This window comes from Euwallacea fornicatus, chromosome 14 (assembly GCF_040115645.1).
Source record: "Euwallacea fornicatus isolate EFF26 chromosome 14, ASM4011564v1, whole genome shotgun sequence".
Lineage (NCBI taxonomy): Eukaryota > Metazoa > Arthropoda > Insecta > Coleoptera > Curculionidae > Euwallacea > Euwallacea fornicatus.
The window spans coordinates 1,504,992-1,563,323 of NC_089554.1; the positions used below are offsets into that span (position 1 = coordinate 1,504,992).

A 58,332-nucleotide genomic window follows, 5' to 3' on the forward strand; every position below is an offset into this window, starting at 1 on the left:
ATTTAGTTTTCCTGAAGAACTTTTTTCCTGTGTTTGCAAGACAAGCGTTCCTTTAGGTAGTCTACGATTAATGACCTAATTAAAAAATAGCAGTTTCCTCTTTTTTCTTTCATACCACTTTTTCTTTTTGTCTTTCCTTTTTTTAAATTTTTTACAAAATTCTCCTCCCTAAGTAACCGTACATAGGATCTGTTGACATCGAATTTAAATCTTCCAAATAGGATGATTCTAATCATAAGAAAAAATATTTAGGTAAAACTTAATTTTACATAACACGATTTGTAAATAAAAATAATTTCGTGACATTACTGAGTTCATTTGCGGTTCTTCGAGATTTCTCGCAATAAATTATCTTCTGTGGCCTATTTTACCTAACGGAAACTGTTGGCAAAAAATTATTTGCGCATGTGTTAGTTATAATGTTTTCCAAGCACTAAAAAAAGTCCGGTTGTACTAACTCGATGTAAACAGTATTTTTAATACACTTACATTCACATTAAATGCACCACCCAATAATAATAATAATTACGTCTTGTAATTTTTTAAAATAATTCTTTATAACACAGTATGAAATGATCCGTGTTTCAGTTAGAAAAAAATATTTATTAATTAAAAAGTTAATAACAATTGGCATCGGCTCATAAAGCAATGGAAAAAACTTCTCTTGGCGTCATGCCTTGTGACAAATGATCAATGTCCTGGGGTATTTCATTCCATGGTTCTTCAAGATGGTGTTGTAGGTCATGTAAATTGTTCGGAAGTCTCGGTATTTCTCACAGACGGTGACTCATGTCCCAAAGATGTTCGATATATGATAGGTCCAGTGAGCGTGTAGGCCAAGGCTGCATTTTCAATTGTGCTTGTTCCAGATAGATTCGAGTAATGTTCGCAGCATGCGGCCTTGCATTATTTTCGCGTTCGTTGCTGTTACGGGGAAGACGTCCAGCTGGACAACGTTATGGAATCCCCACTTCGAAACCACGAATACCATATCCTCGAAATAGTGGTGTGGTTCCGATTCACTCTTCGGCCGATTTCACGAAAAGAAAACCCACCCTCCTTCATGCCAATAATTTGTCTTCCATCTAAATTCTAGACGTGAAAAAAATTTCGAAGCTGTCTCACTGAGAGCGTTTTAAGATATTTTTTTGACAATTGTAAATATTATTTTATTTATTAACAATTGAATAAAAAATCTAGAAGATCGATAGAAAAAAAACTATTGACATTCTTCATTTTTGACTAAGACTCTGATCATTTGATACCTTATTGTGAGAAATTATTTTGCCAAAATTACAAAACTTAATTATTATTACTAGGTGATGATTTCCATATGAAAGTGAGTGTATATACAGTTCTAATTTGTTGACCTCAATAATCACTTTACTCTTCTATAAATACTCTCGAAAAGGGAGGAACATTTTTTACGGCACTGTGCGCACTTTCCACATACATGCTTAACATATATTTAGTTACTTTGCAGCACTAGAATTTTGTCCGAAAACTAGAGATACAATGGCTGGCTCTATGCAATTCGCATCTACATAAAGTCATTTCCTTGAACCCACATTTCCTACAACTTAAACTAATTATTCTCCTTTACAGGAATGCGTCTTATCCTTGTCCTGTATTTCCTTATCTCAGGGAGGCTTTGCTTTTGAACCCCTCTCAGAGTATGCAGCCAACGCGATGTTCCATAGAGCATGAACGATTCATCTGAAGGATTTTAGTTAATTACATGTTTTAGTTATTAACACATTAAAGTAATAAATTTTGTAGCGCAACAAATCGAAACAAGTTTGTAGTAGTAAGTAATAGGCAAAATTACCATCTAAAGATGGTATGCAGGAAACGGTAATTTGGCATTTTATAATTTTCACTATCCTAAAAAAGACAAAACTAATTCGTCGTAGAGCAAAAGTATCATTAATAGATGTGAAATTTGTACATAGAAGCCAAAGAAAATCATGTAGAAAAGGAATAATTTCATGCAGAAAGACATTATTATCATTGAGAGGAAAAAAATTCCACATAAAGAAGAAAACATTGCCATATAAAAGGAAAAGATATAAATCCCAAAAACTCTCTATTAAAAATTTTTACAATAATCAATGACAATAATACTGCATCGCACCACGCAACACACAGCGAACGCAGCAAATGGTGCTCTGAAAAGCAAAATTCGCAGCGCCCTTGTAATTTATAACTTTTATTGGAAAAGATTTCAAGAGTTCATTGTAAGGAATGAACCCAAAATAAACTAGTTCCGACATAAAATAAATGAGCTTTCGCTCGGTTGTCTAAACCAACCAGTTGAACGAGTGGTTCAATTTAATGGTTTTAACAATATCGGTCCTGGGAGCTTAATTAAAGACAAAACTAAAACTGGGAAAGCAGACTAGACCGGGAGATTATTGGCTGGGACCAATTTCAGAGTGGGTATGCCGCATTGATTCCTGCGTAATTGGCAATCCTAAAACTTTAAATTCAAACAGACATTTTAGCCACGGTTCGGCATCTAAACACATGGAATCATAATTACATCTGCCGTCTGTGTGTCCATGAGCTAACTTGAAATATGGATATCCGAATTTCAATTCTAAAGCTAATAATCTTTTTCCAGAAGCGAGTAATTGTAAGAATTAATATTTGTTCCCAAAAAATGAGATCCGAGAGGAACGAACTACTTCCTCCTCATGTGAAGGGTTCGATATTAATAATGTAAAATTACTTTCGACTTTTAGTAAAAATTTTCCCACTACAATGATGATATTCGGCATTAAAAATAAATTTAATTTATTAAGCTGAGGGAGTGCAATATATAAACTCTCTAATAGATTAATTTATCAGTACTGAGCAGATGAAGGGCGGGAATTTTCAAATAATTTTCAGTAAAATTATTACTGTTACATAACATACAATGCTTGTATTTCAACAGATTTCAAATAAATTTATTAGATACAGCAGAGCTGCCTGATTACATGCCATTATTTTATACTGCGAACAGTGATGCGGAAAATATGCAAATTATTATTATTGCATTCATTATTTTCGAAACACAACTAATAATGTTCCAGTAAAAATGCCTTTATCGGGATAATAAATACTTAATCCAATTTTAATTTCGACTTCATGTATTCTATGTATAAGAAGTAGATCGATGTTTATTAGGCCTGAACTTAATTTAACAGTTTTGGAAAACGTTGTGGTAACGCTTGAGTTGGCATCCGCCCTCACACGAATCTCGGATAAACCTGAGATCCCAAAAATTGCAATGGGATTTGGATTTCTGTGATATGAATTGTAAATTTAGCTATAATCCTCCAGAAGCTTTGGGGAAAATCGGGGTATTTTGGGTTAATCGGCATCAATCGAACGACTACCAACTTTATACAAAGGAATAAGTAATTAGTGCTTAACCTTTTATAGCATGACTTACCTTAATTTAATCTATCCTTAGTTAATCAAAAGGTAATAATCGTAAACCTTAATTTGCTTTGAAGCTGAAAGCTTGAACTAACTCGAATATAAATAAACGTTTCATTTAGAGCTTACCTATGATGGTATATGTAGTTGTCTAATACCCGAACGCTTACCTGAAACAAAAAAATTGTTTTAAATAACGTTGAATAGCTCTGATTATAATATACGACTGAAAAAGATGAAAATGCACGATTATCTTGGGAAATATGGAAACTATCAAACTGAATTAAATTTGGCACCTAAGCACTAAATCAGAACTTTGAATTCGACTATGATATTGGCGTTGTAGCTTATTATCTCATCTCAGAAATATCCGAAACGAATTGTTAGTTCAGGTTAATCTATTGGGTTGGCAATTAAATTCGTTCGGTTTTTTAGTTTGGAATAAAACACATTTTTTGTATATACAAAACAAATTTTAATCAATTATATATTGACCATCTTTATTGATAACCTCTTGCCATCTCTCTACCAACTTCATTATGCCACCTTCATAGAATGACTGTGGCTTATCGGCAAAAAAACGATCAAGGTGGTTTTTAACTCCATCTTCATCTTTGGAGGTTTTTCCTTTCATTGAATTCTGCAGCGACCGAAATAAATGAAAATCGGAAGGGGCAAGGTCCGGTGAATAAGGAGGATGAGCCAAAACGTCTCAGCCAAACTCGAGTAATTTGTTTTGCGTTGTCAAAGATGTGTGAGGCCTAGCGTTGTCATGATGGAAGACAACACCCTTGCGATTTGCCAATTCTGGTCGCTTTGTGCGAATAGCTTCTTTCAATTTCGTTAATTGGGAACAGTATAGTGTTGAATCTATTGTTTTTCCAGATGGTAGTAACTCGTAATAAATAATGCCCTTAAAGTTCCACCATACGGAGAGCATTACTTTCTTCTGTGACGAAAATGGACGTTACTTCTTTCCATGTTTACCGCTACACGATATGTACGATACTTATGATAGCCAAACCAAAGTCCGTAGAAAATATAAGAGAAAAATGATCTTGCATGTGTTTATTTGACTTGCTTGATAGCATTCAGAAAAAAAAAGCAAATCAGCATGAAACTTATACGGAAAGAAAACAGAACGAATTTAATTGCCAACCCAATAGATTCTGAAATACAACTGAACACTCTGCAGACGATAATTGATAACAAAATTTGAAAGAGGTGCAAAGTGGTATGATTTAAAACGTAAAATAGCTATATATGTTTGGTGAAAAAGAAATATATCAAAAATTTCCCGAAATCGATTCTATAATATAGAAAAGGACCCCAAAGGATGGAATGGATTAGCTCACCCTTTCTCCCTTCGAACATATCAAAGGGGATTAGGTTTGGGGCTTGAGGTAGCCGTTCGAAAAGATCCTTATGTTCCAATCCTCTGGTTGAGACAGTATTCATGTAACCATTATCTAATTGAACCTACATAATGAAATGGTGTACCATCTTGCTGAAAGTACAGCAAATTTTCTTCTATAGATAAATTTACTGCTAAGTCAGCCTGGTTTTCTAATTCGTGACCTCTTAAAGGCTTGAGATATGTATATATGTATATATCAAAGCATATCAGTACATATCTCGCCAAGCAAATTTCCTTAAATAAGTAATCGGAGAATTTCCTAAAATATCAGTTAAATATTAATTTTCAGGGGGTATTCCATATGCCCCCTCTAAATACGTGTGGATTTTCATTATTCCAATAACAGCAATTTTGTTTATTAGCACGTCCATAACCCTTATAACTTTAGCAATTATTTGTAACAAATTGAAGTTCTACAATAATTATGTGCGCTATACTTCTAAAATATTTAATTACGAGTGATCGACAAGAAATTCATGAATATTTTGTCTTTTTATTAGAATAAAACTTGTGAAATTTCAATATTCTCCGTATTGATTCACGGGATAACCTTGTTGTTGTGAGCTTTCAATAAGTGGATAAAATCATGTTTATCGCAAACTGATCAAAAAAGCTAAACTTTTTCCTCGTCGATAATTATTATCGATTGAAGTCTTGTTCTATTAGCGACAGTACCAGTTTCTTGAAATTTAACTACCACTTGGTGCGTGTACATATGGCTCACATTTTTCGCGATCTGATCTTTAATGGGTGGATGATCCTGATGGCAGAGAATGGTTTGAGGACAACAAGACATCTTGGTATCCTAGTGAAATATCCAGCTTTCATGCATTTCAGAATATAATACTTGAAATAACCAATCCTGTTGCCCAATGAGATCAAGAAAGCGTATATTCGGAGAGATGGGGCCTAAGACCAACAAAGTAAGCTACGGTAATATGCTTTCGAAATATTTTTTGAATAGAGCGGAAATCGAAACTGTATGATTCCAAAAACCTCTTTACCTTCCGGTCTTGCACCCTTTCATTCTCGCCTGTCGGACAATTCTCCCCATATCGATCACCCCCCGCACGCCTGTTGCTTCCACACAGATGCCACCGCGTCTCGATCCGAGGGGGCGCTGTTGCCGTCTCGTCTCCTTGACCTTCCGCAGTCCCTTCAACCCCTCCCGATGAGTCCATCACCCCCACGTGTTGAATAAATTAATTTTCATTACATGGCCGACCTGAACCTTATGTTCCGGCCGATAATGTAGGCAACGTTTCATCTACGTTGTTTGTTTATCTCCGGTTAACGTTAGTTTAAGGTGTTGTATAACCTTGGGGTGACGGGGATTTAACCTCGGGAAACTGATATGTGTTGTCAACGATTAGAGGAGGTTATTTATTTTCATGGAGAGTTTGCTGTCAGCCTCACAAAGGCGCACTTACAAGTAAATTGATGTGTTGAAATAGCTGTGTTATGAATGTGTTAGACAAATACATGAGCGGAGCTCAAGATAGTTCATAATGCAAAACCGAGGAAAAATGTATTTGTATCTAACGTAAAATACTCCCAATGAGCTGGTAAAATTGTACTACCCTGTAATGATCAAATGTCACGGGATGCGCTCTATTAACATGAGACCCAACTATGAACGTATATGCTAATAGAAATAAACAGGAATCTAAGTTGCTATCGAAAGTAATATAAAACGGGTCTTTATACGATCAATATTCTGAGCTTCACAACATTCCGCCAGATGTTAGCAACATACAAATCAATACCTCGTGTCATGACTCTCCCGGGATATCTATAACGAAATACTGGATAATGGATAAAGGGAAAAGTTTCTCAATTAGTGACATAGATGGCAAAATGTTATGCGTTTAACTGAAACTAAAAAATATGATTTTTGAAATGTGACCTCTTAGAATTCTTACAGAGTAACCTGTGTGATATAAAGCGTGTATTTAAAATGGTGTCAAACATCTTCTGGATGTTGTCGGGAATCCTTTTATTCACCACACAAAAATAATTTAAAAAATTTATTCAGGTTAATAGAATAAAATATTTCATGACTGAGCAAGGTCCTATATTACCCCTAAATCATCAAATAGTATTGCAAGATCCGTTTGTCAGATCGCTGCAATATTTTGTAAATATTAATTAATAAATACAATTGTTGCCGTCTGACCAAATCGAGATGCAAATAGGAGGATGTACATTGTAAAGTAGCTATAATTTAGGCTATGTTAGGGGAATAAAGAGTGAGGTGCCCTGATGATACGCCCATGTGTATGGTCACTGAGTTCATGTGGTTCGCAGCATTACTGGAATTTTCCCAGTAATTATCCTTGGTTGAGAGCCGCATGAAGTAAAAGAAAGTCGAACCTCTCTTTGTTAGAACCAGGAAAGAGGGTCGAAGGACACTCGACAACGGTTCTGACAAAGGATGGTTTATGGTGTTCAGATGTGGCTTGCCACTTGGCGGAACGGGAATAGGTCTCTAGTTAGGGTACGCCGCTGGTTTATTGCCCCAGAAAGTAGCATTTAAGGTATTGGAGAAACTGGGAGGTTCTCTTTTTTCTCGAGGTGACGAGGCTGCGAGGTGTCGGAAGTGTCGTGAAGGAACGCAAGTATCCTCTTAGTTAAGTTAGTAAGTAAGCCCCTAATTGTAACAACTCAGAAATAAAACCCTAGACAAGTTAAGAAAGAAAGAAAAAGCCTACAGTATGTTAACAGGATAATATTGCAAAAATAACGTTTTTATAAGTTATATTTTAACATAAAAACAGCAATTTTTTGTTGTATTTTTATTTCAATATTTTTAAGATTTAAATTTACTTATTTTTGTAGAGCCTCACAGAAGCATTCCCAACAGCATATCGAAGAGCTTAGCTGGAATTTTAACTACACTCTATATGTACAGGGTGTTAGGGAAATAACTTTCGTAAATTTAAACAATGCTTAATAACATCATTTTGAACAAAAAAGTTCCTTACAACAGGAGTCGAAAACCTAGTTACAAAAAAAAAAAAATTGGAAACCGAAAAGCTATGACAAGCTTAAAATTTTAATGAAATCATGAAAAACGTACTTGACAGATGTTGATTGTTTGACGTATAACAAGAAAAGTTCAAACTGTTTAGCAATAACATTGCTAAAAGCAATTTAAAACTTAATTAATAACTAATAATTCAACTTAAGCGGTAAAAGTAAACTTCAGCGACAACGCTTTATGAACCCGTTAAAGGGTCGCCCATGTCAACTTTCCGGGTGAAGCGATAAAGCACTGGATGCGCTGTAAATAGGTAGGCCTGATTACCGCTCAATATCTGAGTTACGTAGTCATCTGTATTTTATCCCATGTTATCAGACATATTATCCTGTGGACAAGTGTAGCTATTAAGGCCCAGCGAGGAGGGACAAGATAAAACCACCCTTATTTTTCACATTTGTCATAAACTGTATGTCGTTCTATACTTTTAATATTTTACTGTGATATCGTTCTTCATTCGAATGCTCCCTCTGTTATTACACGTGACACTTCGCCTGCAAAGTTAATTTGTTAGAAAATGTGCCTCTTCAATTGCGTGCCATAATGTGGTATTTACATGATGGAGCTCCTGCACACACATAAGCCGTCTAGTTGTCGAGTTTTTAAATCATAATTCTAAATACCGATGAATAAGAATGGAAGGAATGGTGCCAATTATTGGCTTGCCAGATCTCCAGACCTTAAAGCTTTGGATTTTTCTTTTCGGGTTTCATAAAAATTTTGGTCTGCGCTTCTGAAATAAGGGATGAAAATCAGTTACGACAGCGTATTTTTGCTGCCGCCGATCATATTAGGAATATGCCAGGAATTTTTCATCTACAGGAAAAATGGTTAACACACTGTCGTGCATACATGCACTTAAATTATGGACATATCGAATATTTAATGTAATAACAACTAACAATTTTGTGTTTTTGATTGTGATGTGAGTGGTGTAAAACGTGTAACGTAACATGTTATGTTAATTAGAGCTGGCAACGATAATTTAAAGGTAAGTGGCTATTCAAAACAATAAAATACGAAACACATAATGTTTTAATTTTAACTGGAAAAGCTATCAGATCCAAAAAACCCCTGTCAAAACGGCATACCTAGCTTATGCGGCTACATTGCGAGGTATCGAAATGAAATAAGCACGACGTGACGTTGCCAATTCTCAAAGATGTTTTTTTTTATTTTCCGGGGAAATTATTATATTTATGACTCCTTTTGTACGAAACTTTTTTGTGCGAAATGATGTTCTTAATCATTGGTTAAATTTACAAAAGTTATTTACGTAACACCCTGTATATCACTCTTCTTACCTCAATAATCAGCATTTTAGTGCAAACTGCAATATTCATCCCTGACAGCTTACTTGGAAAACTTTCACTTGGAAAAAAACAATTATGAGATTCCCAACAAAATAAAAAAAATATATTGTTACTAAGAATGCAAACCCCTTACCGCTTACATGACTTATAGCTGAGCACAGGGGCCCTTTCATAAGTTTAGGAATTGAAAAACGATGTCGTTTTGAATTTACAGGGTGTTCCTAAAGATGAACTACATGGATACGTTGGAAGCGACAACAAACAGTGTGTTCCAAAAGTACGGAGACATCGAATTACCTCAGACGAAAAAATGTTTTGAATCAAACGACTACAAAATTCGGCAACGTGTCGAAAATACATTGAAAACCGAGGTGAATATTTTACTTTTACAATACGAGAATTGCCAGAAAGGGGATATCGGGTAACTCTGAGACATGTTTCTACTTATTGGCTTCATCAGGCATGAGTGCGTATAACACATCCTGTGGATGCCTGAAGGTATACGTACATGCGGGTGTAACCTAGAAGGGATCGAAGGAGAAAAGGGAAATAAAAAGCACGCATTAGCTCAAAATTTTATGGAAACCCAAAATTTTCCCTATTCTTGGGCTTGGGAGATTTTATCTAGCTCTATAATTTCCTGAGATAATTTGTCGTTTATACAGGGTTATTCACGCTATACGGCTCGGAATATTGTGGCCAAAATACGAGGTTTTCTAAAAATTTTTCTTTTGGGTTATATGGGGATCTATTATGGCTACTTTTTAAAATTATTTTCATATTATACAGGGTGTCCCAAAAGTGCTAAAAGTATCAAAGTTGTGTTTTTTTAAATGGAACCCCTTGTATATTGTTGCATTTTTGGATTCTCCGATCAAAATAAATGTATGTTTTAATAAGGTTTACAATACCTAGCACTTACGGTTTTTGAAATAATTTAAATTTTGTAAAAATTTGGCCTAATTTTCATGTTTTAACCACTTAAGCAGTATTTAAGTTATGTAAGCGTAATTTACAGTGTAGTGTAATAATGGATCATACTTTATATCCCAATCATGAAAAACTTGCCAGCTTATACAGGGTGTGCAAAAATTAAAACTATTCAAATGAGGACTTTAAGTGGCTATAACTGGATTAATTTAAATGCAATGCCATATTTTTTAACTTACCAGGATATGTAGTTTTTAAATACCCATCGAATGGTACTAGGATGTTCATAGCTAAGTCTTCGCGTTTTTGCAGAATGCACTAAATAATGGCTCCTTGCGCCATTTGGCGTCTTTTAGTTCAATGTTCTAAATCACATATCAAGTATAACATAAAACGGAAACAAAATATTTATTACAGATGTTCGAAATGTCGACCGTCCATTTCCAAACACTTACAAATTCTTTTTTCAAAACCACCGCTAATTCTGGACAACATTTGCGGAGTAACAGTTTCAAACGCGTCTCTTATACGTGTTTTCATATCCTGTGGAGTTGTTGGAGGCGTATTGTAGACAATTCCTTTTATGTATTAATCGGTAAAAACTAAAATGATCTTGACATTAGAGAGGATTTTTAGAGTAATAGAGAGTTTATGGGATTCGGGGTAGCTTAAATACCCAATCAGGGGATCGGTACCCATTAACAGGGTCAATCCACAGTTGGTAACTTTTTAAATCCTTAAACCGTATCTTGAGACAAAGGCAAAAATTGAGAATTTGCGGGGAATTGCAGCTGTAAAGATTTTGACCAAATATGGATGAATTTAGACCTTTGTCTTGATAAGGATAAAAGAGTGAAAGTTCCTTTATGCAGGGCAACCCTTACAGGAAGAAAATGGGTTCCCAACATATGGTCATCACGGACATGATCGGACGGATTGCATAGGCATAGGCGTAGCCTGAGGGTACATTACACACTCTAGAAAAAAAGTACCTTTGCAGACTAAACTAAAAAATAAACTAAATTAACTATCTGATATTTTGAAATATCATAGGCAACTAGATACATTGGAACTTTGAACTAAAAGACGCCAAATGGCGCAAGGAGCCATTATTTAGTGCATTCTGCAAAAACGCGAAGACTTAGCTATGAACATCCTAGTACCATTCGATGGGTATTTAAAAACTACATATCCTGGTAAGTTAAAAAATATGGCATTGCATTTAAATTAATCCAGTTATAGCCACTTAAAGTCCTCATTTGAATAGTTTTAATTTTTGCACACCCTGTATAAGCTGGCAAGTTTTTCATGATTGGGATATAAAGTATGATCCATTATTACACTACACTGTAAATTACGCTTACATAACTTAAATACTGCTTAAGTGGTTAAAACATGAAAATTAGGCCAAATTTTTACAAAATTTAAATTATTTCAAAAACCGTAAGTGCTAGGTATTGTAAACCTTATTAAAACATACATTTATTTTGATCGGAGAATCCAAAAATGCAACAATATACAAGGGGTTCCATTTAAAAAAACACAACTTTGATACTTTTAGCACTTTTGGGACACCCTGTATAATATGAAAATAATTTTAAAAAGTAGCCATAATAGATCCCCATATAACCCAAAAGAAAAATTTTTAGAAAACCTCGTATTTTGGCCACAATATTCCGAGCCGTATAGCGTGAATAACCCTGTATAGTTTTTGGACACCCGGTATATCAACTTTATAAATGGAAAAATATTTGAATATTACAGAATCTAGGGTACCTTTATAATTTGCATTAAAATTGATCAATCAATTCACAGTAATATTGGACGTCTTTGACGTCGCAGCAATATTGATCAGTATCTGGTAATTAAAATGTGACTCGATATGAAGCAATTAATTGCCTTAATAAATTGTGGTATAATGATGGGAATTGCTGATAATAACGGACGATCATTTAAAAACTTCGCAGTAGACGGTAAACCGTAAACGTACAGCGTTGATTGAGTTATTTGCTATTTATTTATATATGTCACAAATTAAAGTAATACCATAAGAATTTAGACAAATAATGTAACTACCTCATTGCTTGAAAATAAAAACGTGAGAAATAACTATTCAATGCACTAAAATAAATGAATGGATACTTGAGTAAGCAGAATATTCAATTTAAAGAAGCTGAAATAAATCACCATATTTTACCTAAAATCGTTTGTGATTAGGCATAATTTATTGCTAAAAAATTAAAACGAACAGTAATGGGTTTAAGTTTCCATTCCTGTCGTTCGCGTGTATGGCGTATTAACGACGACTATTTTGCAGGGCCGTAATTGCCACATTTTCTGACCGATGCGAATGAAATTTACACTGAAAATCTAGAATAGATCCAGCTGTAATTTTGGACAACGGTCGGTGAAAATTTCACCAAAAAATAAATATGTACTCGTTTCAGCCATCAACCTACACATCGGACAACAGAAATTTCAAAAAAATCAGACAAATTCTATGTGAAATATGTATTTTATGGGTCACCGAATTATGAGCTTCACGTAAAAAATTCTCTCCATATTCTACTACTCGATTAAAGCTCTGGAAATGTCAACGACTAATCAAATTGCAGAAAAACTCGATTGATTCCTTTTGATTAAACTATCAATGAAATGATATTGTCCACTTTGATTAATAAAAAAATAATCGATATATTGATACCTTGCGTACTGATTATTTTATATTTATTGCAGTAAACGTTTCGTGCACTATCACCTTAGCTTAGCTTATAATTAATGTTACAAATGGTTCTGTAGGTGTAATGTAATTCCTCCAAACGATAATGAAAGATGCAAAATTCACGCGATGAAACAGTCATATACTTTTATGATATTAAATCGATTGATTCATGGATCGCACCTCTTTGCGTATTGAGGAACAAAATTCTTAAAAACTTTTGAAATATATTTACATACGTTTCGACCCTGATTGGCCTCTTCATCAGTATACATAAAAAAGTCTCATGTAGATCGTGTAGACAGAGCGAGAAAGTTTTGTTTGATATATGCAAGGTATTTCAAATTCAGCCTTCACCATTAGGATCTCGGAAACTAGAGGCAGATATGAAGATGTTCAAATGGGGGCAAAATTACGTAATTTACCGCTTAATCACGTGCCGTTACCCAGTATTTTCGAAGATATCCGAAAAAAACTAAAAATTGAAGATTTCGTTTTTATTTATTTTTAGCGTTACTTGACAAGAAAGTTCAAAGCAACGATTTCACTACCACTTTTTCTCAGCTATACGATGATGTTTTCATATTTGCTGGCCGACATTTCATCTTTCGGCTACAATCATTAACTTTATTTTTTGTTACGGACACGATATCAGATTTGTTGACACAATAAAAATAATCCGTTTTATTCTGATTTCATTCATATACAACTCTATAATTTGCTATTTTAAATGCCCAAATATTTATGAAATAAAAATAATATTAGCTTAACCTTGAATTCAATCGAAGGATTTTCTTTTTCAAAATGAGTTTCACAAATGAAGAAAAACGAGATATGTCAAGACTTTATTACAAATTTGCACAAAAATACCTCAAACCTATTTTGAGTTATATCCGCAAAGGCAACAGGCACAGAGAACATTATTTAAAATTTTGGATGAACATTTACTATTATATTTGTTATTATTAAACACTAGGACAAGTACTCAAATGGGCAACCTTCCTGTTGGACGCATAAATCAGTACGTGGAATTGTGTTAGCGACAACCCCAATAATATCTCTTCTTTTAATTAATGATCCTAATAATGAAAGCCGAATTGGAAATACCCTGTATGCTAAAAATTTAGTAAAAAAGTTATGATGTTTTAAGTCGTTACGTTGATCCTGGTATCTATGTTAAGGAAGATCTGTATTTTTATCATATTTTTCTCTTTAATCAAAAAATTAGAATTTGTACAATTTTGCATTAACGTACTGCACGATATTCATTAAAAATGATTAAACTATATGAAATTCGATTAACAAAAACTGATAAAAAATTTATTAAAAAATTCAAAGAAAGGCTATGTATAAACCTTTGTACATCTTAAACAATATATTTTTGAACAAGAGGAAAAATACTGTTCGTAGGATTAAGAGTGAAAATATATACACTTTGATCTAGGCCACCCTATATAAGAGAACTTCTTGAGGAAGGGCCACACTGTTAATATCCCGTTAAACTTAACTATGAGCTATTTTCCATAGATATGTTGAACATGAGGCTGGATATGGGCCAGCGTCATGGTTTATCTGGAAACTAGCTTGACGCTGAATAATACAACAGCACATTATTAATTTGACCCTTAGGGACGTAGCCACTCACTCTCAAATCCACGCTACATTGCATATGTTGTTCCTTAACAAAAACTCAAACATTTGCATTGTTTGTTTGGTCTGTGAATTAACCCAAAATTTTGCATTTCTCCCTAACTTATTACACCTTTCACAATGGTCATTAATTTTGCCTGTTGTTTTAAGGATGTACTATAGAGGTTTACTTGGCGCAAACCCATTAACACAATTAACATACAACGTGATCTGAATTCATGATCAATTTGAGTAACACTTCCTGAAATTACGCCCGATTTCAAATCCTGCTTATATGTTCTGAAAACAAATTATCAGGAGTTGCTTATAGATATCTAAATTTCGCCTGATTAGAATGATAGAATCCATCATAATGAAAATGTCGCGGATGTAGGAATGAAAATAGAACTTGTGCATGTAGGGTAAGTAATAAATGCATGCTCGAAAAGACTTCTGGGAACTAGTCGACAAAATTTAGCTAGCAAGATGTTCATTCTGCAGGAGATCTTTCCAATTATGCCACAGTCAAAGGCTCTTCTCGTCGAAATGTTTTTTCGTTTTTATTGACATAAGGCCACGAGGATAGTTTCAAAGTATCCAAACTAATACTTAAAGAAAACAAAATTTTGGAAAATATTAGATTATTTCTCAACATAGTCTACTTTGAAATTAATTCACTTTTCCAAGCGATGTTCTACGGCTTATACGGGTTGGCCTGTTTAAAAGAGTCCACCTGAAATATCTTGAATGGAATTTTTCCTTCGCAAAACCCCGAGACACGTCAATTTCACTTTTAAGGGGGACATTTTTTGATAAAAAATTCGTAGGTGTAGTTATCCACCTAAATGGGGTGGCCACCCCTTCGAGATTCTTAAATGGCACAGGGGGTCAAGTGGCACATCAAGTCAAAAGTATTTCAATTCTCTTTACAAGTATGCTGAAATTTTTTTGCACTACCTTTAAATGTTGTAAAACCCGTTTTAAAACAACGGTGAAGTAAATCGAAAAAAATTACCTAAACTAAATAATAATAAACTCAACAATACTACAAAAAATTATGTTTATCATCGAATTCTTAAGATAAAGTGATCGATTTTATTAACATTGAACGGGTAATTTTGATCCGATTTTACACTATTCAGAATTGTACCGCGAAATTTGCCGATTAATTCGACGAATCAAAGAATTATGGTTTACACCACTGCAAGAGGATAGAAATTGTCACCATCGATTTCAAAAATAATGAAATAGCCCGAGAAACTGCAAGAATTATTAATGGAAGGCGTCCCAGTAAGAATCTGAGCTATCCCTACGTGACGAATTTAATATCTAAATTCACGAAATCTGGTTCCGATGTTAACAAAAAGATGAAAGGCGACACACCGTTACCAACAATGCTGCACAGATTGCAATTTTGGGACATACTAAACTGGATCATGTAAATAAAAAAAAAATTATTTAAACCAACCGAGAATTAAAAGAACATTAAGTATTCCACATAGTAGTATTCAGAGGATCCTGAAAAAACATAATTTCAATCCCTATAACATACATCTTATTCATGAGCGCAATGAAGATGATTCAGATCGCCATATGCAATTTTGTGAGATGATGAGTGAAAGTATTTTGATCAATTTCAATGTTTTATATTCTACATGTTTTCACACATTCTTTCTGAATGGTTTCGTCAAAAGCCATAACTGCAGGTATTGGAGTGATGTGAATAGTAGAATTAATTATGAGAGAACAGCATTCACAATATCCAGAAAAATTGAATGTATGGATTGGAATTTTAGAAAATCATATTGTTGGACCTTTTTTTCTACCTGATAACCTGACGGATGAATCTTACCTCAATATGCTTCAAGATGTCATCTACCCTCACTTTGTGAATATCCTTAAAAACAACGATCAGATCCGAGAGAATAATGATTTGTTTCAATAGGATGGCGCTTCGCCACACAATGCAGTTCTTGTACGTAACTTTTTGGATCAACATTTTTCCGAAGACTGGATTGGCAGAGAAGATTTCATTGAATATCCCCCACGAACACCTGATTTAACACCATTGGACTTTTTCTTATGGAATCATTTAAAAACTGTTGTTTATAAAACGAAATCTACTTTTTTAGAAGATTTTCCCCACCGAATAGTGATAACATGTAGTGAAATAACTCCCGAAATGCCATAAAATGTTCGGGAAGAAATGGAACAAAGACTTTATTGTCGTGTGAAAGTAAATAGGTGGCAATTTGAACATTTAATTATATAAAACATTATTTAAAAATTGATTTTTTCCGATTTATTTTACCGATATTCTAACACAGTTTTTTACAATATTTAAACGCGGAGCAAAAATATTCAGCATATTTGTATAGCGAATTAAAATACCTCTGATTTGATGTGCCTCTTGACCCCCCTTTGCTATTTGAGATTCTTGAAGGGCTTGCCACCCCGTTTAAGGGAGTGATTCTACACCTACGAATTTTTGATCCAAAAATGCCTCCCTTTAAAGTGAAATTGACGTGTCTAGGAGTTTTTCGAAAAAAAAAATATCTTCGAGATATTTTAAATGGAACACCCTGCATAACCCGTATGTAGTAAAAAGCCTCGAATGTTTCAAAATATGCATTAGCTTCGGATTCTACTATTGGCAAATCTTTTCCCACCGAGCCATTGCTTCAAGTTTGGAAATAAAAAATCATCTGAGGGGGTTAAATCTGGCGAATAGGGTGAGTGAGGAAAAAGTTCGAAACCGAGTTGATTGATTTTGCCATCGCAATGACAAAAGTATGGACTGGTGCGTTGTACTTGCAAAACAAAAATTTATTTTTCGCCAAATACGGTCATTTTTTCCTACTTTCTCCGTTCAAACAAAGCGATAAATTTATATAATATTCTCCATGTATTGTGTTTCCTCTAGAGAAATAAAAATTAAAAATTACATCATCTGCATCCCAAAACACTAACACCATCAATTTTTTTGCAGATGGAATGGTTTTCGCCCTCTTTGGAGTCGATTCTCCCCTTTGAGTCTATTATTTTGGCTGTTCTTTCTTCTTAGGTGTAAAATTATAGGGCCATATTTTATTCATCGTTATGAATTAACGCAAAAATTCGGTTTGATTCTGCGAAACTTTGTCATACACTACCTTCAAACATCCTCAACCCCCTCGTTCTACCATTTTGTTCAATTGTGAGTAATCGCGGCACCCATCTTAGGCACTGCTTTCTCATATTTAATTTTTCGGTCAAATTACGATGTTCATTACTTGTTAAAATGCCTATCTTCCAATAAAGTTCTGTTTATTTTTACCAAAATACCTGGCCGGCCAAATCTGGAGAGTCATTAGGTCGACCACTGTAGAGTTCGTCTTTGCTGCTGGTAGGACCACGTTCAAACTCTGCCACCAAATATTTTACAGTTGTTAACGATGAACCAGAGTACCTCCAAGTAATATCTAAGTCCGCTTTGATGTTGGATGGACTAAGATGTCTCAAATGAAAATATTGATTCACGTATCGATAAGCAATGTTTTTCGTGTTCACAAATCTCCTAAAAATTCATTAAAAACGGCTCCAAAGCAAAGACAAGTCAACGTAGCACTCCCAGGCTTTAGATATAAACTTTTTAACTTTAGCTTTTTGTAATATAGATAAATTTTTAACAAAAAAATCACCATCTACATATGTCAAGTTAGATACTTCTCGGACTATCTTCCTAAATATACACATTTGCCATTTTTGTACTCTTTTCTGGTTTTTCTGTTCTACCACTCTGCTTCCTTGAAAAAAATCATTTTCGTGAAATTTATCTTGACACATTTATTTAATGAAGACTTTCTATTTACTCTGCATTCGTGTTGCTTATTTTCCCCTATTATCCACTGATCGGGAATTGTAGCCTCCGAAATTTTAACTAGGAAATTCAAATACATGTAGAAGTCATGGTACGTATTCAGCTAGTATTCGCTGAGTACAATATATGATACAATTTCCTTTTATGGACACCGTCAGTGAAATATTTATATCCCGGTTTGTTGTTAGTTTTCCTCTAAAAAATCGTTATGCTTTTCCGCATAATTTCGTATATTTTATATATTATATTGCGAGCGAATGAATTCACGATGAGTCAAATTTTACATTAATCAGCTACATATCCATCGCAGACAGAATAATTCAATGTTGCGTTTTGAGAAATCTGGAACGAAGTTGCTTTAGTGCTAACTTAATGGCCTCGTTTGGAACGTTAAAGACTGTTGAAAACTGACCTGAAATATTGCAATAAAATTTCAAAAACGTACGTTCAGATCACTTCCAAATATGTATTTATGTACATTAACTTCTCCTTTTACCTTTAGGAGAAGGAAATGCAAATATTTTTATAGCTTAATGCGCTTTACGTAATCATTATTTGGCTTATTTGCATTTAATAAATATGGGTAAACTCCATGGCTCATTTAAATCTCCTGGTAAATGAGCTGTGAAAATTTTGCAAGTTCCGTGATCTACTTTATATCCTGTTACATAATGTTTCGTATAACATTTATGTGTAGTTTGGACTTAACAATATTAATACAATGTAACATTAATCTATCACTATTTATCATGCTGCTCAAAATCCCTTTGATAAGCAACCGCTATTAAAGCTAGTCTGGATTCCTCGGAGTAATTTGGCTAATATATACAACATATCTCTGTGGCATTTAATTGCTGATATACCTAGATACACCAATATAAACGATACGCAAAAATCAAAGCTCAATTATTATTCCCAGAGTAACCATGAAATTTTTTATCGTCCCCTTCCAATTGAGACGAACCATCATTTTTGCTTCTAGTGGCAACATATGTTGCAAACTCCCTTTTTGCATATTTCATGAAATTTCTATTCCCTTTTACCATGAGACTGGATTCCTTATGTGTGTTTGCTGACTTTATCACTTTCTTGGATACACTTACCAACAGTGTACCGGCGCTCTGCAACCTATAGAGAAAATTATGTTTTCCCTTTTATCACCCTTTCAAACCTTATGAACCAATTGAAAGATAATGGCCAATAGTATAATCTGATATTTACTAACTATTTTAAATATCAAGGTACGTAAAATGCTGGATTAGTTTGCAATACAGATAAAGATGGGTTCTTTTCTGGCCTTCCGTGGCGTTTCGGGTCTTCCATCTACTCGAGTGATCGGGAATAAAAGTGTTCCCCAGTGAAAGAAAGCTATCAAAACTGCAGTTTCACAGTGGAGCTAAGTGATAGATTCTTTTGGACGAATCCCCCTCTTCTTTGTACTAGCGGCTTATCAAGAATCATTTGCGCTTAATCAATTATTTGCTAAGATTGTCCGTAGTTGGAAACTGATAAAAGAGCTATGAAAATCGCTCTCACGTCACTTATTCCATTCCATCATAGAATCTGTATCAAGAAGGAGGGAGAACGAAATGAAAAAGGTTCTCTGAGTTTTCCTGTGAAAAGAAGTTTCTTTCTTCCTCAATTATTTCTATTATACGGTTGCAAGCATATTATAAAATAACTTGCGGCAGTTTTCAAAAAGCTGAAACTTGCCGTACTAGGTAATTTATATCTTTCAAAGGATTTCATAGATTATGAGAATGCTTCTCTCTGGAGAAGTGATCTATCCATTTCAGCCAGATATTCCTGAAGCTGAGACTCCTTGCAAATATGGAAAATTCAGTTGCTGATTCACAAACCAGTAATAAAGAGGAAACAATTTGCAATTTCTTTTCAATGCTGATTTCTTCGGTCTGAAACATTTCAATCCTTAAGCTTCAATGTGCGGCCTGGCAGCCGAAACTAACACCTTCTGCTCCTCCATCTTTGAATTGAAATCAAAATTTACTCCGTCACTAATAAGGCCATCTTCATCCATGGTAAAATTGAAAGCGGTTAGGGTTCCATCCTCTTTGGAATGATCTTCAGATGTACGTATAACCATCAACGTCCTATCCCCTTCTTTCTTTTATCGATCTACATCCCCCAAATAACTCGAACACGGCTTTAAGCTTCTCCATAAACCTCTCCGATTTATCCAATCTGCTGTCCTTCGTTATCCTATAAAAGACCGAAGCACTTAGACTAAAACTTAAATTTTCATTTCGGAGATTTTCATATCAGACAAACTCTCCGAATCCTGATGCGAAGTTTTACAACGGGAAATCAAGAAATGTTTTAAGTCAAATAATGTGCTAACCATTAATTCGTTTGTATTCTCTTATTTTTGCTGCTGCGTTAGTAGGAGGAATTATTGTTATTAAGCCAAGGGAGGAACATCACGAGGTTAGTTCAAGTTAGTTAAGCTTCGAACTTAAGCAGTGCAAGCTCGAAATCTTCAAGTTCATGTCTCAACATGCTTTTTCGGTAAGACATGTAGCTTCTAAATCACATGCCAGTGCTTAAATGAAAACTTTCCAGTGATTCCATCCATCGAGCAAAAACTAAAAGCAAGTTTGTATACAGGGTGTCCCATTTAAAGCTGCGATTGAAGATTACTCAAAAACAGTACGTTGTGCGAAAAAAAGTTTAAAATAAAAGTAGTCCGGTAAAGACAGAGACATGTTATGAAAACAGCGACCTTTAACTAAAACGTAATTTTAAGGCTATTTTAAGGACAACTTTTTTTGTCATATGTGAATCCCGTATTTTTTATAGATCCTTGTAGACCTTCAAAAAATGAATATGTTTTATTTAAACAATTTTTTAGTAGACGTTTTACTGCAGAAATATCCTTGAATTTTGACTAATTTTTGAGTTAGTCGAAATTATTGCATTTTTTTCTAAAAAAGTTTTGCAATGCATATTCTATTTATAATTCATAACAATATTTCTATCTAATCAAAAAAAAATTATTTCAATGAAAAAAAATATTTTCTTAAATTTCTTTTTCTAAGAGTCCACCTTGTAACAAGATCTCCAAGAAATCGATATTCTTTTTTCAATAATCAATATAATTGTTCTGTTTGAAATTATTCAAAAATGATTCTTTCCATTTCAAAATTTAATAATTCAAATGAATCACCACACTTTAGATGAAAAATGACATATGCTATATCAAATGGGCAAAGATTTCAACTAGGAACTGAAATATGCAAAAATATATGTAGGGTTATGTAACTAACCCTGCGCTTTAGTTTCGTGTCTAGTCATTTTGTAAATATGCGTTAAGTGTAAATTCGATAAGGGTTAGGCAGTAGGAATTACTTTTAAGTTAGAAATACCCCTTGAGGCACGGCACTGGTAGGCATTGGCTAGAGCATGAGAATTTCCCATGCCATGCCTTGTCGATGTTGGAAATCCCCGCAATAAACCTGGTCGGCATGGGAGTTGCATATAGTGAGCTTTGTCGGTGCTGGAATTGCCCGCAATAGACCTTGCAGGTCTCACAGCTGCAGTTCCAATTCTCGGTTAAGACGCCACGGTTTGATGCGGCAAATGGTGCAGATGGCACCCTGGTCAAGGTACGCCCATGGTTTATCACCATGGGTGTTGGTACTTAAGGATGGACAAGACATGGAGGGCTCTCTTTCATTCATGATTACAGAGCAAAGAGCGGTGATACCGTTTGACTCTGATAATTAACAACCCAACACAAAAGCGACCCAAAAAGCGCGATTAAGAATAAATTGAATTTACTCAATTTTTCTTTCAATTTACGGGGTTTTTTAGTGGGTGAAACCCCACACAGGCTGGATGCACGGGCACCAGTATCGTCTTCCGGCAAGATTTTTTATCCCCGGGGTCGCGTCCCCAAAAAAAAAAAAAAAAAGAGGGCTCTCTTTTTTTTGTCCTTGTTTTTGGGATACGGTCGGTCATTGTAACGCAGTCATCGTGTCCGCGCTCATTACATTCATTAGTCTGTATATTCCGTATTAATAAACGTAAACTTGTATACCTTCTCTCTGACCTGTGATTTCATTATAAAGATATAACCAACATCATATATCTTAAGTAGTATCGAAAACGCCCGATGCTACATATACAGGGTGTCCCGAAATTAAAGCACCATATTTAAACAACGTAAATTAGGTCAAAAAATAACACCAAAACTTTAAATAAAACAATGTCGGAAAATGCTTCCTTAATGAGGTATGCCTCTTTAAAGACGTAACTCTGATGATGGTAATTTTGAAATATTTCCAAAACGGTGCAAGATAACTTTATGAAATTTGGTACGATTTTATACCTTATAAGCCTCAATTGACTGATGTGGCTGAATGGAAATTATTTCGTCAGAGGCGTGCTGCACGGGTAGTGTCGGGGTTAAAAAATGCTAGATTTTTTTTATGTGCCCCATTTTTTAGTTGCTGATGCAAAATTATGAAACCATATACGCTTCCAGAAAAAAAAGACACTCTTGGTTCACGATGCTAGGACGCTTCGTTTTCGAATAAAATGAATTTAAACATTACAATGCATGACAAATACAAATGATTTACTTTCTGTGAAAACTTAATAGTAGGCTACGAAATATTAAACAATGTTGACTGTCAATTTGATGTTTATATTTATTCTGTTGGGGAGTTTCTTTGTGTCATTATTAAGCTGTTAGTGAAAAATGGAGAAATTTTCAAGTAGGGAGCTTGCCGATATTCATTTTATTTATGGGTTCTGTAATGGTAATTCGCGAGCCGCCGTAGAAGAGTACAGAAGGAGGTACCCGAGAAGAAGAATACCTTTTCGATCTGTTTTTAGTCGAGTACATAGAAATTTAATCGAATGTGGTTCTTTTCAACGTTCTCGAGGCCAAGGAAGACCTACAGTAGATTACGATTTCGAGGATGTGCTTAATCGAATAGAAGAAAATCCTCAAATTTCTCTAAGAACGCTTGAAAACATTACAAACATACCAAAATCGATCGTAAATACAGTCGTTAAAATAACAACAGATAAACAGTTATTTCGAATATTAATTTTTAGATAGGAAGAATGACTCGGATGCAGGGATTGCATCCCTTTCACTATAAAAGGGTTCAAGACTTACGAGAGGAAGATTTTACAGTTAGGATGAATTTTTGCCAGTGGGTTTTGAATCACCAAAATGTTTTACATAATATCTTGTGGTCTGATGAGGCTAGTTTTACGAGAGACAAAGCATTTAACATCCATAACACACATTATTGGGAGTATGAAAATCCAAAAGTCGTAAGGAGAACACATTTTCAGCATAGGTTTTCTGTCAACATTTGGGCAGGTATCATAGGAAATAGATTAATAGGACCAGTTGTATTTCCAAACCGGTTAACAGCACAACACTATTTACATTTTCTTCAAAATGAGCTGGCAGGCCTATTAGAAGATATACCATTGCATACCCGATTGCAAATGTATTATCAACAAGATGGGGCACCAGCTCACTTTGGAAATAACGTGAAAAATTGGCTTGATGAAAAGTTTCCAGGCAGGTGGATAGGAAGAGGTAGTCCAATAACCTGGCCCCCTCGATCACCTGACCTTAATCCCCTGGATTATTTTTTTTGGGGCTTTATGTGTAGCATAATCTATGCCACAGAAATAAACACGAGGGAAGAACTGTTGGATAGAATCAACTTAGCTGCTAATCAAATAAAAGAAAATACGTTTCAAATTTCCCGTGCCTCCCAGAGCATAAAAAAACGATCTAGACTGTGTATCCAACAAAACGGAAACTTATTTGAAAACTTACTTTGAAAGTGCGTCATTTAAATTTCTTGTTCGTTTTTTATTATTGTTTAATCGTTTTGATGTGTTTAATAAAATATCGCTTTAAGCATCATTTGTATTTGTCATGCATTGTAATGTTTAAATTCATTTTATTCGAAAACGAAGCGTCCTAGCATCGTGAACCAAGAGTGTCTTTTTTTTCTGGAAGCGTATATGGTTTCATAATTTTGCATCAGCAACTAAAAAATGGGGCACATAAAAAAAATCTAGCATTTTTTAACCCCGACACTACCCGTGCAGCACGCCTCTGACGAAATAATTTCCATTCAGCCACATCAGTCAATTGAGGCTTATAAGGTATAAAATCGTACCAAATTTCATAAAGTTATCTTGCACCGTTTTGGAAATATTTCAAAATTACCATCATCAGAGTTACGTCTTTAAAGAGGCATACCTCATTAAGGAAGCATTTTCCGACATTGTTTTATTTAAAGTTTTGGTGTTATTTTTTGACCTAATTTACGTTGTTTAAATATGGTGCTTTAATTTCGGGACACCCTGTATAGGCTGCACTTTTTGAAAAATTGCAAGTTTCTTTAGTCACAGCTTTATATTTTATTATTAACCCTACATGTTTTTATTAAAACCTTTTCAAAATATCTACAGAACTGTGCGATATTTGTTTCAAATTCCATCATGGGACATGCTGTATAGAAAATGGTGCGTTTTTGACCATAGATCTATTAGTATTTTTTTATTATTTCATAGAGTACTATCGCTCTCTGAAATAAATCCATGATGATATATTAGACCCTATATAACCATCAATGTTTCGACACAATGCAATGTTAAAGAGATCCTAGGTTCAGCCGAGTCAAAAGGAATATTGTTTATTCATTGAAATCCGTTATTGAAACTGCGCTACTTCGAATGACTTTTTTCGTTAGTACACAAAAATCATTTTGGTCGTTGGGATAGAGAAACCTTAATGATATAAAATAAGGTCATTCTTGTTTCCCGTTTTCACAAAACCTTTCGTATTCAAATAAAATTCCGCGGATAAGAATAGCGCAAAGCGCTATTATTCAAGGAGAATGTGTTGCTGAGGTGTTTCAAAATGGTAGACAACTAAAAAAATTCGTGGCGTAAGCTAAAATGGTTTAGGACAGACTTAAAATGTACTTGCTAAGTACTTTAATAATAATTAGAGTCAATAAAACCAGGATGAAATCTTAAAAGGTCTAATTTCGTTTTAAATTGTAGGATTTTTTTTAATGCTATTTTTGGGATCATACCTGCCTCCCTTTAATTAGCTTCTCCCAGGCAAAAATAAACAAAGTGAAAATTAATTCTTGTGCATCGCCTCAAAGGGAATTTTAATCTCCTAGTCAGTCACCTCATCCATATTCAAATTGTATTGATTTAGGGCACCTTTCGATTTTTTGTGGCGAACTGTGATTCAAATTCGAACTAAACAGATCGACTGTGATTCGAATTCGAACTAAACAGATCAACTGTGATTTAGGAATTATAGCTACATTAATGTACTTAGAAACAGTTACGAAAAAATGTTCAGTCTCGCCTAAGCAATAGAATGCGTATTATAAAACGATGATGACAAATAAGATTTAAGGAACATGCTCCATAATGTGTTTATTGCGTGTTGACCTAAATCAACATTGGAAATATGTTCTTTTTGTGCAAATATTTATGTCCAATCACACTAGGAGTATTTTCCACCCCGTCGTTCCTCTAGAGATACTTTTTATTTTCGCAATTTATTTTCTGAAGATTTAGTGACACCTGAAAAATTTAACAGAACTGAAGGAATGTAAGTAATGAAAACTATTTTCATTTTCGCTGGTTGCACGGTATCCTTTGTTTTTCCGATGAAAACTGTTTGTCAAGCTACCACCTCTTATGTCACAAAATTGATTCATGGTTATTGAAAGTCTCCAGCAGAGAAAAAATACGAATAAATTATTTTCAAACTTCACAGAAGTTGAAACTTTTTCGATAAAGTATTTGCTCAAAGTCATAGCGAAATGGACTGATTCTAAAGCGACGTGACAAATTAGTTTTAAGTAAAAAAGTTAGAAGGTTGTAGTTTTGAAAGTAAATTTTGTCCTTTCTAACAAAGAAGTAACATTAATATGTACTCATGTTGTCGCATTATTTTACAGCATTTTTACGATTTCATCATAGAAAACACGAATCTAATATTCTTCTCGCATGTTGTTAGGGACTCTAAGTTATTGGTTTTTCTGTTTTCTATTTATTTTTTATTGTTGTTAATGTTAGGTTTATTGTATACTGTCATTTATTCCCTTAAGTTACGCCTATGTACTGCGATACTTTTCGGAGAATACCATCTGGGTGCCAGACCACATGGCCCATCAGGCCAAAGCTAAGGATACGCTTTGGTTGGGGAATGTGCTACTAGTCGAAGAATCTTTCTCTATAGGGACTATTGCTTTGATGGTCAATTTGTTGGACCCGCAATATTCCCAGAAAAGCGATTAGTATAGATATTCCCCAGATGGCCACGAGTTATGGGATTCGTTGTAGCCATAGCTTATAATGGCTCTTGGTGGTGGTGCGCCCCTGGTTGGAATTCTTCGGGGTTAGTACTTAAGGGATAATCGGAGCAATTTTCGCTCTCTCTTTTTTTTTCTGCTCTTCCTGTGGTCTCGTCGGGTGAAAGCTACGTCGGTGACGGGATGTGATCCGCATCATATCGTGTACCCGCCCAATAAGCATTCTCCCTATTCTTCGTTACTTAGACCAAGATTCTTACATTCTTTTAAGATAAGTGCATAGTCAATACAGTCCATTTTTACATAAAACAAATTGTCTTTGTCGTGTTTCATTTATCGAAGGAACACCCTTAACATTTTGGTCCTTCGAGCCGGATTCGGGCTTGTGGAAAATCATTCGGTCGGTGTTTGTGTCGCGATAGAAGTTGTTCGCGTGCAAAACCGAGAAGTTGCTCTGTAGGCGTGATAGAAGTTGCTTCACGTGCCAGAACAACAAACAAAATCGCTGTTCGTCTGGGGCTAAGTAAGAAGAAAGATTGGTGATTCCGGATCATCGTGGAAGCCAGGGAGCTTTGTTTGGGAAGTGGGTAAGTCCTTGTCCTATTGCCTTTGAACCGTATTGCTTTCGTTTGTGCTATTTGCTAGTGATTAGATCATTCGTATCGTAAAGTTGGCGTTTTGTAACCGCATATTCTATATAGACTTGGCGTGGTTACAAATTGTGTGCCGTACTGCTTAACCTTTACCTTTGCGCACACGGTGACTTGTAGCCGCATATTACAAAGCTTGGCGTGGCTACAAATTGCGTGCCGTTGTTGTGAGCTCCTGCATTAGAGCAGATCGTACCTGGTAGACGCGTGTATCGAGATTTTGTGATCATGGCATCTGCTGGGGAGCTAAAAGGGTTAAACGTGGCTAGGAGAACGTGCAAAGCCCAACTCACTATGTTCAGCAAATTTCTCGAAAGGTTAGATGTAAGTAGCGGTCTAGGTGCCGAAAAAATAGGGCAGATAATTGAGAGACTCGACAAATTGGAAGGTACTTTCGAGAGGTTTGGAACTATCCAAAGTGAGTTGGAGCTGCATGCTGACGATTACGACGACGAATTAGTTGAGCGGGACGACTTTGAGAATAGATACTTTGAACTTAAGGCCAAAGGAAAGGGTTTACTGCAAAAATTCAGTAGGGTTGATGCGTCCACTGCAGGCGGCACCTCGCAAGGGGCGGAATCTCCCAGCCCTTTAGATAATATCAAATTGCCGGTTATCTCATTGCCAACTTTCTCTGGCGATTTCAAAGATTGGCTTGGGTTCAGAGATCTATACCTTAGTCTAATACATAACAACGATAGGCTGAGTCGCATTCAAAAGTTTCATTACTTGCGGGCGTCGCTGCGTGACGCAGCGTCTCGGGTTTTGGGAACTCTTGAATTATCAGAGGGCAACTATGATATCGCCTGGACAACCTTGAGTGAGCGATATGATAATAAGCGGGTGCTCGTGCACATCCATTTGAAAACTCTAGTTGAAGTGGAATCGATGCATAGAGAATCGGCTCCTAAATTGAGGAGTTTAATTGACAGCGTGAGTAAGAGCTTAATTGCGCTGACCGCTCTGGGTCAAAAACCCGAAAATTGGGGTGTTCTGGTAGCCTACCTCATAAGCACAAAGCTGGACCCCGTGACGGAAAGGCAATGGGAGGAGGCGAAGAGCACCCACAAAGAGGTCCCCTCATGGGACTCTTTGAGAGAGTTTTTGAGCGCCAGGGCGGACATGCTCGAAGCTATCGATCGTCAGATCGATCGATCGAAACGGCGATATAACCGTGAGGTTATTATGCGCCAAAAGCAGGGTGAGTCCTTTGAAATCCCTGACTATCCCTCGTTTGGAGCTATGCGGTGCATTGGTCATGGCCAAACTTATAAGCAAGGTAAGGGCGGCCTCTAGATTGCAATTTGTTAGGCAGGTGTGCTGGTCAGACTCAACCATCGTCTTGAGTTGGCTAAAAATGTCTCCCAGCAACCTAAAGGTCTTCGTAAGCGCGCGGATAGCACAAATCCAAACGCTTACAATGGATTGTGAGTGGCGTCACGTCCCCACTAGGGAAAACCCGGCCGACTTGGTATCGAGGGGGGTCTTTCCCAGTGAACTCATGGAGTCTAGTCTTTGGTGGTATGGCCCTTCCTTTCTTCAGTCCAGGGAAAGTCATTGGCCTAGTGTGTCTGAAGGACCTAAGGAGGTGCCCGAGGTCCGCGTTCCAAAGAGAGTTGTTGTTTTTGTCGCCATAGGGGACTATTTCTTCGAGCGCTACTCTGACTTCAATCGATTGAGTCGCATCGTAGCATACGTCCTTCGATTCGTTGGCAATTGTCGATTAAGGTTATCGAAAGGGGTCATCGTCAGCACGCCATTATCTAGTTCGGAATTAAATGAGGCAATCAAAATGTTGGTCAAGACTGCGCAAAGAAGTAGCTTTCCAGTCGAGCTCGATTGCCTCAGCAGGGGTGTCGCCTTGCACCCTAAGGATAAGTTGTTAAGTTTGAGTCCCTTTCTAGATGGTGAGGGCATAATGAGGGTAGGGGGAAGGTTGCGAAACTCGGCTTATCAATTCAATAAGAAACATCCTATGCTTTTGTCTCCAAAACATCGTTTGACGCGGATGTTGTGCGAACATGAGCATAGGAGATTGATGCATGCCGGCCCTCAGCTATTGCTCGCATCCCTAAGAGAAAAATACTGGGTTGTCGCGGCGCGCAATTTGATTAGGGCCGTTGTAAGGAATTGCGTTACCTGCTCGCGATTCAACCCTCAGTATTTGGCGCCTCTTATGGGTGACCTCCCGCCAAGTCGCTTAACTGGTGGGAGCGTATTTGCATTTGTGGGAGTGGACTACATGGGTCCACTCAATATACGGGAAAAAAGGGGTCGCGGCGCAAGGTTGTCTAAGTGCTATGTAAGCGTATTTATATGCTTTGCGACGAAGACTTTACACTTGGAATTGGTGTCCGATCTAAGCAGCGAGTCGTTCCTGCTTGCTTTTCGTCGGTTTGTTGCTCGGCGTGGTCGACCTAGCCACGTTTACTCGGATAACGGCACGAATTTCGTCGGCGCCAATCGAGAATTGGCAGAACTCGGCCATTTCTTGATTAAAGAATCGAGTAAACTGGCCAATTCATATGCCCAGGAGGGGGTGCAATGGCACTTTATACCCCCCCAATCGCCTCATTTTGGAGGTCTTTGGGAGGCGGGTGTCAAGTCGGTAAAGCACCACCTAAAACGAGTAGCGGGAAATGCCAACTTGACCTTCGAACATCTCATTACGCTACTAGCACAAATTGAGTCAATACTTAATTCCCGTCCTTTATCTCCCTTGTCACAAGATCCCAATGATTTAACTCCCTTGTCACCCGCTCACTTCCTGATTGGAAGAAGTCTCACGGAGTTGCCCGACCCAGACCTACAGCATATTCCTGCAAATCGGTTGTCGGTATTCCAAAGGATCCAACAAATCAAACAGCACTTTTGGACGCGTTGGAGCAAGGAATATGTCAGCGAACTGCAGCAGAGGGTCAAGTGGAAGGCACGTCAGCAGGACGTCCAGGAAGGGGTACTTGTGCTTGTCAAGGAGGACAACCTTCCTCCCTCCAAATGGCGCATGGGACGAGTAGTTGCAGTACACCCTGGCCAGGATGGAGTGAATCGTGTGGCTACTTTGAGAACTTCTAGTGGTTTGGTGAAGCGCTCTTTTAGCAAGATATGTCCCCTGCCGACGAACACTGTCATTGAAGACGCTGCAAGCGCTTCAAGGCCGGGGGCATGTTAGGGACTCTAAGTTATTGGTTTTTCTGTTTTCTATTTATTTTTTATTGTTGTTAATGTTAGGTTTATTGTATACTGTCATTTATTCCCTTAAGTTACGCCTATGTACTGCGATACTTTTCGGAGAATACCATCTGGGTGCCAGACCACATGGCCCATCAGGCCAAAGCTAAGGATACGCTTTGGTTGGGGAATGTGCTACTAGTCGAAGAATCTTTCTCTATAGGGACTATTGCTTTGATGGTCAATTTGTTGGACCCGCAATATTCCCAGAAAAGCGATTAGTATAGATATTCCCCAGATGGCCACGAGTTATGGGATTCGTTGTAGCCATAGCTTATAATGGCTCTTGGTGGTGGTGCGCCCCTGGTTGGAATTCTTCGGGGTTAGTACTTAAGGGATAATCGGAGCAATTTTCGCTCTCTCTTTTTTTTTCTGCTCTTCCTGTGGTCTCGTCGGGTGAAAGCTACGTCGGTGACGGGATGTGATCCGCATCATATCGTGTACCCGCCCAATAAGCATTCTCCCTATTCTTCGTTACTTAGACCAAGATTCTTACATTCTTTTAAGATAAGTGCATAGTCAATACAGTCCATTTTTACATAAAACAAATTGTCTTTGTCGTGTTTCATTTATCGAAGGAACACCCTTAACACATGTCTCATGGTGGCAAAAACGTTCTTAAACTGACTATACTTACGCTTTCTTTTTAAACTCATTTTATTTCATATCTCTCTCTAAAGTTGCTCTGCAAAGTGTCAGCCTAAATAACTGATTTCATATATTTATTACAGTGCTTCCTCTGATAAATAGAGGAAATTGTAGTTATTATTGCAAATCATAATTTTGTAGCCAGCTACCTAAGTTAGAGACAAAATCTCGTAAAGAGAATAGCCAAATCGTGTAGAATTAAATGGCAAAGTAAGGAAGATTATTGTAAAATACGATATTCATGATACAAGGAAAATATCCTTATGCAGTGTCAGGAACCATTTGACGTAATAAAAATAAATGACCGTAATATACGTAGACGCCTAAACCAACTGGAAATTGGAAGTTTTCGAATACATTTATTCTAACAAGAATGGAATGGCTGCATTTTTCGCAAAATAACAAATAAATATGTATTGAAATGAAAAGCTGAACATATGAAAAGCAGGGATTTTAATTCACTTTATCATGCGGTAATGCAACTTCCATCAAAACAAAAAACATGAGTTGTTAAAGGAATCTGGACGATAAGTGTTATCTTATGACGACCGTAAAAAATCAGTTTCTATCCGTCAATCAAACATTTCTATTAGTGGTTGACACTACACCTAATTTTCTTTGTTTGTTCGATAACATTAAACATACAGAGCTTGCAAAAAGCATTGTAATACATTTATATTTTTTTATAAAACTAACATCTTTTAAACATGCTTAAACACGTATAATTTTCTTTAAAAAAGATATTTAATGTGCAATTTTCGAGATTAAAAGTTTTCACTCCACATTCAGCTACCCCTACTAACTTTTTAAATTTAAATGGAAAAGTATCCATTGTAGTGTGTGAAACGAAAGGTAATTCAATAAAGGATACAACGGTATATTCAGAATTAAAATTAACATTACAGTTTCCTTAAAAAATTAAATTATTAGATTCAAAATAAAACGACTTGCCAATACATTAAACAAAATTGAAATTCTTACAATAAATGCCCGAATTAGGCTCCGGTAACAATTTGGCAATGACTGAATTGTTCCTCGAACTCTTTTGCGCAATTATTCAGTGCTGCTTCTGTTATTAATTCTAATTTGGTTTGAATTCTAGACGTAAATCATCTAAATTTATTAGTTTATTTTTGTAAACGGATCCTTTTAAGCGACTACAAAAAAAAAATCGAACGATGTAAGATCTGGAGATCATGGCGGCCATTTTATCGTGTCTCTTCTACCGATCCATTTCCTAGAAAAAATCTCATCAAGATATTCTCTCATAGTCATGGCATAATATGGTGGTGCACCATCTTGTTAGAACAAGATACGAGTGACTACTTGTTCCCCATTTTCTCCAGGAAAAATTATAGCGATCGATGGAACTATTTCGTTTTGCGATGAAAAATGGATGGATGAACTGGTGACTGATTATAACCATCCATAAAATGAGTTTTTACGGATGATATGTATGCTGAGTCTGCATCCATTGAGGATTGTGTGTAGACCGATAGTGGTAATTATGTCAATTCATAGATCCATTTACGCAAAACATTGTTTCATTCGAAAATAAAATTCTAATAAAGAAACTATTAACCGGAATGCCTTTTTCTTGTGTCAATTCACAAAATTCCCTTCTGCGATCAAAGTCTTCAGATGTCACATCTTGAGGACGAAAATTTTATTTATGTGGATGAAATTTTTCTCGTTTTAAAAGATTAATTTTCAAGATACATAAAATTAATCTGCAAATTTACTAGTAGACGATATAAGATCTTCATTGATAAATAAAAGAATGTCTAGTGCTTTATCGCCACCAGTTGCTGTTCGATATGTTCCCATTTTGGAGCAGCTGGCACACTTCCAGTTTGTTGAATTTTTTTCTGTTAATTCAACAAACTACACTTCTATCAATAGGTCGATCTGGATATTTCTCATTAAACGTGAGATACACCTCTTAGAAAGTTGTTTTGCGACCTCCATGCCGCAAAAAAATTAAAATTTTAATTCTTTTCTTCTCAGATAACTGTAAATTTTTTTTTATATTATAACCGTGGCAGATCCCTAACAACTGAATTCAATAACCGATGAATTCTATGAATACAAAAATATTTTGTATCTAACAATTGTTTATAATGAAGGCGATTTGGAATATCTATACCTTATTGTCATTTTTTCATTCTCTTTCAAAGTAAGTAAAAAAGAATTGGCTATATAGAAAGCAAAGATTAAAACATTTAATCTTTTTAGGGTATAGACTTTGTTCTATATTTTTTTAAAGGAAACTGTAAATGCAATTTTAGTTCTAAGTATACCATTGTATCTCTCATTGAATTATCCTGCCTTTGATATATTACAATGGCTACCTTTCCATTTGAAAATAAAAAGTTATTAGGAGTAAATGGATAATGGTGAAAATTTTAAACAAAGGAAATAATGCATTAAATATATTTTTTGAATAAAATTATATGGGATTACGCATTTTTTTAAATGTCATTTTTATACAAGATATAAACATGTTGTAATACTTTTTACAAGCAACATATTTATAATATCACAATCGATCATTCAGCCACGGCATCTTAGTCTAGTTATATCACAGTAGGAACGATTGAACCTGAAGAGGACAGATGCGTTCACAATTCTCTCGCCCATCTGATTCACTCGTATTTGACCCAAACTAGTGATACAGTGGGAGTAGAGGGTAGCATCCCATGGTGTTAGAGAGGCAGATTCTTGGTAAGTATCAAGTAATGCATGTGCCGAGACCGAGGGTTAAATCTCTGTTAAGAGACGTTCTATTAAGATTCGAGTTTGTAGTCAGCTCACTATTCAGAAGACACTGACCTAATTCATAATGAGTGACGTAAGTGCTAGTAGGGATTTATTCAGTTGCAATCTAGCCGGGTATCGAATGCACCAACCTGATTCCTCACATTTTTGTGCTTTTTCCAGCAAACATTTTTTTAAATTTATTGATTCGATTTAGCCTCATTTTTGTCATTGCGACTTTTATACCCCATCGACCAGTTTGCAATCTTTGATAAAAAATGTATTCTCTCCCCCTTTTGGGATTTGTGGCATATATAACATACAAAAAGACCTCGAGAAATTAAAGCCAAGCCTCGATAACATTCAAGTTATTGAAGCTGGTCAAGATTGAATCCAATTACCAAAAGGTCAAGATACACTCGAAACTTGAAGGACTTTGGAAAAGCTTAATTTAGTTCCATAAGCGTTACAGCTTCGAGGTACGTTACCTACAGTAATATTAGATTATTCTAGAAAGTTTTATCTTGGCGTTATTTTAGGGATTGCGGTAGATTATTTAATTAGGTTCAGTTCTCTGATATTTTTGTTTGAATGGTTAAGACATGAAAATTGTACCGAAAAGTAAAATAATGAAATTTTGGAAAACTGCAGCAGGTTCAACATCCCGAGAAAAACGTTTTATACCTAATTTTCCTATAGGGAAGGTGTCTCAGAGTAAAGAGAACATATTTTTTAAAAAGCTTTACAACTTTATCTTTACCAGTTTTCGCAATTGTAACCATTCCAAATTCAATAAAAAGTTTGGGATGTTCACAATTTGATTATTATTCTCGAGTTGTCTCAACCCCTAAAACTGTTTTTAAGAAAAGTAACGTGAAAATGTATCAGTTTTAAGATGACTTTTATATTTAGCTTTTAATGGAAAAAATTTAGCAGCAATTGTACGATAATACGTCGATTACGCTGTTACAAATGCGTGCGGTAAAGTAGTTTTACCCCGCGCCCATAGTAAAAAGTTTAAATACTTTGCTAAATTTACTCACTTTTAATTATTTTTTATAGAATATAAATATACTATATTTATATTCTATAGTCAGCAAAAATGCGTTTTGCTTGTTGGTTAAATACATGGTGGCCTACCAATACGAACCTATTTGTAACTTGAAAATTATGACTAAGAAAAAGTAAAAATTTGAGTATCGTACTAAAATGGAAGTGATCTATTGATTAACATAATTTTGACGAAAATACTACTTCCGATTATATCGTAAATAAATGTCAACTCGCTCATTTTAAACGGAACACCCAGTATATTATATCAAATTTAGATTCTGCACAACATTCTGATCATTTTTCATGTATAATGGTCTAGACTTACATTTTACATTTATTGGGATAACAATTTTCTGATATTGATAATTTAAAACATTTATATTTAATTTACTAAACTTTACTATTATTACTTAAAATTATCTAAAATTGAGCTTTTAAAAAGTTTGTATCTTTATTAATAATAAACTTGTTTTGTCTATAAGGTGGTTTGATCGATCGACAAATTTTAAAATGGTCTATTATGGGGCTTGAGGATTTTTCGTTATAGCTTCGTTTTTTCTGGACATCATATGACAAATCTATGACATGTTTTAGTTAGTACTTTGTTGTATTCAGTATAAATAATAAACATATTGAGACCATTTTTCTTTGTATAATTGATTAATGCCGCCATACTTAAAGTAGGGTACTGAACATTGAAAAGTTTTTTTAATGAAATGAAAACGTTTAGGTATAGACAATTGCACTGAAAGTACTACTTATTTTTTATGTTAAATATATATTCGTTGAAAAAATAAGGAGTTTTTATTTAAAAAACGAAAATTTTTTACAATTTTTAAATAACAATTTTAGGCTATCTTTTTGATCACTCTGTATTATAAAAAATATGATTTTACTCTCTGATTCAAGAGCAGTAAAACATTTTTAAAACAACGCATTCCATTGCAAAACACTTTGCGATTTGCGAATTTTTAGAAAATATATTAATCGCTGCAACTGTCATATTTTTTGAAAATATTAAATATCGTTAAATAAATACATTTTAAATAAAAATAAATTCAATTATTAATGAAATAAAAAATACTTAATATCTAAAAAACCATAAATAATAAATATAGAATATTATACATGGAAAATATTCATTATTGTCCACAGAATCGAAATTTAATATAATATACAGGATGTTCTATTTTAAATAAATAAGTTAACATTCATTTTCAGTCTAACTGGAAGTACTATTTTTATGAAAATATTTTTAATCAATAGATTACCTCCACTTTAGTATGATACCCAAATTTCAATTTTTCCTAGTCAAAGTTTTCATAATACAGATAAAGTCCCGTATTCGTGGGACACCCTGTATAGTAGTCAAATCCGAGATGTCTCCTCATTAAAAGTTAAATGAGATTAGGAAAGTTTCTCTTTCAAATTTTGGTCTTCCAAAGACAAACACAATTATTAATACCGCTTTAAACGAAAGGCATATTTTAAAGATATTAACAAAATATTAATTTAAAACCCGATGAGAATGGCTTTAAAATGCGGAAGGGGAAGATAAAATTGGTAGATGAATAGATTACTTTATCCCTTTTAATTTCAGTCTGGATTAAAAACAGAAAAGTCTCTGGTAAAACAAGACCATGGTATTTTATGGTTTATAAGGGGATTCACAGAAACCTTCCGAATTCAGAGCGACAGCGTAATCCTCCTAATTAATTTATGAAATTGCGTTTTTTACTTAATTTGTATATGATGATCACAGAAATCGATTCTGAAATATACAAATATAGAACAATATCTTTGCAGGTTATACAAAGTGACCCAGTTTTATCCAGGCAAATTTAATATTTAGATTATACTAACAAAAGTTAAATAAATTTAATTCTACAAAGTTTAGTTCAATTCTCTAGCGATTCCGAGATATTGATCAAAAACTTTCTAATTTATCCGCACTGCAATTATTTTTAAGCAGGTGCCAGATTTTTGCTTGTTTTAAAATACATAATTTTTTCATTAATGTGATTTAGTGAGTAAAATATCGTGATGCAAAAAATTGTTGAAGTATTTGCTACTTAAATTTTTCCTTCCAAAGTAAAAACAGAGCTTTTATTAGTCTAACTGAGACCAGGTTTTACTTTAAAAATGTTTTATTCTTTTGCAGATTCATTTACAAATCAATAAGTTTAGTTTTGATTTAATATTGCTTGGTGTTAATTCTTATTGAAAAAAATTTTAGGATCCGAAATCAAAATGCCTTACATGTACTCGAATGAAGCATATTCTGGCATATATTTTTCATTATTCGATCTTCACATATACAACTTCATAGAGTTCTAAAAGGAACAGAATCGATTAATATTATAAGATATCATCAGTTTCCTGTTGTCCCTTAACGAGATAACGTTATCCTCAATTATTTCAAAGGCGTATTAGATTTTGCGAATGGTTTATTATTGCCATTAAATTTGATAAACAATCACAAATGATTTTGTGAACTGACGAAAATACATTTACTGGATAGAGGTATGTGAAATATACACAATGAACTAATGAGCATGTATGGTCACGTGAAAATCCTTATGTCACGCAAAAAGATCGGTTTCAACATCAGTTCACCGATAATGTTCAGGCTGGACTTATAAAAAATTAACTTTTAGAACCCTTTTTTCAGGTAATTCTACTTAACGACGAAATTTTACTACATTTTTTGCAAGAAAAGTTTCCTGTTCTTTTGAAAGATTTGATGTTGAACGTTTGATAGCCTCACTAGTTTCAAATAGATGGGTGCCCTGTTCATTACAGTTAACTTGTTCAAAACTTGCTACGCAGCAATTATGCTGAGCGATGAATCGGAAAAAATGTACCTACAGGCTGGCGTGCTAGATCTCCAGGCTTTACCCTAATCGACTTATTTTTGGGGGAAACTTTAAACACTCTGGTTTGCAGAAATACTCCTGGAGCAAGTGAAGAGCTAATTGCTTCGATCCGACCTTCCTGTGAAGTGATAACACCATGTCAGATGGCTGCTGCAACGCTTTCGATACTTCAAAAATGTTAAACTGTTGTAGAACACATTGGAGGGCGTTTTGAAGCCCTTTCTCGGTAATTAAAGGTGACGCAAATGGCAAAACAAAATCATTAAAAACGATGAAATTGACGAAAAAAAATTATGTGTTTTGACATAAGCAAACATCCTATTTGTAACTTAAAAAAAAATTGCAGTGTGAACAAATTAAAAATTTTTGAATATCAATATCTCGGAATGGATGAAGAATGGAATTAAAGTTTATTTACTTTATTTTATATTTTATATCAGTAAAATGTAAATTTTAAATTTTCCTGGATAAAACTAGGTCACCCTATAGATTCATATGTTTGTTCCAGTATTCTTCGTAAATTTCGCGAAATATTCTTCCGCAATAATTGCATCCAATTTCACGATCCACATTCATTAATGGTTTTCGTTGCTTTCTCCATATGGTATTTTGGTATATGGTATTTTAACGAGTACAACCTACTGTGCGTCGATAATAAAAATTTTACAATGAAAGCAATTTTATGACCTATAAATCAAGCTGTGGGCAAATCTTTCAGTAAATATCCACTTTCGGTAACGATCAAATTACCAACTTGCATCAGTAAACGGCTCCACTCCTATTTTTATGTAACGATTATCGCATTTTCATTTTCTCCCCGAAGAACAATAGCTGTCAAGCCATTTTCGTTTTTCACGTTGTTAAAGTGGATGGCAAATGCCCTTTCAAGATTCTTAGACAAATACATCACGACAAACATGGGGTTACTGCATTCTTAATTGAACAAACAGGCGAAAAACGAGAGTGTTTATTGCTGCTTTAAGAATGTTTCCCTTCGTTTAAATGGGTTTCGCTTTAAAGGGATCTAAAAGGGTTGTTTGGTAAATTTCCTCTGGCATTAAACAGGCATATAATTCACATCTGTCGCAAATCAAATAATGTGGATAAGCGTGTTTAATTGCAATGTCAATATGTATAATACCTACCTGCCAATAATATTGGTATTATCACCTTGGGACATGCTACTCAGACTTAACGCATAGAGGATAGGGCAAGTTTAGCAATTTAGAATACTGAAAGTTTAATAGGGAGTATTAGGAGATGTTTCCTTTGGGCAAAACATTTTTATTATCTGCGCATCGATATTTAGTTGGCTTTCAGGACTTGTGCTCGAAGCACCTTTTCAGTTCAGGAATTCTCAACTTACAGAGGAAGATGTGGAAAAACGTACCTCTATTATTGCGATACTCCCAAAAAAAGCACGTATAAATCACTGAACATCCTATCCGAGCTTTTACAGTGTACATAGCGGAAAAGCTTTTTCGTAATACCTATATTTTATTTACCTTAGTTATACATTCCACCTCGTTTGATGTATGGGCTTTATGGGTTTGTCTAAGGTATTTACATGAAATCTTAATGATTAGCAAAAGTAGAAATTGATTACGGTAAAAACAATTTTCTTTAAAAAAACTTCATGAATAACATACAAATGATACCTAAATAATACAAAAAACATTAAAAATTTGAGAGTTTTCATGAATTATTACTTCTAGTAAAACAGAGCTTCTGGTTTTTGTCGTCATTTATTAAGTGATTGTTTATACTACCCACGTAACGAGTTAATTGGCCCATTTTTCTTGAAGCTCGGTAACAAAAATCCGGAACGAGTTTCAGAAAATTGGAGAGTTTAAAAAATCACGTTGGAAGTATTTAATATTAAAGGAGAAAAAGGAACATGTTTTTTCCTGTATTGAAAACATGTTGCTTAAGGTAAGCAGCTCGAGAAAGGAAAAAAATTACTAAAGGTTCTCAGCTGGCGGCATCCAAATACCCGTCCCTACTGTCCTAGCATAATTTCAAAGGATGTTCCCATGCCGCTACAATTGTTTTAAAAACAGATATCTAATTTCTGAATTTTTTCCAATTTTTTGCACCTCAAATCGCACCTCCCTTATCAAAAATATTCTCACGCAACTCATCCCATTAACTCGCCTTATCAGGGCGACAGTTTCGCTCATGAAAATTCAATAAACATATAGTTTTAACAGTTCAACTCAATCTCCATTGTTGAGATTGCTTTCATTTCTCAAACCATGCACCGCACTAAAGAACTTCATCCGATGTTCGCATGACAGGCCTCATGTGGGTAAATGAAGGAAAATAGCTCCCATCCCCTGAGCCCCTGACCTGTCCGGTTTTCATGTCCGACATTTAAATGTACCAGTCAAGATATTCCTGCGAGCTTGCCGATATTAGGTCTTGTAAAAGTCGACTTTTGATGGATATTCTCCACTTTCGATTCTGGCATAAGCTGCACAGAGTTGGAATGTCAATGCTTATCGAATCCCTAGCGATCTTTAAATTTAGGCCTCATAAAGGAGGGGTTACATTGCGTAATAAAGTTTCAGGCTCCATTAAAACGTCCTTTCGGCTTTTGTTGAGCGAAAATGAGAAATAAAATTACCTGTGTTGCGTTACTGGAGCCACAGGCCAGGATCTTCTGGACCTCAAAATCAGAGCTGTCCTCATACCACCTGCGTTACTAGCGCCCATTTGAGGAGCCGATGTCCGTTTTTTGGTCTTCTTCGCGCCGCCCCATAAGTGCTGAGCAACTGCTATTGGATGAGGACCTAATTGTTTCGAAAATAAAAATGAAGTTCCTGAAAATATTGGGTTAAGTCACCTTGCTCTGATCTTGATCGGTCCCCACGTGTACTTAACATGTAACTTTTTCTACTGGGCGAACAAGTCCTTGAAGATGTTACATTCGACACTAATTCGTCTTGTTCCAGTCTGGCTGCCAGTTCTCTGTAAACTGCCAATGTCGTGGGTAAGCTCATTTTAACTGAAACAAGAATTTTCCTGTACGAATTTGCATAATATTAAATGGACGACATATTTAATATTTCACCAACACAAAAGGCTTTTGGGCGAATTTAGCAATAGTTAATTGTTCCTAATTCCATTACTGCAACCCTAAAATTAATTAAATCCCCCTTATTAAAAGTTTTCGAAGCCACCGATTCCACGACGTGATGGAAGCCCATAACTTTAAACCTGATCCATAAAAAGCCGCCAGACGTGTATTTCCGCCTTATTAGATATAAAAGAGTAGATCACCTCGGATTAGCGCCCTAAATCGATACAATCATTTTTCAAGTTCATGCTCCTCCACTCTTTTTGGTCTCGACAATATTCCGGAGTCGGTTACGGTTAATTAGTAGTTGAGATTGATGTACTTAATGAGACCATTAAGTTGATTACATTTCCGCATCAAATTCAGCCAATAAATAATATTAATTTTCAGCACTCACATTCGGTAGAAAAATCAAGAGGCTAGAAAATATAGTTAGCACAGTGATTCTATTAACCGCTAATTGGTGCTTCGGATAGCCCTTAAGCTCTTTTACCTCCGGGTCAGAAATGAAAGGTCCAATCGCCTAGTCTTGTTGGAAAAATCGCTTCTTCAAGTTCTTGTTTTCGTTGCGACATTCTGCTAATTTTCGAACATTCCTCCTCTTCCACATGTTCGTATATAAATAAATGCATATTGGCGTAAAAGAATTTCTCCATTATAGTATGTCCGCAATTACTGAGGTTATACAAATTATGTACGTATATGTGATAATTTTATTTACTTATTGTATCATATCGTTATTACCTTGCAGGGCTATGATGAAATTCGAACGGCACATTTATGTGTATGAGCTTGGATTTCTTAATAGAGATGACCTCAGAAGCAAATGTAAGAATTCTGGATATACGACGTGCTTCTGAACACAGTATTACAAATTCAACCACGTATTTTATATCCAAAAATATGATCATAACATCATATACAGGATGTTTGGTTTACAGATATACATCCGAAAGAGGGTGGTAGATAAGATGATTGTGAACGTATTTGACCATATATACTATTATACAAAGTGTCACGCACCATCTTACCTACCACCCTCTTTCGGATGTATATCGGTAAACCAAACACACTGTATACATATGTAGTGTGGGACATAGAACAGAGAACACCCTGTAAAAATGGTTTAATTTAAATAATTTTTGGCATGCGTGTGTTTTACGCTAAAACAAATATCTCATTAAAAATTGGACAAATTTAATTGTTAAAAAACAAACAAAAATGATTAACTTGTTGATCCTCCGTGATGTCTTATGCACATCTGTACATGCGTAGGGATATATCTAATGAAATGATTGATGTTCTCTAGGAGGTTGCATTCCAGATTAACTAGAGAGCATGACTTAGCGCCATCAAGGTTTGGGGGAATGAAGTAAATTAAGCAACCTTTTACCTACCTAGGTACTTTACCCTCTTCCCACATATGTTCAATATGTGAGAGATCTGGAGATTGCGGTGGCCAAGGTAGCAAATTGATTGTATTTTATTGAAAGAAGTCCATAGTCCTATAGCCACATGTGGTCGTGCATTGTCTTGCTGGAAAACTGAATTAACAAGAGTTCCCAGATAAGGCACGAGATGAGGTTCCAGGTTTCTTGCATGTATTGTTAGGCTATCATACTGCCTCTAATTAAAAGTAAAGATGACCTGCTACCAATAGCATCACAAACCATTAACCCCACAGTCTGATGGACATGCCTCTATATTGTAAACTGAGGATCCCGTCTTTCTCTCCGTCTTCTCAGTCTTACCTGACTACCCACCATAATGCATACTCATACAGAATCTGGATTCGTTACTAAATATGATATTATCCCATTCCGGATTCCGATGTATCCGTTCTCTGCACCACTGTAGTCGAGTTTGATGATGGTTTGAGGTAAGTAGTAACACAAGATGGGGACGGTAGTAAATCAGTCCAATATTTCTTATCCGGCGATAAATGGTTCGAACCCCAACGGCCCTTCCATACGCAGCAAACCACTGATCCGTCATCGTTCTTGACGAGACGAATTCATCTCTTAAGGCCATAATTTGAACGCGGCGATCTTGGCGTTCTGTAGTTCTTCGAGATCCTCCAGTACCTCTCCTTCTATCTGCTTGCTCTTCTTGACTTCTTGAAACCATGTATGACAATATCTCTCTATAGTGTTTATACTACGGTTCAATCTAGTGGCGATTTCTCTAAATGACCGACTAGCCTCTAGTAGACCCTTTTCTATTCAATCTCTTTCAAACTCGTTTAATTGATGAAAATTTCGCTGCATTCTGCATCTAGGCATATTTGATTAATCTAAGAATACTTCCCAAACTCACAATACACCAATAAATTATATTTTACAGTCATATTGTTGATATTTTATTACAATATTTATAGTTAAAAAGAAAACTAAAATTCCTGTTAACCCGAAAATACATTCATAAATACAAGTGAAAATTGAATCGATGTTTTGTTCCCTTATACAAACATACGTACGAAAAATTATTTAAGTAAAATCGTTCTTACAGAGTGTTCTCTTTTTCATGTTACGCAGTATATATCGAAAAGAGCTTCGTTTTCGATACACAAGATGTGAAAGGTTGGTTGCTGATAATGGTTTTTTTATTAATATTTTCGAAGAGTTTTAAGATAAATAAATATTTCATTATTTATAACTTTTTGTGCCCTATTTGAATCTCTACAAAGAAATTGTTACATTTTTCTAGGAGCGGGTAATACCGGAAGGAAATGCTTAAAAAGTACCGAAACTTCTTTATACTAAACTTTATTGATGATTTTATAGGAAAAATATTTTTTACATAACGAAGTTACTGTTAATAGCAGTAGAAATCTCCAACAGTTTTGGAGAAAATGAGATTTAACAAATCGGTGAATGCTATATTTTATTAAATATACATCAGGTTTAAAACTCTGTTGGCTTTGAAATGAAATAAAAGCCTTTTTTGACATTTCCGTCATTAAAGCATTTATGAATAAAGTCTGGTGATTTTTTTGTTTTTTTTATCATTATCCTTTAGTCACAATTATCGTTAAAGAAAATTCATTAAAAAATTGTTTTAAATCTGATTTTAATTTAATAGAACGTAGTATCCAACGATTTGTTAAATCTCAATTGTGGCGAAAATTGTTGCAGGTTTCCACTTCCAACAAGAGTACCTTTTTTATGTAAAAATCTTCAAATTCCATATTTGTCCTATGAAATTGCTATTAAGGTTAACTACAAACAAGTTTAGGTACTTTTAAGTGCTGTCCCCCTAAACTACCCGCTACTGGATAAATGTAGCAATTTCGTCATAGAGACTGAAGAAAAAAACCAAAATTTATAAAAAAGTACAAATTTTCATTAATTTATCTCGAAACGTTGCGAAAATAATAATAAAAAAAACATCCTTAAGAACCAACTTTCTCACATTGTATATCGCGAACCAAGCACGATTCAATATGTGTTTATATGAAATTGTTGTCATATTTTAAGACCTAGAATACCTGGTTAAATTTATGGCACTATGTTCAGAGATACCTTATAAAATAGGTCTGGAGTATTTATAAATTGAATTAACCATAAATTTCACAGTTTCATCAGTGAACTTACCAGGTGCTGCTTTGCACCTGTTAAGTCTATAAATTTTTAATTACTTAATAAAGGGCTCTTGCACATTAGAGGTGAAGAGCATATTCCTCAAACGAAACCACTTTGTTTCACGAAGAAGTAAAGTTTAATAGACTGAAACAGAAAAGAAGTAATAGGACATGGAACGTATACCTAGCCGAAATCAAAAATGAAAATACAGCACCTTGGGATTTACTTAACGCGCTGAGATTAAGAGTTTAAGTAGAGGGGTTAAAGCGGGAACGGTAAAAGTATGGTTAGTTCAAATTGTTCCTTGTACAGGTTGAAAAAGGAAAAAGAACAATGAGAGTGTAATTTATTTTTAAAGAAAATTGGAAAGGGCTCCTAGGAACATTATAAAGACCATGCGCCTGACTATTAAAACTACCTGTACGGACTTTACAGAAAATACGAGTGGGGCTTCTACACAAACAGAGGGCTTAAGCGTTCTTGAAAGTATGGCCAAAAAAATTAAAACTAACATACGATGAGGTCACACACGCTTTAATGTAATCCCTACTTAATAGGTTTGTTGCCAAAAAACAACATCAACCGTCTTAATATAATTCACTTTTGATCTCCAAAAGCATTAAAATATGCAAATTTATTGTTCGCTTCCTCTGCCAATGCGCCCTTTCGTAAACGGCCCTTTGTAGACGATAGTGTCGACAATGGCCCTAGTAGTAAGGCCAAAGACCGACGACGAAAATTGCCACTAAATCAATACATTTACATTTCCTCGAGGCTTCTACGAAGTGTTTGAACATTGTAAATCAAAATAGACTTGGCAAATTAATGAGATTAACTTACATACAGGGTGTCCCAAGTAAAATTTGCACCTCTCTAAATATTTGATTTAATCTAAATGTGGGAAAAATGTTAAAAGACGAAAATTTAAACTTGAGAGGGAATTAAATTTTACCACGAATTCGAACTAATTTCTACATCCCTTTAGTACCCAGAGCCACCCCCTCAAAAACTTGAAATGGCACAGGGGTCGCATGGTACATCATTTTGAAGTAGTTTCCATTCTCTATGCAACTATTTTTTTAAGTTTAAGCGATTGGTTTTCAGATCATTGCTTAGATGAGTATGAAAGGAAATAAAAGTGGTTGTGAAAAACTTAGCGAATGTATTGCTTAAAATGTCCCCACCACCAATTTCCATACAATAAAACATGCAATTTTGAAAAACTTCTATAACATTTTGAAAAATTTCTCCTGTGATCAAACGGCACTCTGCAACGATTCATTCTCGAAGCATTTGTAGAGTGCAGGTGGTGTAGTATAGACTCTAGACTTTAGGTGGCCCGAGGAAAAAAAATTAAACGGATTAAAAAGTTTAAGAATTAGCGCAAATAACGTAGCATTTCTTAGTTCGTTTCTACCAAAAAAAAAAAAAAAATTATAATTTGAACAAAAGTATGCAGAAAATAAGAACCTTGAACATTTCAGTGAGCCTATAACAATTTTCTCATTTTGAAAAACTAATCACTGTAACTAGGAATAAAAAAACGTGGCTATATACAGAATGTACTCGGCTTCAAAATAACGTGGCGCTCGGCCCCTTTTGTGTTTTAAAGTTTTTAAAGGGGGTGGCTTTGGGTGCTAGAGGGATGCAGAAAGGACTTCGAAACCAAGATAAAATCTGGTCTCAAATTCAAGTTAAAATTGATCTATTTAGCATTTTTCTCACATTTAGAGAAAATCAGACATTTCGAGGGTGCACATTTTAGTTGGGACACTCATAATTATCTTCCTTTAAAAATACCCACGTTTGGCAACATGCAATTTTGTATGTACTTTTGGAGATTACATTAAAAGAAAACGATGGATTTTGGTATCAACAATTTCTTTTTAATAGGGAACCTTAAGGTAAGCCATGAGATAAACACACTGACATAATTAGTTTCAGGTAAGGAAAATTAGATATGAATGAATCATCTACTGTCAGTTTCAAATTGCTTTGTTGGTATAATTGGAATTTCCGCATTGTTACATCTCTATCGCTTTTGGTTTGCCACCCAATTAAGGTTTGACGCTGGACCTGACGCATGAGGGTAAACAACCACCCGCGGAACACTTTCTATACGTACCCTAATGTAACGTGAAAAACGCAATACGTGCCCCACATAGGAGTTAACGGCATTAACCCTGGATATATTAGTAATCGATTCATAATATTTATATCCCTGAATCCCTCACAACAGTTAATAGAGACGAGTTTGCGTCGTCCGTTACGGACGCACATATGAAAATTTACAGGACATTCTCCAATGTGTGGGCTGTGTTAGAGTCCGTTAACAACGCTAATTAAATTATCCATTATCGTGGGTAACGGTTGCCGGTAGGTGTTTAATTAACAAAAGTTTTGGCACGTTTAAGTATGCCGCAACGTGAACTTTTTCGTTTTAACAACATCTGGCCGTAAAGCGCTTAAACCAGCTAAACTTTGGATAATACCTTACAACTCTAAATTACAACTCCCCCTCCCCCCCTCTCTTTTTAACACATTGTTATTTTTCAAAAATCAGAAACATTATTTAATAGGTCAAAAAATATAATTTCTTGACTTTTTTTCTTTTTTTAAAAGTTGATTGCGTCACATTATCAAATGACATCTGAAATTAAAGGACCTTCAGAGCTATATTCATATATATTGTTACTAATTAATTATTGGTGGTGGTTGCTTATTTACGAGTGTTTAGGTGTACATTGGGTGATTCAGCCAAGTTGTGATAATGACGCGGTCAACAATGCGGCTGGCGATGTGTAATCCCTACGACCTAGCACTTTTGGATAAATCATTCGATTTGGCGAAAAAGCGAAATAAAGACGTGTAGTGGAGATTCGGTGTTTTATTTCGTCTAAACTGTAACAATATACATATTCATATTGTTGGTCCTTGATGTGAAACTCACGTTGAACGTTGACTGGACTATTGAAGGACCACCCTGATCTTACAGGATCAGGGACACTGGGTTCTGGTTTCAATTAATTAACACCCCGAAACAATAATAACGATTTATTGAACTGCTGCTAATTAATTTGGCCAGACGAGTAAGGACTAACTGACAACGAGCCACTATATAAATTTTGTGGTTCAGTTAAGTCCCTGAGTATTGATTCAAAGTCTCTATATTTTTTATTCTATTTCCCGAAGAATTTACTAACGGTTTGTTCGAGTTCTTGTCAAAAAATCCAAAAGAAAAAGCCCCGCAATCTCCCTTCCCAGATCTTAAGTACCAGAATGCCAGAACCTCCAGGCAGAGGCGTGCTGCCTTCCCGGGCCAACTTTCACACATCTGGTACCTATTTTTAAGGAATGTGACCGTTAGTCGGGTACTTATACGACGCACTTCTATTAGGATACACGATAAGCTTTCTTAGCTCATCGTAGATATCCCAATTTCTTGCGTCGTAAAAGGGAACGAACATATCTCTCCCCGCACTAAGCGGCCCTTTTCCCTCTTGAGGTAGTTTGGTTTACTGAAGAATACTGGGAAATAAGTTGCGGGACAGAGGCGTAACTTAAGGTCTTAAATTATAACTTAATCTATTTCTTATTTAAATGGACCTACGTCTTAACACATATACAGGGTGTTTGGTAATCGGCGGAGGAAACTGAGCAGGATTGTAAAATAGATAATTCTGAATCGATTTAACCAAACTTAGTCATATACACAGTGTTACCGTTCTCGAGATATTTACAATTTTTTGTTTTTCAATTGTTCAGTATAATTGATGTATTTTCGGTGCATTCAAATAAATTGCGACAGTCAATATTATTAAATTTAGATATTATATCTTTAAGAAAGTTGATAGTATACATTCCATAATAATTTAGATCAAATTACTATGATCTACATCAAATAATCAGCTTATTGTACATGAACGTTTTGTTAGGATCGAAATAACTTGATTAGAAAATCGAAATAAGAAGTAAAAATGGTTAGAGCCCTACCAATGCAAACTATTATAAAACTTCCTTGTTAAGAAGTCTATCTGCCAAAAATAATAACATTTGGCTATATCTAATTATTAAAATATATAAACCTTATTGGAAAAGGTACCCCTAAATGTACGATGAAATATGATCTTTCAACACGATGAGTGTCCTGTTCATTACCACCGAAGAGTAAGTCAATACTTAAATGAAACGTTTGCTGGTCGATGGATTGGCAGTAATGGTGTCATTTTATGGCCTCCTAGATCTCCTGATTTGGCACCTCTTAATTTCTTTGTGTGGAGACGTATGAAAGAACTGCTGCATCAAGTAGAAATTCAGAATCGAGGTAATTTTATTACTAGAATTTTTTAAGCGAGTGAAACACTTAAAAATGAATTGCAAGTTTGTATCCCAACAACTCACACTAGAATTAGAGGTCACAAATTCATTCAAAAAAACGGTTTACAATTTGAACATAAATATTAATAGTTTGTAGAGTCGTTGGCAGTTATTATGTTTTGATTTATTTTTATTCTTCCTAATACAGTGTTTAATTTAACGATACTCTATTATTATTTCATTCTGGTAATATATCTCAAGAACGGTAACACTTTGTATATGACTAAGTTTCATTAAATCGATTTAGAATTATCTACAGGGCGTTCCGGAATGATGGTCAAATCTTTTAAGAGGGTATTCCACCAGCCATTTTAGGGGGGGATCTTGGTATGAAATTGTTCAATTTGGGCCCTTCCTGTCCAAATATTCGGATCTCAAAATGGTGGAAAATAATCTTTTTTTTTTCTTAAAAACGGTTACACTTAGAAATTTTAATTTTCTTACACGTTATCAGATAATCAAATGCTATTTTGTAGTAGTGTCTATTCTTTGATCCATGTTTCTGGAGGGGGGGAATTAGCAATCCCTAATTTTGTTTTCTTTAGAACTCTTTCCTACAATAGACGATTTCAACAAAACTTCGTTTTTAAATTTCGTTTAAAATTTTTTTTCACTCTTGTCATTTTTTCACACAACCAACAGTTTGCGTAAAAAAATATCTATAGTTTTTCTTATCCTATTAAGCTCGTAATCATACCACTAACCATGGATTAAGATCAAACATTGAGAAATAAACAATTTAATTAATTATTAGCAATATGAACAACTAAAAATAAATTTGTCTAATCCCCTAAATAATAAAGAAAAATTACAAGTGCTCAAAATGGTCCTCGGCGCATTCTTGATATAATTATAGTCTTTTAATGAAATTAAAATTTACAGACCGTCGAGTGTGCACAGATGCTCTTGTTTCATTGCAACCATTAAAAATTATTTCTCGCAGTTCTTGAACAGTGTTAACTTCTCTGGCATGAATTAAATCTTTCAGGTGGCCCCATAAATAGAAATCGAGAGCGTTTAAATCAGGAGACCTTGAAGGCCAGTATATGGATGCATACTGGCCTCTCCCACTACAACGGCCTAGCAAATTTTCGTTAAGCCGCCGCCAAACAGTCAAAGAAAACTGGGCAGGAGCTCCGTCTTGCATATACCACATCTTTTGTCTTTTTTGGAGAAGCAGATCTTCCAACAATCCGAAAAGGTTATTTAAAAAAAAATGCGAATATTTAGTTCCTCTTAAACGCCTAGGCAAAATGAAAGGTCCCATCGAAAACTCTCCCAGGATGCGAGACCAAATATTTAGGGAAAAAGTATGTTGATATTTTCCAGTCATTGCAGAATTGGGATTTTCATCGGACCATTCGTGCATGTTATGAAAATTAAAAATACCCTGTCATGAAAATAAAGCTTCATCAATAAACAATATTTGTTGTATAAACTGAGGATTTCAAATACGTCTGTGAAGTATTTCTGTATAAAATCTTATGCGAAGGTCATTATCTGTGGGTAACAATTCTTGAACCCTTTTGAAATGGTAGGGATGCAATTCGTTTGTGGACAGTACTCCCCAGATATTAGTTGTAGGCATATTGAAATACTTACATGTTTCTCTGACACTTCTTCCAGGATCCACTTCAAAGAAATTCAAATCTTCTTGTTCTTGCTGAACACCGATTACATTTCCCCTTCCTGCATTTCGTTGCTGACCATTAAAAGAACCTGCGACCCGTATTTTTAAATGAATACGAACAAACGTTCGATTACTAGGCACGCGACGCTTGGGAAATCTGTCTACATATGCTCTTACGGCTTGAAGGGCATTACCGTGACATTCGCAATAAATCAAATCCATGTAGGCATATTATTCATTAGAAAAATTGTTGTTCATAATGAATTAATTAATTAATTAATAGCAATAATCTTACGCATAAACTAACTTAACGATATTTGCGCCGAAACTGTCAATAATAGATCTAATGGCGGTTTGTTGACAACAAAACAACAGAAAAGCGTCAGCATAACAACCGCCTACTGCGTTTATCAGTAACCATTGATGAAAATATGCTTAATGGGGTAAGAAAAACTATAATTATTTTTACGCAAACTGTTGGTTGTATGGAAAAATTACAAGAGTGAAAAAAAAATTAAAATTATGTTTAGTATTTAAAAACGAAGTTTTGTTGAAATCGGCTATTGAAGGAAAAAGTTCTGAAGAAAACAAAATTAGGGGTTGCTAATTCTCCCTCTCCAGAAACATGGGTCAAAGAATAGACACAACTACAAAATAGCATTTGACTATCTGATAATATGTACCAAAATTTAAATTTCTAAGTGTAACCGTTATTAAGAAAAAAAATAACGATTATTTTCCGCCATTTTGAGATCCGAATATTTGGACAGGAAGAGCCCAAATTGAACAATTTCATACCAAGATCCCCCCCTAAAATGGCTGGTGGAATACCCTCTTAAAAGATTTGACCATCATTCCAGAACACCCTATATTTTACAATGCTCTTCAGTTTCCTCCACCGACTACCAAACACTCTGTATATATACTATATACCATATACATCACATATGATGATTCAAAATCTATCGATTGGTTTTTGAAAAAAACAGATATAAATTTACTCAAAAATGCAAAACAAACTCAATTAAATAACACGTAAGTAAAGAAAAAATTTGTTTGTTCGTGGAAAATTGGTTTGTCTTAAATTTTGCGGTCACAGACCGTCTTTGGTGGTTTTTATTTATCTTTTTTTACCGAAAGCTTGGTTTTATTAATTTAGAATCAGAGTTAGGTGCATAATCCGGCAGCTTAATTTACTGATAAATAAGAAAAACGTTAGAAAAATCCGTTTCTTAGCAGGCTGTATAACGCAAAAAATAGCATGTCTGGGCGAGTTTCACATTTAATTTTCTTAAGTGAAACTGTAAAATAAATCAAATGGTACATTTCAGATCCACCTGAATTACAGAGAAAAATGTATGACATAGACGGCCAATCAGGCCCTTTTTACTTAAAACCCCAACAAATGCCGCTCCTTACATTTGGGGGGAGGGAGTTATTCTGGGAAAAAATGTCACAGGTTAAGTTTACTTATTGCGGAGCGGTTCAAGTCCAAATCGATGAATATTATTTCTAACGACATTACACAGACCATTAAAGTAAAGTATCTTTTGTACAAAGTAAACTTTTCACCTCCGAAAGGGAAACAGCAAAGGCTGAAGTTCCAGAAAACTTTAGTCGCAAAAGTCAATTAGTCGTTTTCTTTTCCTAGAGTTTTGTTAAGTTAATCGTTGAAAAATTGTTTTAACGTATTTTTGCATTTATTTAAAAAAATCGTATGCAGCTTTATATTACGCACCCAATTTTTTGCAGATATTCAAATAAAAAAGTAAAGTGGCAACTTACTTGCCGCTAAATTCACTGTATGTTTATCTCAACTAGCCAATTATCAAAGGGTTAAATCTTAATTGTGTGAAAAATTCTCAAGCAATTAGGCAAGTACGTGTGTGCCATCCAGGAAAAGTGTTTCGAGTGCGTTTTCAAATGCAAAATTCTCCTATTTCGCAAAATAAACACAGTGGTACTTGTAAAATATGTATTAAGTTTAGTGCTCTCAAAGAAATTAGTAACAGACGATCGAAAAAAGTACAATATGCTAATAAGTCATGTTATAAGATAATAATTCAAATAATAGTTGATTGATGAGGACGGCACTACAAGCAGGCAAGTCATTCAAAATAATAAATTGAACATGTTGCCATTCTAAGATTAATTCTGCAGGTTTGATGTAATCATTCAATTTTTTTTAAAGCACATCTACAGGAAGTCCCGAAGTACACTTCCCGAATTCTAATCACATATTTTACGTCGAAAAATAGCATTGGTTTGCCCTATAGAATGCGAGCTTTTGAACTTTCCATTATTGCAATGTTAAAAAGGCTAACAGAAAATTTGTTAAATGGAGAAAAAGTTGCGACATTTTGTGCTATTACAGGAGAGACATTGACATCCAAAATACTTATATAAAAAATTGCACTTTGATTTTGTGAAAGTAATCATGAAATAATTTCGATGTTCTAGGAGTCTCCACTTTGTTCTTTTTAGGGACACCTAAGTGTTTGTTAGTAAATTTTTTATCATGAAGAATTTGATTGGCCAAATATATTACCAAAAAAGCAAAGAAACGTTTTTTTGTCATAATTATTAGTATTTTTCGTTTTTTTATTAATTTTTTTATAATTCCCCATGCAACACTCATAATAATTTGTCCACCAACTTCAAGTCGAACGTCCGCTGATGCCTTTCACAAGGTCCATTGAAATTTCAATTAATACTGGAAAGAGTTTGTGGAGCAGATCTAACTTCCGAGCCCACAGATTGGTGTATATCATCACAATGTGTACAAATACCATTTTGTAATTAATTACTCGGACTACAGTTTCGGTTCAAAACACATTTCTTTTTTTTATTATTTGAGAGAAAATTAATGATATTGACTGCCTACCAAAATAATAGTCCTAAAAAACTGCGCTATATCAGACCAAAGGGCTTATGCTTAATCACTTAGCACTCCTGAAACCATGACAATACTTCTTTCGGTCCTGTCTTCTAATACTAAATGTAAATAAAACACGCCTGCTGTCAACCTTATTTAACGATATGAAGATAAATAAATTTGTGTTTAAGTAAAGAAAGTTTCGGCACGGTAATCCATCCGGGGGTTAATTGAGGGCCAAAGTAAAATATTAGCAGGATTTTCCACTCGTATCGGGCAATCCCTGCCGTAGGTCTTTCTTTGACGGATAAATAAGGCATAGTTTAATTAAGACAATAAATCGAAAGTAGGCAGGTACATAAAGGGGGCCTCAGTCTTTAGTTTAAACTTGGGTTAATCATCAACTTTGCTGGAGGTTTACAAAATTGCTTGTAACTCATTTACGATGTAATTATGAATGTACGAGCAACTTTATCAAGACCTTAAGCCCTATAGAAATTATGGAACGGAAATTGTATTTTGGATTAATATATTGGAATGTATAGCAGTTGCTTCTGGTTTTTTTTTTTAAGAAAAGATGTGTTAACCCCCCTTGGTTACTCCCATTCATGGAATAAACGCACATTGAGAAGGCCAAATACAGGTCGTGTCAGTCATATCATGTTAAATTGTGCAGAATCCATTGAATAGATTTCGGGCTTTCAACGTAAAAATGACTATTTACAAATGAATTACCACCAAACTGGAATTGCAAATTCATTTACGCATTTTTAAACAATATTTTCAAATTTATTTGAATAAGCCTGTTAATACGTAATACTGGACATTTGTATTATTTGCAATACAACGAATTGGAAGTTTAATGCATTTTAATTTATTGATTATTAAGTGAGTGATGTGAAAATTAAAAAGTTACCAGAACGAGTTTCAACTGCCTCCAAAAAATATAACGACCATTGTTAGGGCTCGACAATTCAAGAAAAATATCAGAAATTTTTCATCCTCGAGGAAAAACTAAGAAGGAATTTTTGGTGTTAGGTAGCAGGTTACAATCAATGACAATGCACAAAATGGGTTAATCTACGATTTTCAGACCGATCAATCTTTTATCCCAACGCAGTGTAAGAAGAAACACAGATTTGGCATCTGCTAGCGTCATTGTCGTCCTCAAAACTTTTCCTGTATTGTAACAGAAGTAGCAAGGACTGGCTTATTTACAAACTCACTTTACACTTTACTATGGAAATTATAATCATGGTTATGTAACTAACTTTGCCAGTTTCTAGGTGGTTTATATGCGAATTATTACGTAGCTAAGAAAATTTTAAACACTCTTAAGCAGTGTTTCCTAGTAACCATGATTTTTACCATATTAAATGTTTGAAAGTAACGTAAACCATATGGAAGTTCATGGCAATTTTTACAAAACCTCCACTTCTCGACATTTCATTAATGGTTTTATTATCGAATTTTACGACCTCAGTTATAATTCATTGCAAGGTATTCAATTAGTCGTTACGTAGTAATTACCACTCGATACCGTAAAGCAGTCGGAAAGTCGCCCGATTTGACCACTTTCAATTTTTTCTTTGGGTTTGTGCTGACGGAAGAGTCTATCAAAACAAATTCGTTGACTTGACGAAGTTCTTAAAGTTCTACTTTAAGAAGTATTCAGTGTGAATTATAGTACCAAATATTCAGCAATAATTTTTAACCGCATATAGAGCTGTCAAGAATGGACATTTTCAATATTTATTAAAGGAAACAGAAACGGATTTACTTTGATATGTTCTGTTGTCCTTAATACGATTTCGAAGAAAAAATTCTAGGCGTTCATACCTGGCTACCTTGCCGATCAGGTATCATGTCTTCTACAATGTATAGTAGGAAGCATAGTTAACATGAGCATGAAGTATTTGTTATACATGCAGTAAATGCATTTCAACAATAATTATAACTAGAAAGACTCGTAACCACTCAAGACATACCCATTAACAACAGACGCGTATGTTGGAAACAAAGCATGTTATCACATACATCCACCTGTCAAATCTCTTTGTATATCTTCCACCAAAACGTAATGTTCTTGGAAATTGAAATTGAGCCCTTTGCAGTGTATACATAACAAAGTTATTTGTTATTCTGCGTAAAAGAATCTCACATCTTTCATATATATGCAGATCTTATAGACAGGGATTATAAACTTAGACCGTGAATATATTTTTCCTATCTTAGATAGCGTCTTTAGGCTCAATAAAGCCTCAATAGAATTCCGAATATCGATTAACCACGGCTTTGACAATCTTGTATTAATTTTAATATTAATTGCATCAAACTACTCAGATATAGCAATCACAAATCACACAAATATCTTAAAATTGTTTAAATACTTTTACGGAAACGATCTTGTGGTCAAAGTTGAAATCATGTTAGTAATTTCGCTCTCCTTTAACTGCGAGTTGAGACTTCGAATAAAACTTTTAACTTTTTATGGATAGTTCAGGTTAGTTTAGGTTAGGTTCGGGTCAGCAAGACCTTGTTGCACGAGGTATTTTTAAAATAACGACCCTTTGCTATTCGCGTTTTTCCTCAGCTACAAAGGGGCTTAAATGAAATTTGTATCCGACGTTTCGACGTCACGCCACCATCATCGATTTAATTTTTTTATGCACGACCATAGATTGTTTTAACATATTTTTGGCAGCTATTTGAACCTTCTGAAGGCAATAATTTATCCAACTAACGATAAGAACCAACACATTAAGTAAAAAATTATTAAAAACCTAACTATATGCGTCTTTGTCATATATACTATGTAACATTTAAAAGAGAACATCCCGTGAAAATGGTTTTATTTCAATAATTTTTGGTATGCATGTTTGAATATGGGATCACAAAAAAACGATTAAACGATATTTACAAGCTATCAGAAATTTTGTTTTTTTTTTTTTTTACTAAAAAAATCGGAATAAAATATCAACAACATGACTGCAAAATATCATTTATTGGTGTATAGTGTGCTTCAAAAATGCTTTTAGATTAATTAAATATGCCTAAACGCAAAATGCAGCAAAATTTTCATCAACCAAGCGAGTTTGAAAAAGATCAAATTGGGTGAGTCTACTGGAGGCTGGTCGGTCATTTAGGGAAATAGCCACTAGACTGAACCCTAGTATAAACACTATAGTGATATATTGTCAGAGAGTGTTGGTTCCAAGAAAAACAAACAGGCAGAAGGAGGAGTACTAGATGATCCTGAGGAACTAAAGAACGACAAGATTGTCGTCTTCGAATTATAGCGCTAAGAGATAATTTGGTCTCATCGAGGATTCTGACGGATCAGTGGCTTGCTGAGTATAGGAAGCTCATTGGAATTCGAACCACTTATCGTCGGATAAAAAGTTTTGGACTGATTTCCTACCGTTCCTATCTTGTATTACACCTCAAATCATCATCAAACTCGACTACAGTGGTGCAGAGAACGGATACATTGAAATCTGGAATGGGATAATATCATGTTTAGTAACGATCCAGATTCTTTATGGGTATGCATGATAGTCGGTAGTCGGACAAGACTGAGAAGAAGACGGTGTGAAGGACGGGATCCTCAGTTTACAACAGACGCATGTCCATCAGACTATTGGGATAATGGTTTGTGGTGCTATTGACAGTATGTCATCTTTATTTTTCATTAGAGGCAGCATGACAGCCGAACAATACATGCAAGAAACCTGGAACCGCGTGTCGTGCCTTATCTGGAAACTCTTGTTAATCCAGTTTTCCAGCAAAACAATGCACAACCACATGTGGCTACAGAACTATGGACTTCTGTTAATAAAATACAATCAATTTGCTACCTTGGCCATCGCAATCTCTAAATCTCTCACCGATTGAACATGTATAGCACCTTGTAACTAGAAAGTTACATAATTTACCCTATCCCCCACAAACCTTGCCGGCGCTATGTCATACTCTCCAGTTAGCCTGGAATGAGATCCTCCAAGAGGACATCAATCATCTTATTAGATCCATTCCTAAGGGTGTATAGATATGCATAAGACACCGCGGAGGGCCGACAAATTTTTCCTTTTTTTTTTTGTTTTTAACAATAAAATGTTTTCGATTTTTAATGAAGTATTTGTTTTAGCGTCAGAAACATGCATATCAAAAATTATTTAAATAAAACCATTTTTATAGAGTGTTTTTTTTCTAGGTTACGCAGTATATATTGTTTTCTCTATAAACCTTTCTTTCTCTCACTCATTATCATATAGACTCAGTTTATGGTAACATTTTTATTATTCTTAAGGTTAGGCTACTTTATAGATTCCATTTGCACGTGAGTTTTTGCTCTGTGAAAGGAAGTTAATTAAGCATATGTGATGTTCTTGTAAAGCAAGTAAATGTCAGACAACACAAAAATGTACTTTTGGCCGCTTTTGCCAAAGGACAATTAATTACAAAAACAACAGTTTACCATGAGGACAGTGTGCGTGAGAAAGGCGGATGGACATGTGGGTTTAATTTTTTTTTCTGGTATGTTAATACTTTCCCTTGCTGTAGTAGTTCTTTATCTTTAGATGTAAAAGGCGCAAAAAATTATTTCTAAAATCTATGCTCGTTTTTAAGATAGTAAAGTTGATGGTGGCCTCATGCGAATGGTAAAATGATTAAGCTACGTGGAAGATGAAGGCCCTTAAAGTAATGTAACTACGGACAGACAAATAACTTAATATAAAGTTATAATGGATTTGATCAATAAATTTTGTTCGGGGAGCGGACAGGAAATCTATCAGATAAACTTTCACATCAGCCAGGTATCGCCTCAAAATATATACTTTAAGCCATCAAGGAAGATTCATATATATATTTTTGAGACATAAGCACACAAGTCGTTTTA

At 35.0% G+C, this 58,332-nt stretch overlaps 1 protein-coding gene across 3 annotated transcripts; it reads right to left on the minus strand.

Moving 5' to 3' along the window:
- Positions 1-3,494: 3,494 nt before the first annotated feature.
- Positions 3,495-50,837, minus strand: LOC136343337 (uncharacterized). 3 transcript variants are annotated; one of them, XM_066290015.1, is made up of 4 exons: positions 50,530-50,837; positions 40,736-40,897; positions 40,517-40,682; positions 3,495-3,596 (listed from the first exon to the last, which is right to left on the minus strand). In XM_066290015.1, the coding sequence occupies exons 1-4, from the start codon at positions 50,777-50,779 to the stop codon at positions 3,593-3,595; spliced, it is 582 nt and encodes a 193-aa protein (XP_066146112.1). In that variant the 5' UTR covers positions 50,780-50,837; the 3' UTR covers positions 3,495-3,592. The 3 variants fall into 3 exon arrangements, with proteins under 3 accessions (XP_066146112.1, XP_066146111.1, XP_066146113.1); XM_066290014.1 differs by lacking the exon at positions 3,495-3,596 and adding an exon at positions 39,920-40,363; XM_066290016.1 differs by lacking the exon at positions 3,495-3,596 and having other exon boundaries at positions 40,513-40,682.
- Between the last annotated feature and the right edge of the window lie 7,495 nt (positions 50,838-58,332).

Excerpts from the sequence above, each read along its gene's own strand:
- LOC136343337 (XM_066290014.1), bottom strand. The coding sequence starts at position 50,779 with ATGGATTTGATTTATTGCGAATGTCACGGTAATGCCCTTCAAGCCGTA. Across the intron at positions 40,898-50,529 it reads AAGAAGTGTCAGAGAAACAT|TTAAAATGAGCTTACCCACG; the intron begins GTAAGTATTTCA and ends TTCTTGTTTCAG. Across the intron at positions 40,364-40,516 it reads GCTCCAGTAACGCAACACAG|CTTATGCCAGAATCGAAAGT; the intron begins GTAATTTTATTT and ends AACTCTGTGCAG.